General features: G+C 40.6%; 3 protein-coding genes across 3 annotated transcripts; 2 read left to right on the plus strand and 1 right to left on the minus strand.

Moving 5' to 3' along the window:
- Positions 1-16,507: 16,507 nt before the first annotated feature.
- LOC133710379 (AP2-like ethylene-responsive transcription factor At1g16060) lies at positions 16,508-19,287 on the plus strand. The gene is made up of 8 exons (XM_062136437.1): positions 16,508-16,759; positions 16,919-17,001; positions 17,165-17,173; positions 17,271-17,359; positions 17,467-17,540; positions 17,629-17,679; positions 17,962-18,038; positions 18,431-19,287. Exons 1-8 carry the CDS (start codon positions 16,575-16,577, stop codon positions 18,967-18,969), a joined length of 1,107 nt encoding a protein of 368 aa, XP_061992421.1. The 5' UTR covers positions 16,508-16,574; the 3' UTR covers positions 18,970-19,287.
- Positions 19,288-22,966: 3,679 nt separating this feature from the next.
- LOC133710519 (histone-lysine N-methyltransferase ASHR3) lies at positions 22,967-29,615 on the plus strand. The gene is made up of 11 exons (XM_062136608.1): positions 22,967-23,341; positions 24,110-24,256; positions 24,854-25,018; positions 25,555-25,581; positions 26,232-26,346; positions 26,585-26,678; positions 26,936-27,029; positions 27,173-27,251; positions 27,552-27,723; positions 28,443-28,523; positions 29,099-29,615. The coding sequence occupies exons 1-11, from the start codon at positions 23,045-23,047 to the stop codon at positions 29,250-29,252; spliced, it is 1,425 nt and encodes a 474-aa protein (XP_061992592.1). The 5' UTR covers positions 22,967-23,044; the 3' UTR covers positions 29,253-29,615.
- Positions 29,616-38,707: 9,092 nt separating this feature from the next.
- LOC133710753 (gamma-glutamyl peptidase 5-like) lies at positions 38,708-40,008 on the minus strand. Its single transcript, XM_062136890.1, has 3 exons — positions 39,577-40,008; positions 39,142-39,474; positions 38,708-38,982 (listed from the first exon to the last, which is right to left on the minus strand). Exons 1-3 carry the CDS (start codon positions 39,892-39,894, stop codon positions 38,863-38,865), a joined length of 771 nt encoding a protein of 256 aa, XP_061992874.1. The 5' UTR covers positions 39,895-40,008; the 3' UTR covers positions 38,708-38,862.
- Positions 40,009-72,089: the final 32,081 nt, after the last annotated feature.

Here is a 72,089-nt window from a genome sequence, read left to right on the forward strand (position 1 = left end):
GCTGCTGGGATTGCAATCCCAGGATTTTTGCCGTGTTGCTGAGATTATGTTTCAGCTGTTGGGATCAGGATTATATGTGGCATTTAGTGTTTTGTTTGGTTCCAAAGGATTTGGGCTTGGGCTTTGGGGGTTTTTTGCTTGTTGGGATTGGCTTTATCCCTCCTATCAAAGGGATTTTGGACTTGAATTGCGCTATCTCTCATCTTCACTTTGCCCATGTTGAGAATTAGGCTGCTGGTTTGAATTTTGGTCCCAAGTCCAAAATTATCAGCATGCCTAAAACTCGTAATGGACATCATACTTTTCCGTAACATTCCACATCACACTCATTCTTGTAAGCCCCAAGTGCGTGAATGTGGCTTGGGTCCACATGCGTGGTGTGAGGGTTGCGGGTGTAATTCACCCTGAAATATGAATTGGGCTTAAAGCATTAATTAGGCTTGTTAGCTGGAATTTTGGGTGTCAACATATAGTTAGTTTTATTATAATGAAAAAAAAACCAAATTGAAGATTCCTTTGTATATTCTTTTTCTTAAGCACCCTACTTGGTGTCCAAAACAACATTAAGTGAAGGATAAACTCATCAATGGAGTCCAGATCTCTAAAAACAGACTATGTGCCCCTGGGATGTTTTTAGTTATAAAACGACAAACTTTGTTTCTAAAATCACTAATTTTTTTTCTTCTTATTACTAATTAATAAAAAAAATATTAGTTTCATTAAATGTGAAAATAACACATAATGACTCCATCAATGGCAACAATAGAAATAACCACTACCTTTTTATTATTATTTAAAGAGGATCAAAGGATTTCACTCCTACCCCTATGGTTACTTGAACTCAGGACCTGGATCCTAGGTAGTGGCTCTAACCACTACCTAATTGCACATACTCAACCAATAGTAGCACAAATAATACAAAAAGTTCTAACCATTGAACCAGGCAGTAAAAGTTAATCAACTCGGTGGACGTCCTATTTGCAATGTTTTCTACTAAAAATGAAAGAAAAAAAAAAGACTGAACATGACCTTTATCATGACAACTAGAAGGCATCCAAGGTTACTAAAACCCCAAAGAAAACAAAACGACTAAAGGTATGGAATAAAGGTACTAGCTGAATAAGCTACAATGCATAATTCGGGAGAACAGATCACCAAACCCACATAATATATTCCATCATAGTTGTTAACGTTAGTGACCGAGGGGTCTCTAGTTAGCTTTAGAGAGAGAGAGAGTGTGACACGAGATGTATAGTGGTTCGCCTCCCGCCTTAGCGGAAGACTACGTCTACTTGAATGTTTAACTATGTGTGTTGAGTCTTGCGGCCCAAGGGGATTACAAAAGATGTAATGGGATGATGTTTAAGTGGGAGGAGGCATTCCTTTTATAGGTGAAGGAAGCCATCTCCTTTACATGGTTTTCGATGTGGGACAAGCAAACAACTATTCTAGTATAGAAATGCATATTGTGGAGGCAACTTGGCAAGGCCGGAAATGTGGCTTCCCGGCGACGGATTTGCGACTTCCGGATACCTTAGCGTAGCTTGAACATAGGGCTACAAGATGCAAGTAGCGGTTGGGCCTCACCATGGCTTGTGGGTGTCCCAAAGAGGTTATTAATTATGCTTGGTGAGATAGCAAACTAGCCTTCTAGTAGAGGTATCTACAAGTCCCCGAAGTCCCCAAGTAAGAGGAGCTTCTTGGTTGGGGAGTTATACACATGATGTCACCAAGCATAAGTAACCGGGCGGTACGGAGCCCCTACAAGTCCCCAAACTCCGTAAGCAAGAAGGGACTCGTTAACCTGCACAACAAAGACAAAAAATAGGCATATGTAGAATGCTTGTTGCATTGGTTATTGTTCATATTAATGGAATGTGAAAAGAATTCGATTTGTAGTGAGCAACAAATGGTAGAAGAATTCAATATTCCATTAATGTGTATGAACATGTAAAATATTGGTATTTGTATATGTGGATCTTATGGCCATATAACACGCACAATAGATAGTGGCAAGTGTAATGGGTGTCCAAAGTAATTTTGTGGGAGTAGTCCCGGTGACATAGAATGAAGCGTTTGTGAACTTGGGGCTTAAGTAAAACATGTTGGACATGATCGAGCAAGTTGGGTTGTTTGAGCAAGTTGGGTGTAGTTGAGTGTGTAGGCGCTATGCGAGCATGCGAGGCGTGGCCCAAGCGCAAGTCGTGGCCATACTCGATACCCAAGCAAGTCGTTTATCCGAGCATGTTTTAGTAAGTCGTAAGTGTCACAAGCTTCTAGATGAGTGTCACATATTTATTTAATTGAGTTGCAATTAAGTAGTAGCATGGCATATGTGTATAGCATGTACTTGTAGTAAAGTTGCTAATAACATTTTGTAGGCATGCTTAAGGGTCATGGAGACATGTATAGTCATGGAAAATGCTCTAATTGCAAGAGCGTAAGAGATAAGACATAGTTACTTATCTTATGCCGATTTGGAGCGAGTTGGAGTTGAAATTGATGTAAGTACCCGAATCATGTTGGAGTTGTTCCAAGCATGACGCTCCATCGCTCTGGTTGGCCAGCGGAGGATGTCCAGCGGAGGGTGGCCAGTGATGGATGGCCAGCGGAGGCTGTCCAGCGGTGGATGGCCAGCGGAGGTTGGCTGGCAGAGGATGTCCAGCGGAGGTTGTCCGGCGGAGGATGTCCAGCGGAGGTTGTCCTGCGGAGGATGTCTAGCGGAGGTGGATAGCTAGCGGCGGATGTCCAGCGGAGGTGGATGGCTAGTTGAGGTTGTCCACTGGAAGTGGATAGCAGTGGACGTCCAGCAGAGGTTGTCCGGCGGAGGACGTCCAGCGGAGGTTTTCCGGCGGAGGACGTCCAGCGGAGGACGTCCAGCGGAGGTTTTCCGGCGGAGGACGTCCAGCGGAGGTGGATAGCTAGCGGCGGATGTCTAGCGGAGGTGGATGGCTAGCTGAGGTTGTCCATTGGAAGTGGATAGCTAGCGGAGGATGTCCAGCAGTGGACGTCCAGCGGAGATTGTCCGGCGGAGGATGTCCAGCCGAGGTTGTCCGGCGGAGGATGTCCAGCGGAGGTGGATGGCTAGCTGAGGTTGTCCAGCAGTGGACGTCCAGCGGAGGTTGTCCGGCGGAGGATGTCCAGTGGAGGTTGTCCGGCGGAGGATGTCCAGCGGAGGTGGATAGCTAGCGGCAGATGTCCAGCAAAGGTGGATGGCTAGCGGTGGCAGCTGGTTGGCGGAGAGGATTTTTGCTAGTGGTCTTGCAACCTGGCAGAGCTTGGCGGAAGATGCCGGCCTTTATCGGTGAAGATGCCAGCGGTGAACATTCCAGCGGAGCGGAGCATGGTGCTCAGCGGAGCAGTTGGCCGGTGGAGTCTTGGCCAGACTTGGACCTCTGGACAAGCTTGGCGGAGCGTTAGTCGCTGGATACGCGTGGCGGATCATTAGCCGCTAGGGCTGGGCTGTCGGTGCTGGAACTGATGCTTGAAGTTTGTCGGCGACAGGCGAGAGTCAAGAATCGCTGGGTGATGAGCGATAGGTGCTGGGTGACGAGCAAACCGCTAGGCCTGCTTGCTATATTAACGCCAATGTTTGGAGTCAGACCCTGCAATTTGAACACTAGCGGTAGGGGTTGCTGGCGGTGCGAAGCTTGTGCCGTGGTGGCGCTGATGAGGGCACCTGCCGCTGGCGTGCTGGCAATGGGCGCTGGCATGCCTGCGCTAGGCTGGGATGGCAGAGCGGAGCCGCTGATGATGATTGCAGTTTGGTGCTTAGATGCCCAGAGAAGTTTTCTAGGTGTCCAGAGTAGTTAGCGCCAAATTTTTTTTTATTTTTTTTTTGTGTAGGTCCAGCATTGACCCTTCTTTGACCAGCGTTGACCAAGCCTTGTTCGGCGTTGACCAAATGTTGACGGGCGTTGACCGAGCATTGACCGGCCCTAATTTGATGTTGAATGAGCGTTGACTCGACACTTTCGGGTCGAAGTTCGTGGTAGGTGACGAAGCCTTTGTGTTGGCTTCCCACAGACGGCGCCAATGTTAACGTTAGTGATCGAGGGGTCTTTAGTTAGCTTTAGAGAGAGAGAGAGAGAGAGAGAGTGACACGAGATGTATAGTGGTTCGCCTCCCGCCTTAGCGGGAGACTACGTCCACTTGAATGTTTAACTATGTGTGTTGAGCCTTGCGGCCCAAGGGGATTACAAAAGATGTAATGGGATGATGTTTAAGTGGGAGGAGGCATTCCTTTTATAGGTGAAGGAAGCCATCTCCTTTACATGGTTTTCGATGTGGGACAAGCAAACAACTATTCTAGTATAGAAATGCATATTGTGGTGGCAACTTGGCAAGGCCGGAAAGGTGGCTTCCCGGCGACGGATTTGCGACTTCCGGATACCGTAGCGTAGCTTGAACATAGGGCTACAAGCTAGATGCAAGTAGCGGTTGGGCCTCACCATGGCTTGTGGGTGTCCCAAAGAGGGTGTTAATTATGCTTGGTGAGAAAGCAAACTAGCCTTGCTAGTAGAGGTATCTACAATAGTGAACCAAAAACCCACTTAAAATCTTGATGAAAAGAATTCCGACAAGTTGAAACAAGTAAGCCGAAGCCCCAAATCAGAACAAACCCAAATACCAAAACCTGAAAGCCTAGCTAAGTAAACCATAGCCACCTGTTAAGCTACTGCACTGATGCACTAGTTCATAACACACAAGTACAAGAGAAACCGCTACTGTAGATAGCAACTTTGCCACAAGTACCACTAGTAATGGAGCCGATTTTCAGTTAAGCTCATAAATTTTTATAATTCAAACAAATTCTCTTTTTTAATTAAACCTTAAAAATCTAGAAATTGAATATATAAATGATAGAGTTTAGGATTATCAATGGGTCGGGTTCGTGTTATGTCGAGGTATTAAATGTATCACAGTAGATCAACCTAAATCCAACTCAATCAATAATCGTGTCAAAAATACAAACTCAAACCCAACTTGTTTAGTAAACGGGTGACCCACGACTTGACTAACCTTTTTAATAAACAGGCCATGCGGGGTTGAATTCGATGATCCATTGAAACCATAAACAGGTCATTACTTGACACATTTAGGACATTTAATTGAAAAAAAAATGCATGAAATCTTGATATAATAGTACATATATAACTTTACTACTTGACCCATTTAAGATGATAAACCCCTAAATATTTAAAATATTACGTATTTTTAATGAGTCTTTGTGCGTGAATTATATATAACTTACTTGGTCCTTTTAATAACCTAGTTACATGGGTTCATTTCGTGTTAGTAGATTGACATGCAAATAACTCATTTATTAAATGAGCCTCAGTGGGTTGACATGCAAATGACTTAGTTTTTGATCATGTGGGCTCAACCGTCTTATTTGGTGTGGGTTTCCAATACGCCTTGTTATTTGACCGTGTCGGAATTGACACCTCTAGTTTAGATTGACACATGTGTGACTGTATATTATATAAGGCTAGTCACTGAACTAATTTATTTGATGCCATTTGAATCAAACTAGTGACCTGCTCCACACAGAATGTAAAGCAAAGCCACCTACTAAACTAATTTATTTGTGTTAAGAAGATTAATTTTCCTTAAGGATTAAATTCTGTTTACTACTCTGTACTTTAAAGGGTTTATCAGTTCAGTCCCTGCACTTCTAATTTAATCAGAAAAGTCCTCGCACTCTCCAATTTCATCAAATCGATCCATTCGGTCACTATTCCTTAAATTTTCTCTGTTAAGGTGCTGACGTGGCCAGCTGAGGTCTGATCTAGTAGTTTTGTGGGACCTTCTCACAGGAAAAATTCCCAAAATACCCATACAAGTATAAACACAAACTCTCCTTCATCACCCCTCCGAAATCGCTGCCGAATTCTCCCACCACAACCCCAACGTCGCCTAGATCAACAATGGCAGCTTCGGGTCCTGCCCTAACTCCATCATCCAGGCCCAGTAATCAACCAATCCCAAAACCCTGTAAACCCTGTAAAGCGTAAAGGCGCGGCTTCACAGTGTCAAATTGTGAAGGTGACCAACCAACCCAACAAACAGAAATGGGTAAAAAAGAAGAAGAGAATTGAAGCGGAAGTACCACCCGGACCAGAAATCAAAGCCGACGACATTGTTAATGGCGACTCGCATAACAAAACCAACAAGAAGAAGAACAAGAAATCCAAAACCAACATAGCCGCCGTGATTCCCACCATCACCGTAGCCATCGCCGGTTCCATCATTCACAATGCTCAATCCCTCGAACTCGCCACTCGGGTACTTCTCTATTCCTCTAATCCCTCCTACCCAACAAGATTTAGGTTCAATCTTTTTTCTAATTCAATTCTTTCTTCTTTTAATCTCAGCTGGCCGGTCAGATAGCTCGTGCCGTCATGATTTTCCGAGTTGATGAGGTGGTGGTATTTGATAACAACGGTGATTCTGGCTCGCCGGAAGCAAATAATTCCAATGAGAATGAAAGTGGGGCTGAGGGAGTCTAGCCGGTCAGATAATTAACAATGGCAGCTTTCAGATTCTTTTGGAGGTGTGGGTGTTTGAATCGTCGTTGAGGGTGTGGTTGGGGGAAGAGGCCATTGGTGGCTGAGGATTAGGGTTAGGGTTTGAAAGGGGGCGATGAGAGAGACGTGGTTCTTTCATGGAGGTCATTAGAGAGAGAAAGTGATAGGAGAGAGAGGTGGAGAGTGATTCTTGGGGTGTTGAAGAAGATGAAGTTTGTGTGTGAGTTTGTGTTTATACTTGTATGGGTATTTTAGAAATTTTCCCTGTGACCACAAAACTGCCAAATCAGACCTCAGCTGGCCATGTAAGCACCTTAACAGATAAAATTGACAGAGTAGTGACGGAATGGTTCGATTTGATGAAATTGGAGAGTGCGAGGACTTTTTTGATTAAATTAGAAGTGCAGGGACTGAACTAATAACCTTAATTTGAAAGTATAGGGTAGTAAGCAGAATTTTTTCATTTCCTTAATTAATTAATAACATTTAACGATTATGTGTACTGCCGCAATATTTCAAACCACAAGGAGTGGGTCTAGTTAGCACACAAAATATGTGTAGAAAAATGAAGGGGAACACATTATTACCAAATATTACATTCAAGAGTAAGTAGGGGCAGCCCAAACCTACAAATAGCATAACATGTTAGATGGCCATCTCTACTAATATAAATGGAGGCTCTCTTTTGGTGTCAAGGAGCTTCACCAAATTTTGAAGTTCCCATAATACACTTACATAACATAATTATGAAATCAAGCCAATAAAATATAAATAGACAAAATTGTAAAATTGAAAAATTGAAAAATAACTAAATCACTATTCTTTAGTCGACCCATTTTTCATTAACCTCACAGTAGCACCCTCAAGAAACGCGGGCACATTGCTAGTGAATGTAGCCATCCGTAGGTTTCATCACTGTGCCAAAATTAAAATGATAACAAAATCAACTACATGATAAGTAGTGTTGATTATTGAAAAGCCTACAAGCCCCACAACTCATCTAGCTAGGCAATTAGGTTAAACTATTGATAACACATTAATGCAATTAATAATGTTTTGAGGTGACCCCAAGATTATAATTTTTATTTTTTGTACGAGTTTTACAAATACTTAATATTTGATGTTGTTCAAACTTAATACTAACTACTAAGAGTAACTCGAACAGATTCCCTATAATTTCTGTATAATAGGAAAGCAAGAGTCAAAACTTTAGCATCTTTTTCTTCTCCAACAGATTCTCTATTTTACAGCAATCTCTAAAATCTCCATATTCTTCCTTAAAATTTTAGAGATTGCTGTAAATATAGGGAATTTGGTTTTCTTTTTCCTCACTTTCCCTGAAATAGGGATAGGTATAGAGAATCTGTTAGAGCAAAAGAGGCTCATTTTTTCCTAAAGTAGAGAAAAATCAAAATATGGGAAACCTATTGGAGTTGCTCTAAGAGAACTTAGGTTATTCGATCTAGACATTATAGACTTATGTACGACACTCTATTATTTTTTTTTGAAGGGGTACGACACTATTATATAATCAATCAATTTGTTAACATACATCTGTAATTCGAGTATGATTGATTTGTGGTGAATTTTGAAGTCTTTGCATTCTATTACCATTGTTTTCAACTTTCAAAATCTCATTATTCTATCTAAATATCTAAATAATTAACATGAATCTAAATGGTAACCAATACCAAACTGGAAAAAGAAAAAAAGAAAAAATCAACAAAAACCTCGTAGACATGGATGAACTAAACTAGCTAGTCTTGAAACTTGGGCCTCATTTGGTTAGCAGAAAGGAAAGTAATTCCTTTGTCTTTCTCATGGGGAGGGAAATGAAATTTCTGAGGAACTTTCTATTCTGATGTTTGGTAGCATAGAAAAGTTGTTAAAAAGTTTGTAACTAATGCGATAAAATAATGTGTTATAAGTAATAAATGCAAGGAAAGTATGGGAGAAAGTGATTCATTGGGAGTATGGAATGAACCATTTTCCCCCTACTTCTCCTTTGCTTCAGGAAAGTATTTTCTTTCCTTTTGCATCCCAAACGCAATCAAGAAATAACTTTCGTTTTCCAATGCTTACTTTCTGCGAACCAAACGAGGCCTTGGTGGAGATTCTTTGGAAGAGAGGCTATTGAAAATTTACCCATCCATCCCACTTGCATTAACATTTTCATAAATGAATATTACATTACAATGGGTACATGTCACATATATAAGTAACCAATGCAATATACTCCAAGGTGATCATAACCCATAACCCATTTACAATAACTACGATTAGAATGGTGCACACTGAACTAGATATGATGTTTCAAGCTTGGTATAGCATGTTTGACGTTTCAAGTTTGCACAATCAATAACTGTAGAGGTCTCGTTCTACTTCGAGAAGATCGTGGAGCTTTTTCCGATGTTTCCATAAGGTTATCTAGGGTTGGAAAGTTTGGCAGGACAAAAAACAAAGGTCTGGCAAATACGGGTTCAACATCAATTGAGGATTAGGATTGTGTATGGATCGTCAAACAATGGTGGCTAGCTAGGGTTTCTAATCATCTACCACATATATTCTCTTACAATCCACGAACCCTGTTCTATGTTGCTTGGTCTAGGGTTAAAGCCCGTGTGCTGGTGTGTCCTTTCTAAGCTCACTCGTGCTTTGAATCTCAAGTTTACTAGTTCGGATGGTCGCTGGCAAATATTTTGGTTGCCTCGAGAGGCAGAGCCAAATCCTGCATGTGACGTGCATCACACACTATTAACTTTAATGTTAGCCTAAGAGTAATTGCACCCTACAACGACAATTAATTGCCCAATTAATTACTGGCCCCCACCTAGTCGACTGATTGGTTGACTGAAAATTGGTCACATGATTGCCTGATTTTGGTGGTGGGCTCCACAGACATGTGAGCCTGCTGCCAATCTCCAGTTTGGTTATTACAAACGTTTATTTAATTACAACCACTGGATCTTAATTTAATCTGTGGGCTGTAATTAAATGACAACAGTAATTTTTTTTTTAACCCAAACTTGTAAGGTAAAAAGATTTTTAAATTTGAGGTGAAAAAATAGTGGCATACAAATTGCCTTCTTGGTGCATTGTGTAACCGGAAGTAATTGCCAATTTTAGATGAATAGTGGATTGACAATACCAATTTAGCAGGCAAATCAGCAAATGTCTTTGATACATGGGTGCAATTGCTCTAACACATGATAGCTAACTAGCTAGGTTGGACCCTGTCACGTCCCAATTTTTAAAACATAAATATAAATCAAGATAATCTCACAATTATACCGGACGTGAATGGTTCAGCTATCAATACGAAATACCTGGAAAAATTTTCCTTTTAAACGAAGTACATATTAATGCCCTGAACACACAATGTCAATACAGACTCGCTCCGTAGATTCATATATTACATTACACAAGTTTACGAATTAAGTTGCATAACAAAATAATAAGTAACTGCTCCTGAGAGCTTACTACATAGCAGAAGTCTTAACAACAGCTAAACCACAAAATTAGCTTCCTACCCGAACAACTACTACTAGATCTCATCTTCACCCGCGATTACTCTAACATGCAGGATTAATCCATACAACATCAAATAGTGCACTAGGTTGCAACAGACAAACCCCGGTAAGCTTATGAAAGCTTGTATGAGTAAATTCAAATACATCAATCGAAACAACTCACACAAATCACAAGAAATCCACACATTCACTTAGGAAACAACTCAAGCAAATCACAAGAAATCCACCCGTTCACTTAAGGAAACAACTCACGCAAGCAACTCACACTTGATTTCTTTCAAAACTTCCCATCCTTTTCTCATAAGGAAAAACACGTGTCACTCTGTGACAAAATCATATTAATTGAAACCTCGACAATTAAAATATGAAAACTCACGTCCGTCATGGACAATAAAAGAAAGAATACTCTCAAGACTCTTTTAAAAACCGGTATTCATGAGTCCTAAGTAACCTCGACTGTTACCCCCATAAGATACCACGGTAGACATTCTAGAGCTCTAACTGATTGTATCCAATCACCCCGCCAAGGCTTGGTTCCCAATAAACATGCCTTGGTCACATCTTGTGACCCTCGATCCTCAACCCCCAAGTCTTCAGATCCCCAGTACAAAGATCAAAACATTAAGCAAGTCGCACTGGACCCAAAATGTTACCCAAATCTAATAAAAGATTTCCCAATCTTGATCACCAACTGTGACACAGACCAAAACATTAAGCGAGTCGCACTGGACCCAAAATGTTACTCAAATCTAATAAAAGATTTCCCAAAAAGTCACACTCCAAAACAATAAAATGAACACAATCACTAATTTCATCACTCAAATCAATCCATAAGCATATATATGTCACTAATATATATATATATATATATATATATATATATATATAGAGTCGTTTACTCAGGAATGCCACTAATACCAACTATAGTCGCAATTAAATAAATAACTGTCAAAACGATAAGGTAACTTTGTTCGTAAATGAACATTGTGATATTTACTCACCTTAGAATCCCACTGTGTCTTCCTATAGAACTGAGATAAGACAATAACAACAATCCGTCCAAGACAACTTTGTCAAGTACTTAATCACATCAAGGTCACATCTTAATACCACTTTGAGATACAAAAGCATCTAAGTTCGAAACACGAGAACTAAATCTCGAAGACTATGTCAATAGAGACGAAGCTTCATCCGAGACTGGCCAAAGTCTCCGGAACACTTCAAGGGTCAGATCACCCAACCAAAAAAATGATCTAACGGTCGGATCCTTACAGATCGAATATAGAGAGGATCAAAACCACTAAAAACCCTAACATGCTCAAATGATAGCTAAAAGCTACAAACCATATATCAAAATGCTCGAATTGACGAGTAGATAATAACAATGCAAGGATCTGCTCCAACAGAGGCCAGATGCGGCGCTAAGCGCCACCACTCCAACCTCTGTTCCAGGCCAATCCAACAGGTCAAAATAGAGAGTACAACTCGATGATCAACTTTAATACCTGGAGCTTGGACCAAATCGGCATAGATCGGCCGGGATCGCTGCCGAAAGCTCAAACCTTCAAATCGGGATTCCAATCACCACACTGTGGATCGAACTTCAAGACTGGTATGGTTGAAATCAACAAGAGGAGAGAGTCAAAACCTGGGTAATTTGGAGCCCTATTGTCGCCAGAAACAGCCGGAGCCAAGTCGGATCGCCATCCCTAACTGTCGGGCTTTGATCCCCCATGCTCGATGCAAATCGGTGCAAGAGACGCCAGTAGGGAGGATGGTGAGGTGACCACCAAGCTGATCTGTTGGTGCACCGCCAGAGAACACCGGGAATGGCCGGAAAGTTTGGGTCGGGTCAGATGATATCCGACCGGATCCTAGGGTTTCTGAACAGAGAGAACGGAGAGACTCACTTTTCAATTTCGGAAACTTTTCGAAAATAACAAATATGAATTTCCAAAATCAGAAACTTCTATTTATAGTAACTTCCAAAAATAGCAGATTTTTCCGCTGACTATAACTTTCTCATACGATCTCCGATTTACGTGTGTTATATGTCCACGAACTTGTATCAACGTGCTCTACAACTTTTGTGAAGGAAGGTTTCAGAGAAACCCAACGAATAAAAAGTTAACTCCTTGACCCCTCGAAAATAAAATGTTTCGAGTAATTATTCGTCCGAAATACTTCCGCTTCGTCCCCGAACCACGTAATCATCCTAACAATCAACCTAATAATTTCTGAAAAATCCTCAGAAATTAATAACTAATTTATGAGGTACTACAGACTCAAATTGTAGCGATGCTTAAAAGTTATGAGTAATGTATCTATTAACTCTTTGGATTCTTATTGAGTCGTACCCCATATAGGAAAGAGGAGAAAGATGGAGATCTAGCCTAGGTAGGAAAGAAGGAATGTAAACCAACTACAATAGAAAAGAAAAAGAAGAGAATTAAGCATAAAAACCCAGATTCTTTTGTTGTTTTAGTTAAACGTCTATAGTTGGATCAATGTTACCGAGATCGCTCGGTTTGCTGGCTACTTACGGTCCGGATCACACGACCCTGAATGCAGTACGCTCGCGAACCAAATAGAAAAATCCAGTGATCCAATCGTTTCATGTCAATGAACCTCTGAAACTCGAATTCTACAGAGTGGAACACTGATTGCTTCTGATCATTCTAAAAATCCGATCTCATATCTATATATATTCTCAGTAATACCTGCAGAGTCATACAACAACTCCTCTTCCCATCCTATTAAAAAAAAAAATTCAATTGGTCATATTTTCTTTTTTTTGTCTTTTTGGATAGTCATATGAAATGAAAAAAAAAGCTGTTTTACTTAGTTTTGTTTTAATTGACATACCGCGTACCCATATCGCCTTCTGGTATCTAAACAAGTAACATTGAGTTGGATCAAACCCCGAATTTTATACGCTAGAATCAGCACCGAAAATCCCAAGGCCAACTCATTTGTTGAATGAAGCAGGGGAGGGAGGAAGGTTAGCCATGAAATTGGGGGGGGGGGGGGGGGGGGGGGGGGGGGTGGGGGGCTCTGCGAGCTAGGGTTTCTTTCACAAACATTAAATAGTTTTTTCACTATACCTCCATGTTTTCCTAATTTATGTAGGGAAAAAATCACAAATATTGTCTTATGGCCCACTAATAACTTTCATATCTCATTTTTCAAAAATATCAAATGAATACCTAGAATATTAAGCCTGACCCAACATACATACCTGGAATCACTTTCGCTGTTAACCCTGTTAACTTTTCAAGGGTAGAATCGTCCTTTCACTGTTCATCTTCTTCAAAGCTCTCTATAATCTTAGATTTTTTTTGTTCTTATTCATATTCTCAGTACACACTGTTCTTCTTCTTCATTTGAATCAATCTAACTTGAATATATACACTATATGAGAAAGACGATAGTGAAGCATATGGTACAAAAGAGATCACTTTACAGGTCACTAGCTAGCTGATTGATCGGTAAGGTCCAAAGTCAAAGGAACCCCCAATAAAATGTAGCAATTTTGAACAACGAAACATTCATTATTCCACAGTCATCTATAAACAAAATTAGAACTTAGATAGCTGAGGAGCACAAAATCCAACTACTTACTCTCAGAATTAGTAGTAGGCTTAATGAAATTAGGCTTGAGGCCATCAGTAGCTACATGTCCACCAGTCTTGGTCTTCTTAGCAGACCCCAAATTCCCTCCATCACTTCCTCATCATCATCTTCCTCATCCTCCAATTATATAACCTCGTCTTCCTCCTCTCAATTAGTTCCTTTTCCACACTCTTTCCCCAATCCTCATTTCCGAAATCATCATCATCATCATCATCATCATCATCATCATTACTGTCTTCCTTGTCCTCCTCTGCCTCAGGAGTGGGATTATTTTATCCAGGTCAATCCCATAGCCTAAACCACTACGCAAAACAACCCCAAGTTCATACACTCCTGGGCTCTCGTTCCTAAGGAGGTTATGAACTTTGTACCTATCAGCTCCTTCCTTCCCTACTAAATAGTCCTCCCAATCACAGGGCCCAACAAGAACCTAACTTTCATCACAATTGAATAAGTCAAGAATGTAAACACTATGTAAAACTCGATTCTAGGATCTGGGTGTGATGAAAGAAATGTAATTTAAGCTAAAAACTAGGGAGTAAATTATAGACGGACACAAATCTTGAAAACAGAGTGAGCGTGATTAGCGCAACTACCTTCCAATTGGAGAAATGGTCGGGGGTCGTGCTTTGTGCGCTTGCATTTTTCCCTCTTGGCCATACGATTTCTTGGGATTGGGCTTGGATTGGAGAGGCAAAGGCGTGGTGGAGCTAGGGCTGAAACCCGGGCTGGGATTAGATTAGGGACGGGAGATGGAGAAGAAGTGGCATTTTCATTCCATAATAGAATTGATTCTCGTTTTCACTGAGGTATGAAGAAGAAGAAAAAATCTGAGATTGCAGAGAGATAGGAGAGAGCTTTAGAGAAGATGAACAATGAAATGATGATTCTACCCTTGAAAAGTTAACGGGGTTAACGGCGAAAGTGATTCCAGATATGTATATATTGGGTTTGGCTTAAAAGTCTAGGTACCAATTTAAATTTTTGAAAAGTGAGGTATGAAAGTTACTAGTGGATCATAGTTCAGACATTGTTTGTAATTTTTTCTCATTTATGTATATGTTTCTGTCTTTAGCAAGTGCAAAAATAGAGTATTTTTCAAATATATATACAGATCCTATCCAGAGCGAGGCCTCGCTCTGAAATTAAAGTGCGAGGTTGGAGTTTAGGGTCACTTTTCGATCACATATCCACATCTCGACCGTTCAGTTTTTAGGTACTAATACTAATGTATAGATCATCTCTGCAAAATTTCAACTAAATTGATAGTCGTTAAGGTATTGATAACTACCTTAAAGCTAGTACGGTTCAGGTTTGATAGATTCAGTTCGTCCATTGGTTAGATACTTTAAAGATCATCAATTTGGCTGAAATTTTGCAGAGATGATCTATATATTAGCACCTAAAAACTGAACGATCGAGATGTGGATATGCAACCGAAAAGTGACCCTAAACTCCAACCTCACACTTTAATTTCAGAGCGAGGCCTCGCTCTGGATAGGATATATATATATATATTGAAAAAAAAAAAGAAAAAAAAAAAAAGACATCTTCAATTCGTAAACATGCCTATAGAGTTTGCGGACACTTAAAATATTAAGCTTGATTTCAGTTTTCAAGCCTTTGATCTTCAAAATGGCTAAAGAGTTTAAGTTATCCTTTGATTTCATATTTTTTTCCTTTAGCACGGTTGACCTTTTATAAAAGGACTTAAAATGTGTACGGTACAAATTATTGCATTAATTGAAGGTCAATCTATAGGAAGGTTAAATACAGATTTCTTAACTGGGGTTAACAAGGGAACATTTTTTTGATTTTGTCAAGGGGAACCCAAAGGCTTCCTAGACCCAAGATAAACCCCTTCGGCGCATATGAAATGCTCCAACTGTGCATTGTAGTACAGTGCCTGGCCACTTTGACAGCTTCGGGGTTCGAACCTAGGTTGGGGAGCACACCCAACTAGGCAAGAACCACTAGGCCACTTGCAGTGATTATTAACAAGGGAACATAGATGTACGTATTTCCGGTCAAAGAAAGAGGATGTTTATTCATCACATTGAAGGAAAGTATGTGCAATAACCGGAATTGATCATTTGTTAAGATATATTCTGTCATATCATTAAGATTGAAAATCATTTAGGTAGCTAGATAGCTTTATTATTAACAATTTGACAATACGGTCATTCTGGCTCGTTTTTACCTGCAGACACACACACTACATATCTTTAATTTCAGTTTAAATGATGAAGCAATAAACGATTAATTTGATTATAAATGTAAATGAATTGTAGATATTAGATAAGCCCCACGGAGTTTGTCCAAAAAAAAAAAAAGATAAGTTCCACGGAGAATGGGGTAGCGCATGGTTTCGTTAATAAGGACAATCCTCACTTGGGAATTCTCTCCATTAATAGATATGTTTATATTTCTTTTCCAGGAATTTTGTACTCTTTATAAATTGTTGTGTACGTGTGTATAACTGTGTATGCATATATATAATGTGCAATCAAGTTCAGAGAGAGAAGATATATCCCTATAGATTAAGACAGGATTGGCTCTATCGTTTTTTATTTTAGTACATTGATGGCAATAGCACATCACGTATAAGTTTGGTGTGGGACGAGGCACAAGATACCAGATGGTGCCGGTTACAGACGGCCAAAAACAAACAACCTCTTCAGCCGGCAATATCATAAATTGGCAGCTCACATTACCCAGATAGCATGCATATATTAATTATTTAGTCTCTTAATTAATTAACTAATCTTTCCCCCCTCTGCGTACGTGCTTCCTTTATAAGCCTCCTAAGCTGGAGGACTCAGTCATCTCCTCCATCTCTCAACTTCTCTCAATCAATTCTTCATCTTGCTAGCTCTCGAAAATGGCCAAGTTATCACATCAGAACCAGAAAACCAATGCAAACAATAGTGCAACTACTACTACTGCTGCTGTTAATAATGCAAATGCAGCTAATAAAACTGTAGTCACAAAGGTGAAACGAACCAGGAGAAGTGTGCCGAGGGACTCCCCACCTCAACGCAGCTCCATTTATCGAGGCGTCACCAGGTTCGTACATACATATATGATGCATATAGATTGAATAAATCAGTATTAATATTCTCATTAATTAGTTCTCTTCATGTTAAGTTTCTGGGTTAGTTTTCCTAGCTTTTTCCTAGTTCGTTCCCTAGCTAAACGGGGTTTTCTCTGCGGTTACTTGTTCAGGCACCGATGGACTGGCCGATATGAGGCTCATCTGTGGGACAAGAATTGCTGGAATGAATCACAAAACAAGAAAGGCCGCCAAGGTTAGCAATCTCATCTACATAATTAACATTTATTTCTAGTGCAGGAGTACTTCTTATGAGTTACTAGTTGCATCATTAATTCAATCGATCTGTTTCTAAACTTTGTTTCCTTCTTGGCTTTGTGCTGCTGCTGTCTTATACTTGGATTGTTACACAAATGCAGTATACCTCGGTGAGTTTTACTTCCACAATATTGTCGTGTGAGAAATTAGTAGAGCAATCAAAAAATATATATTTGTTTACTAAAGTTTTGGTATTAATTTTTTCAGGAGCATATGATGATGAAGAAGCTGCAGCACATGCTTATGACTTAGCAGCGCTCAAGTACTGGGGTCAAGATACCATTCTTAACTTTCCGGTAATTTGTTTATGGATAATAATTAAGTTTATTTTTGGAATGATCTTACAAATTAATATCTAGGGAAGAAATTCTAAATTTTCTATATTTGTTATTTATGATTGTAGTTAGCTACATATCACAAAGAAATGAATGATATGGAAGGCCAATCAAGAGAGGAATATATTGGATCCTTGAGAAGGTAAGCTTCTTCATTTATCTAAGAGTAATACAATAAGAAAAAACAACTCAGAATTTACTGTTATCTAATTGTGGTAATGAATTTGCAGGAAGAGCAGTGGTTTTTCTCGTGGCGTTTCCAAATACAGAGGTGTTGCTAGGTATTTTTCTTCTCGCCAAAATATATATTTTTTTTATCGAAAGAAAATTATTTCATTAATTAAGTTGCGGAAAATACATTCAAAGTGACAAAAATGTGGCCTCATTAAACCTTTTACAACAAACAAAATATTTCCTTTGTTTGTAGGGAATATATATATTTTTTGCTTCTTACACCAATCAGAGCTTTAGCTCATTCCGTAATATGATCCATAAAGACAAATAATTTAGATAGGTGCTTTCCTTCGATGAAAATTTGCTTGTTTTATTTCATTATCGAGCAGACATCATCACAATGGAAGATGGGAAGCTCGAATTGGCCGGGTCTTTGGAAACAAATATCTCTATCTCGGGACATATGGTATGTTTCCACACAAACAAAAACCTTTAATTGAAAATTGAAAAAGAATTTACATCTACTTCTGATGATAAATAACAACTGAATCCTGAAAATATTTTCTTTTAATTTTGGATTTACATATCTAAGGATGATCGATGAAAGTTTAGAATTGACGAAAATCATGAACACTACTGGACAATACATATTTTATTTTTTTGTATCCCTACTTGAGCTAAATACTGAGCTTAACAAAATATTTCTAATCCCTTTACCATATTTTTGCCATTAGAGTGAGTTATGTATTATTGTCAAAGAACTCATGAAGATACTTATTTTTTTTTTTGAAAATTTATGAAGATACTTATTGAATAATGTTTAAATGTAACCTTAATGATCTCTTTAATGTTTTGCAGCTACCCAAGAAGAGGCTGCAACAGCTTATGACATGGCAGCTATAGAGTATCGTGGTCTCAATGCAGTTACCAACTTTGATCTCAGCCGTTACATCAAGTGGCTAAAACCAAATGGTCCTAACAATGACATTATTGCCCAGACAACTAACCCTAACGTTGAAGCTAAATTGGTTGGAGATGTAACCCAAAACCCTAATGATCAAGACCAAACTGGACTAGGTTTCTTCCACAACCTCGCATACAGTCCTCCTGAAGAAACCACGATGACCCAGTTGCCTCGGCCGACCACTGCTACTTCAGCCCTAGGGCTCCTGCTTCAGTCATCAAAGTTCAAGGAGATGATGGAGATGACAACGGCCACCGACTCATCCATGACATCGTCATCCCTGCCGGAACTGCCTCAGTGCACTTTTCCCGACGACATACAGACTTACTTCGACTGCCAAGATTCTACGAGCTATGGAGATGGAGACGATGCTATGTTCAGTGAGCTCAACTCATACATCCCGTCCATGTTTCAATGCGATTTCACCGTCTAGATCGATCGCTCGATCGATGAGCTAGCTATTCTTTGACATTCTATTAAAGTAACTAGGGTTCTTTTTGTTTTTGTGAATACGCATTGAAAGGTCCGTCCAAGTTCGAGGTCATGCATGGCCAGATCCAGCAATGACGGACAAGAGAGCAAATTCTTTTGGAGAGCGAAATTTCACCACTAATCATCATTATATGTGGGAGCGTAAGCTAATTATTTGGTTAATCTAATTTAATTTCTTCTAAAATGTAAAGAAGAATAAATTGTTTATCATTTTTTCTGTCAATAAAAAACTATTCATCCCTCCGGGTATGTAGTCAAATTTCATTATTATCAATAATGTATTCATCTTTTTTTAGTTCAATTATTTTCAGTACTACTTATGAACTAGATTTTTGAGAGTTCTTGCATATATATATATTTTTTAAATGTTGAGTTGTTGACTTATTTGTAATTAAACAAAATTACACATAAAGTCATAAAGGTTAAAGACATAGGGTGTTGCTTTTTTTTTTTTTTTTGAAGAGAGGGTGGTGCGGCTGCCCTCAAGCCTTGATTAATGAAACTGTCGAATACAAGGGGGGGACATTGAGCCTAAACCCCTGATTACAATACGCACTGAGAGAACATCCTGAAATACTATCATGAGTCTCCACTAAACAACTGTATTCAACTAAGCACCAACTAGCAAAGATCGCTCTACTGGCGACTCTATTTGCTTTGACACAGGTCACACAGCGGTGACACAACGGAAAGATAACTCGATCTGCAACTCGATTACAGCATAGCATAATTTCCATACGCACAGCTTTCCCATCATGTTGCCACTGGAAAATACATCCAGTGACACTAAGTTTCACCCTGCCACTAGGAGGCAGCGACCATTTGACCAAGCAAGGAACTCGCCGCCTACCTAGAGCAGACACGTTACTGCCACTAAGAGGGTGGGACCATTTGCTAATGCAAGGAACTCGCAGCCTACCTAGAGCAGACACGGCACATAGAGTGCATAAACCGGCACGAAGCCCATTCCTTCCTACCAAACTACGGCAGAAACTTATTTAGAAACAACAAACATACGATCAAAAAACAACTATTAATTAAACAACTAACAGCAGCAGCCCACCAGCAAGGGCCCAAATCCCTGGGCCTGGCCCAACCTCCATTCTCCCCACAGGATTCCAGGGCTGCAGTCACCCAATCCAGCCACCAACTCCGCCTCCAACGAGCTCCAGGCGTCCAACCCCGCCACCAAATCCTCCGCCAACGAACCGGCACCATCAACCCTCCATAATCACGCCGCCGCCCATTGATCTCGGCCAACATCTGAGGCCAAACCTCAAGGCGTGACAGATTCCTTTCGGGATAGCCTCTGCCCGGAGATTGAAGTCCCGATCTGCCCAACCCAATAACCTAAGGCAGCAACCCGATCATCGCAGGAGACAGTGACCCCTGATCTCGCCATCGACCAACAACACCCCCATGCCGCTCAACCCCTATGATCGCCCATGATCGGAGAAAGTCAGACCAGAACAGATCCGCCCAACCCACCCTCCACCTCTCATCCACCTTTCCCGGGCCACGCCGAAGACAGAAACCCCCGCCGGAGTGCCCAGAACCATCACAGACCCGTCCGACGACGACGCCACGAGGACGCGCCGCCGGACGGAGCATCACTCTCTCTCAAAGACACCAGGCGCGTGAGGCGCGTTCTAAAACCCCTATCCTTGCTTTTAGGGTGTTGCTAAATGTACCACAATTTCAATATTTTGCTTTACATTTCCAAAATCACCCTTTATTTTGAAAAATTAGAGAGAGAGGAAATTTTTTTTGCCTGAATAATCCCTAAACTGCACTCTTCCACCTTGTCCAACATCCCTCTTAAATAAGATTGGAACGTAGTCAAGCTGCTCAGCTCCACGCTCATATTATTATTTATTAAAATTTGTCACGTCGAGGGGGACATAATACCTGTAACTCGAGCGCTCATATTAGAAATACACGTATCCTCAATAGATGACATCCTGTAAGAACGCAAGTGCCTCATCTAAAGACATATCAATAACATGATCTAAACTAGCAAAGTGAGCTAATCTATCAGCTACACTATTTGCTTCTATCTCGATAAATATGTTGGATACAAATAAAATCAAAAGCATGCATAATTGAATTTAGACGGTCATATGATTGAGGAAAAACATATTTGTGTTTCCCTATTTACATTATGGAATTTCTTCTTCTTCCTTTTATTTTTTAGCTGAAACTGATTTTTTTTTTTTAAATACTGAAAACATAAGGGATTTGACCAATCCCGTTGTTCATTAGTTGGACATGTAAAAATTATATCAGTATGAATGATTACCGGTCGGAAAAGTTAGTCAACATATATATATATATATATATATATGAAAGCAAAATTGAGATTGAAGAGGAGCAATTCAAGTGGCTGGCTACAAAACGTGAGAGGAAGATAGATAGAGGCAAGATCGAAGAAGAAAACAAAGAAATAACGGAAGAGGAAGAAAATCGCCATCGGTGTGTAGCCAAGTGCAGTTTTTTGTTGTTTGTCTTTTTTTTTTTTTTCCCTAATACCAATAAGGGGAAATACAGGAAATAAGAATCACAATTTATATTGTTGAGTGTAGTTAGATATTTGCTGGGTACAGTTAAAAAGAATTAAAGACATATCCTAGTAGAGCTATCATTAGTAGAGTTTTTAATGAGGACCATTAAAATGAGGACCTCCCTAATCAACGGTTGTGAGACTTACTTTTCGATTACATTACGGCAAATTAACCGTTAGATATATACTTATGTATGCATGAGTAGATCACTTTTGAAAATTTTCTTCCAAATTGCTAATCGTTAATGTACTGAAATAGATCAAATCAATGGACGAACCAAATCTGTCAAACTTTAACTTTTTATGTTCATAAATCACAATTATGTTGAAAGTTTGCATTTGTATTCTTAATTTCCTGGCAGGGGTATTGGCAGGAATTGATTGAAACTCTAGCCTGGGCTCATGAACGCACACCTCTAGCTAATTTGATTCGATGGAGAGATAAACCGGTCGCTCTTTCTATTGTACAAGCGAGACTAATTGAATTAGCCCACTTTTCTGTCGGTTATATGTTAACTTATGCAGCTTTCTTGATTGCCTCTACATCGGGGAAGTTTGGTTAATTTATTATTTTAGGGGGTGTATCCGCGAGAATATCATTTCTTTCAACGGAGAAGGGATCTACCTTCTTATATTTCGACATCTAGGATCTGACTTGTATCATTGATACTAATAGGAATTGAACCATTATGGCAAGAAAAAGTTTGATTCAGAGGGAGAAGAAGAGACAAAAATTGAAAAAAAAAGAAGAAATTATCATTTGATTCGTTGATCCTTAAAAAAAAAAAAATAAGCAAAGTTCCGTCGTTGAGGGAGAAATGAGAAATTCATGGAAAGTTACAATCTCCACCACGTAATAGTGCACCTACACGCCTTCATCGACATTGTTTTTCAACCGGAAGATTGAGAGCTAACTATCGAGACTTTGGGTTATCCAGACACGTAGTTCACAAAAAGAAATGATTTACTCATGAATATCTAAATATCTAACGGTTGATTTGCAGAAATGTGATCGAAAAGTGAGTCTCACAACCATAGATTGGAAGTCCTCATTTTAATGGTTCTCATTAGAACCTCTGTGATTCATTATCAATGTAATTCTACCTGGGGTTTGAGGTTTTGCTCAGTTTACCCATCTAGGAGTAATTGGGTTTAATCTTAAGTAGTCGTGTTGTGGTGGGCTTCACAATACTGTATTTTCCAGTTCTCTATGGTCAGTTTGGGCATTACGAGGCCCGTGTTTCTTCATTTAGTGGGATCCAATGGCACTCTCGTAATTCCAACAATTAAGTAGTCTCTGCCGACTGCCCTCTTTCTGCAAATATTTTCACATCCGAGCTTTCCCGCCCAAAAGTCCCGCTCTGTTTCTCTCTCTTAACTTTTTTTTTTTCACTGCTGTGTATAGATAGATGCAGGTTTCTCTTGTTTCAATCCTTCAATTTTCTCCAAACCGACAATGCCGGACCTCGCGAATCTCTCTATCTCGGATTCTCTGACCGTCACTCTCACTCACTGCCCTAACATCAAATCCCACTCGGCCACAACAGAGAGCTCGGTCAAAACCCTAGCGTTTGACCGCGACTGCGACCAGAGGACGATGGGGTTCGCGACTCTGCACAACGCCAACGGTGCTGGAAGTTCCAATTGCAAGAGTTTGGAGGACCATGTCAGGGATTGGGTCACCCACAGAATGGAATCGGGGATTCCTGAGACCCGCAGCTCATTGCCTTTCCTTTGCGGTGCGAAGAAATTGGTAAATCTTCCTCTCTGGTTTTGTTTTTCTTTCCGCTCGCCGAAAAAATAGGGGAAGAGGAGTAAGAAATTGATTCTTTTTAGCTAATTGAGTCCAGAACCAGTATTTTTTTTTTCTTTTTGTACATTTTATGACCTTGGTTGGGATTGATAGAAATGACTATGGAAACAAAATGTACATTAGTCTTGTTGGATGGTGTCGAACGGAATTTCGATGATTGAGGTGGTTATAAGGATTGTATGCAATTGGTCAAGCTAGGATATGTTGTAGTAATAGGACTGTAATGGTGACAATCATGAACTTTGATATATGAAATACGTATTGCTCTTTAGATGCCGTATAGAAAATTTAGGGTTTCTACGTTCTTTTCTATTGGCTAGAGAACAGATTTTGATACACAAATGGTTTTAGGTGATTGATGAGATATACTATATATAAAAATGGAATTTGAGGTCTGGAAAAGAATTGTTTCTTAGGAAGACTTGAGGTGTTTTTCACATGACTCTGGGGAAGATAAGGGAGTCCACTTATCTTACATTATGTTTCTTTCCTCAAGTTTATTTTTGTTTTGAGTGGGCGGAGAATGGGCTGTAAGTTGGATCTCTAAGTTGATCATTATGGTTATGAAATGGTGAGTTCCTTTCTGGAATGTTAATTAGCCAATAAGTTTTCCTTTTGCCCAATATAATGAAAGTCTTGAGTTGATGCTTGTCTTAGTTTTAGTTATTTTTTTATGATCACTCACAAAGCGCACTTTTCCTTTTTCAGGCCGAGTGCCTTGTTTGCCATAATTTTGTCTGCCCTGGGGAGGAGATCTTATGCTCTGTTCGTGGCTGTCAAGGACTCTATCACCGGGAATGTGTGAAGGAAAGGCCTGGGATCTCTAATACCAAAAAGTTCACGTGTCCGCAACATGTAAGTTCTTATAACCAATATAGCAATCCTGAAATTAGTTTCTATTTTTATTATTTTCTTGTGCCATGATATTTAGCTCTCTTACCATCAAGAGTGTGAAAGGCAACTCGACAACACATAATAATTAGGTTGATCCATTGATGTTTGGCAAAACAGCTGACCATTTTTGTTACATTGATTCTGTTGCAAGCCTTACAGAATGCTATACTGGCTGGTAGAGACACCTTAATACAGTTCTTATCAATGGAAATTATAATTCATCTTTAAGTATTGTATGCAATGCTGTAATGGAAAATTTAATGAGACTTTAAGCCACATGCTGTAATAGAATCTTTAACATCACTTTTTCCACTATACTATTTAAGGAGTTTAATTATAAATTGCTACTGGGATCTTGTTTTATATCTTTTCTGTAGTTTATAACATTCTACATTCTGTCTTACTTATATAGAACAAAACTGTTTGAACTATTCTCTGTTGTTTTCTCACGTTTCTCTTAATATCAGTTAATGATATTTTGGTTTTTCGGTTTCCACACCACAAAAAGATGTTTGTACTTGCAGAAATGCTTACATCAGTTGCATTTCCAATAAGCAGGCATGCTTCATTTGTAGACAGAGGTTACATTGGCGGTGTGTACGTTGCACTATAGCATCACATGATAAATGCGCACCATGGCCGGATAAAGTGATGCATTTGATAGACCAGTCAGGGAGAGCTGTTTGTTGGAGGCATCCAGCAGATTGGTGGCAGGATAGGAAGGTCAATTTCTTCTTTCCTTCATCAGTTGCTATATGTCATTATTTTTTTATTTGAATGTGCAGAACATTATTGTTTGTTTGCGTTACTATATTTCCATGAAGAACACACTAAATCCTGTTCAAAAACTCGAGCTTTTCAGTAATGAGTTGCAGGAAGAAAAGTCAAGTTAGAACTTCTGTGGTTCAGGGCCTTCTCATTTGGCCTTTAGATTGTAGGTGCTCTATTAGCTGTAACAAGTGGTAAAAACCTAGTAGTAAATCCAATCTGGGACATCATTTTTTTCTTGAAGTATGAATTTCTCCATTTTTGGCAATCATGGATTTCATTTTTCTACACTCTTCTGATGTGAGACATTATAAATTCTTATATATCTTGGGCAAGCAAATGCTTTTGAGGTGGCCTTACAGTTTGAGTTTATTTTAACTAGCATAAGATATTTTATACTTTAGTAGTTTTGTTGAAGTTTTATTTCGTCGTTTGTATTTTTTCATTGATTAGGCTGGTTGACAGGAATGGTGTATTTGTTGAATGAGCAGCATGCAGTTTCAGCAAGCAATATAGAGGTTAGACTAACGAAAAACATATCAATTTTGAAGTATTTAACATTATATGTATACAGCCAGATCAGACTATTATTTTTAGTGATATCATCATGTGGTTACTCATGTCAGGCATTATACTTCCTTAGTTCAGTATGCAACATGCCAAGCTTTCAGTAATTTGAAAACAAGTTGTTTCATTAGTACCATAGAAAGTCGTGGCCGGATCACTTTGGAAATCAATTTTCTCTTTGTGCCTATCTTGAAATTTATTTTAACTGAAACCTATTTGCCCATATGCAACCAGTACCATGAACTCAAGGATATGTAAGATTGTTTTTGGCAGTCAATTCTTGCTTCCTTCGAGATGATGATTAAAGAATTTTTTTTTGTGACAGTAGTAGCCATGCCTATGGGTTTTGACAAGACCTTAACAAAGTTTTTTTTTTTGGAAAGTTCCATAGTGTAGTTTGCTAATTATACTTTTTTTTTTTTCAAAGGAAGGATGCCTTTTATTTGAACCTTACAATAACCCTCCTTTACAAATTATACCTCTTTACTATCAGCGTTGTATTAAAACTCAGAAAATACTTATCCTGTTCAATTTCTAAAATGTTTAATTATAAAGAAAGCAACTACGTACCAGTAATATTGATTTTTTCTTCAACATTCAGGAGGTATTCTTTCGCTTGCCTCTGCCTTACACTGCCGAGGAGTTCAAGATTGACCTAACTTGGAAACACACGGAGAACAATATAGAGCCTCCTCCATATACGCACATCAGGCGTAGTATCCTTAATATTTGTTCCATTTGATCAATTACTTGTGGTTGGTAAAGTCTTCACTTAAGCAGATGTATGCAATGGTTTAAGTAAAAATGGGAAGTAAGATTAATGGCTGTTATTCTGCTTTTTATTTTTATTTTTATTTTTTTTTCATTTTTTATTTTTTATATTTTCTTTGGTCAAAATCAAGATCTACCAACTTTGTTTATGTTGAGCATGGCACCTACCTTGACTGAAGTCAGATATTTACCTAGTCAAGAAGAAGCGAGATGATGTTGATGATGATGTTGGATGCAGAGGTTGCACTTCTGTATGCTCTCTGGATTGTGTTTGCAGGTATTTTTCAATTATTTTGATCAATGAAGTTTTATTTTTGACATGTTATAGCTGTTGATATGTATGATTTATTTACATTGGTTCATGTTTTTCACTCTTATGCATTGACACTTCACCGCATTTTTTTAAACTGAAGTAGTACCTTATATTTCATTCACTCTTTACAGTTAATCCTCAGTGTAAAATTGATTAATGCATGCATTTAAATTGAAAATTCATGAATCCGAAGCCTCATTGTGACATGACTAATTTAACAGGGTTCAATGCATAAGCTGTTCAAAGGCTTGCCATTGTTCTGAAAATTGCACAAACCGTCCTTTTCTGAAGGAGAAGAAGATCAGAATCGTCAACGTAAGAAGTGTAGTTTAGAACAACATCAAGTTCTTGCCAACTTTGAATTTTATTCAAGTAAAGTTTATTACAGAAATGTTGCCCTGGTCCCTTGGTGACCAAGGAATTCAAATTTATTATCAATCCTTTATACTTCATCTCAGACCGCACACTGTGGTTGGGGAGCAGAGGCAGCTGAATCTGTTAAGAAAGGCGATTTCATAATCGAGTATATTGGCGAAGGTAGTTTCATCTAGCTTTTATTGTAATCAATAACTATGAACATACATATGATATATACATATAGACACACACACACACACACATATGTAATGTAAATTCTAGTTCTTAGAACAGCGAAGACATAAGCTTTAGCTGCAATCTAATTGTAATGTAATACACACACACATATGTATATTAGAAAGTGATGATTTTGTTTTGAAATTACAACAGCACCCAAACACTAAATTTGCTGTTTCCTTTTTGTTTTCATTACAATTTCTACAATCCCTTGATGCGGTTTACTTTTTCTTGCTTTTTTAGTTATTAATGATGCGTTGTGCGAACAAAGGCTTTGGGACATGAAATACAAAGAAGTGAAGAATTTCTATATGTGTGAAATTCGAAAAGACTTCACAATCGACGCTACTTTTAAAGGAAATCCATCACGATTTCTAAATCACAGCTGTGATCCGAACTGTGTCCTTGAAAAGTGGTTAGTGTGGTTTGACATAACTACTTATATCTTGCTTTGCAATTTGAGATAGTACCCACTTCCAGATTTTGTTAAGATGATTGCTCTTTCAATGTTGTTTTTAATCTTATAATTATTGAAGTGGTTATGTATCCTATATGCTCGTGTTTAAACATGAATATTGGCTCTTTTGGGGAAACAGTACTCCTGTTTATCATTCGAGTGTTGAATTTTCAGACAATATGTATATGATAATTTGTTAAGCCAACATTTATGGTCAGACCAATCATTAAACATAACAGTCCTATAAACATAGTGCATATCATAGTTTACATCTCAACTAATTATGGATCCTATATGCATCAGACAAGATTTATGGACTTCTAGAGCATCAAATTTTCCTAAGTAAATCCAGTACATTTCAACAAGATTTTTTCTGGGTTCCAGCCAACTAGTAATATGTTTAGAATTTGATGCTCGAATTGTGGGTGCAAGAAATAGTCTCCATCTGTGGTACTCCAGATTAACACTGTCCAACTGAGCAGTTCCACTTTGTTTTGTTTTGTTTTTCTTTTCAAAATTACTTATTTGTTTATCATATTTACAATCGTTATTAAATTAATACAGTGATACAATCCACTGGTAATACAACTGAATTCTTTATCTGCTCATTAGAATAAAATGTTAACCCACTATTAGGTCCCAAGTGCTAATCAATAATGTAAGTTGGTTTTTTGCAGGCAAGTTGAGGGGGAAACACGTGTCGGTGTGTTTGCTGCAAGATCAATAGAAGTCGGAGAGCCATTAACATATGATTATAGGTATCTTTTGACCTAATGTTAGTGAACTAGAGTGTAGTTATTAGTCTATAGGTATCTTTTGACCTAATGTTATTTCTGTCTGTTAATCCCATACTGTGTTATTAGTCTATTACCAGAATATTGCATTATTCTGATATCAGAAGTCCTTTGCAATAGTGCCTAATGCCACACATGTAGCTCCTGACAATTGTGTTTCCATATTTACTAGATTGCCAATGTTTAAGACCTTATGGATGACCTGTGCGATAAACTGTTTTGCCTGGTTTATTGTTGCATTTTCCCTTTGCTGTAATTGCTTCTCTTCCATTGAGCTGCATAGGTTTCCAGCTAAAACAATCTCACTCCTCAAGTTTCCTCTTCATTTTTGATGTAGTCTGTTCCTCCCCCCCTCCCCCCCCCAATATTACTTCTTTTCAGGGTCTTTTGTGTGATTTTTTTGGATTACAACGAGTGACAGTTTGTTCTTTCAGTTTAATTTTGTTTGATGAAGTCCTATAACATATGAAGATTAAGCTAACTAAGAATAAATAGCCATAGTTGACTGGTGCCTTATATTGTGAGTACTCATTTTGTAGATTTGTGCAATTTGGACCCGAGGTGAAGTGCTGTTGCGGTGCATCAAATTGTCAAGGCTATCTTGGCATCAAGAAAAAGATTTGTAAGGTGGATATTTTCTGGGGGAAGAAACGCAAGAGAACACCAACTGCTTGCATAGCTATCCTTAGGTGATCTCTGTCAACAATTGTTGTATGTCCAGTGTTCTTGATTGCCCATATCAAGAAATGTGGGCACATATAAAAAGAAAACGGAACTCAAAAAGAAGAAAAAAAGAGAGGAAGAAATTATATAATCACATCATGATTCTTTGGTTTTGGACATAAAAGATGAACATCTACTCGTAACATTTGTATAAACCTCTGTAGAACTTCCTGTTGGCCATATAACACTGAGAAAGTGTAACTGATTTGCCCATGTTTAGATATGCTGCACATTTACCAAAGTAAGAAAATGTATGTACTTTTGTCAGATAGCAGGCTCATTTTTTACTAACCTGTGAAGACTTGAGGCGTAACAAATGGGTGAATTTGAAGTTGGGATTGGACCAACGTAATTGTTAAACCCATGTGATGATGCATTTTATTTGGGATTGTGAATCAAAGAATTGTCGTAATGCTTGCTATATGATTTTGGGACTATTGAAATGTTTAGAAGCATAAGATTGATAATTTGAATTGCTGGCCACATCAGGTAATGTTTTACATAATGGCTTTTGTAAAGGGTTTATTAAGATTTTTCTTAATTTTTGAAATATATTAATCTCTATATTAAGAGTGGCTCTCACAATGGATCTCTTAAAATGGCAAAAACAAAAAGGATCCCTTAGTGGAATGACCCTATATATTAGTACCTAAAAACTGAATCCTCGCTCTGAAATTAAAGTGCGCTTTTAGAGTTTAGGTCATTTTTCGGTTGTATATCTACATCTCGACCGTTCAGTTTTTAGGTACTAATGTATAGATCATCTCTGCAAAATTTCAGCCAAATTGATGGTCGTTAAGGAATTGATAACTGCCTTAAAGCTAGTACGGTTCAGATTGGACAGATTCAGTTCATCCATTGGTTTAAGCGAGTTAGATACCTTAAAGATCATCAATCTGGTTGAAATTTTGCATAGATGATCTATACATTAGTACTTAAAAACTGAACGGTCGAGATGTGGATATGAGACTGAAAAGTGACCATAAACTCTAACCTCGCACTTTAATTTCAGAGCGAGTCCTTGCTATGGATAATTTGTCACGCCTCGAATTTCAAATAAAGATATTCAAATCCGAAACGCGATAATTAAACCAACTCTTATAATTACAATAAACTTTTTCAAATAAATCTAAGTAACAACTACAAGTGTTTACAAAAATCCAGTGAATGGATATACAAATGTAAACGCTCACTAGGAGCATACCAAAAATAGCAGTACGCTAACAAAAATGGGTTATGAACCTAGCGCTGCCTGTACTCCTCGCCTCGATCTCAGCCATGGGGATTCTGACCTGCAGGAACAACCGCTACACCATGGAATAGTGCACCGGGATTGTAAACAACAAACCCGGTAAGCTTTTCAGCCCGTATGAGTAAACTAAATTAAAGTGACTCACATCACGCATGCTTATAATTTCTCAATTCGTGAGATGAATTAAAGCAACAACATTTAAGATCTCAAACACAACCAAACATACAATCACACTAGGTAACAATTAGTAATCCTTGCATCAAAAGTTTAGTTCAGGAGATCACCAAAGTCACCCAATTCAAAATATAGTAATCCCTGCGTCGAATTTTAGTTCAGGAGATTACAATTAAAGAAAGCAATAGAATTCATAGAAATCTCAATCTCACGTAAACACAAATGAAAAACCACAAAAACCTTCCCTGAACAACGACAGACTCGAACTCAACTGAATCGTAACCTGTCACCTCTGCCGAGGTTCAACCTTACGACCAAACTTCAGACCCTTCGGTCCTCAGAATAGAAATCCAGGTTACCACTGTAACCTTCAAACTTCAGACCCTTCGGTCATCAGAATAGAAATCCAGGTTACCACTGTAACCTTCAAACTTCAGACCACTTGGCCCTCAGAATAGAAATCCAGGTTACCACTGTAACCTTCAAACTTCAGACCACTTGGCCCTCAGAATAGAAATCCAGGTTACCACTGTAACCTTCAAACTTCAGACCCTTCGGTCCTCAGAATAAACCCAGGTTTACCACTGAAACCTTCTTACTCACAATTGTCACATCACAACTCCAAATAACTCTTTCAACAATATAAATCAACAAAATTTCACATATCACAATGCCACACCATCCAGATATATATTCCACGTAAATATATATAAGATTAAATTATGTTTAGTCCCTGTACTATGACCATTTTTTCGTTTCAGTCCCTGACATTCTCAATTAATCTGAAAAGTCCCTAACGTCAAAATTAGGAGTTGGCCTTAGGTGAAATGTCCAATATACCCCTCTGTTATTTCTTTTTCCTTTTTAATTTCTTTTTCTCCTTTTTTTTATTTTTTCTTTTTAATTTCTTTTTCTCCTTTTTTTTTCTTTTTTCTTTTTAATTTCTTTTTCTCCTTTTTTTTTCTTTTTAATATCTTTTTTGCTTTTTCTTCTTTTTTTCTTGTTCCTTTTTAATTTTTTTTCCTTTTTTTCCTTTTTAATTTTTTTTTGCTTTTTCTTCTTTTTTTCTTGTTCATTTTTAATTTCTTTTTTTCCTTTTTTCTTTTCTTTTCATTTTGCCTACTTTCTCCTTCATCAACCCACCAATTCCATTCCGATCAAACTCCACAACCCATTTGTTTCTCTCCCCAAATTGAAACCAAACCCAGCAAAGACCTAGCTTGGCGGTGCAGAGATGGACATCGAGCAAAAGCAAGAGGCTAGGAGCTGATCGATCACTTCTTCACCTTCTCTGAAGCCATCTCCCTCTGTTGGGATCCGCCCTCGCCTCCATCATCGCCGACGCCATCTCCCAAACACAAGCAGATCCCAATTAGCTCGGAAATTCGCCGCTAAACCACTCCCCTCTTGTTTTCACAGCCTACTTCTCTCTCTCCCACTCAAATCTCACTTTCTCTCTCCACATCAAGCCTCAATTTGGAAACTTTTCACTGAAAACTACCATTTTTTCAGACCCTGAGGTTTTTGGGTCTTGCTCAAAATGGTGATTTGGATTTTGGGTCTGGTTGAAATGATGGTTTTTGATGGCCAAGTTGACCAAAACCAGAAGTGAAGAAGAAGAATAGTGATGGAAAAGGAAAATGGCCGCCGGCGTGGAGAATAATAATTGAGGTTTCGGGTCGATCTGGCTTGGTTCGCCGACGTGGCGCTACCGATGCAGCATGATACGATGGTCATTAAAAAGGAAAAAGAAAAAAGAAAAAAGAAAAGAAAAAGGAAAAAAGAAATTAAAAAGGAAAAAATAAAAACAAAAAAAGGAAAAGGAAAAAAGAAATTAAAAAGGAAAAAGAAAAAAAAAAAAAAAAAAGGGCCGCCGACATGGAGAACAAGAATTGGGGTTTTGGGTCGATCTGGATTGGTTCGCCGACGTGGCGCTACCGATGCAGCAAGATACGATGGTCATTAAAAATGAAAAAGAAAAAAGAAAAAAAAATTAAAAAGGAAAAATAAAAAATAAAAAAGCAAAAAAGAAATTAAAAAGGAAAAAGAAAAAAGAAAAAAAGGAAAAAAAGAAATTAAAAAGGAAAAAGAAAAAAAAATGAGAAAAAGAAATAACATATGGGTATATTGGACATTTCACCTAAGGCCAACTCCTAATTTGACGCGGGAGGGACCAATCAGACGGAAATTTTGACGTTAGGGACTTTTCAGATTAATTGAGAATGTCAGGGACTGAAACGAAAAAATGGTCATAGTACAGGGACTAAACAGAATTTAATCCATATATATATACGTAGTCATTCACGCAGGAATGACCACTAATACCAACTATAGTTCACACATTTTAAAACCAAGAAATTCATTTTATACTTAAATTCATTTTTTTACCTGGGAGCCGTAGCCCTATGAACCGTAGTCGATCGAGTTCATATTATTTCAAACAAAGCATTAAATTTGAAAACGATTTACAATTATCACAACAATTCCAACAATTAAATAATTCGGTTCGTAATTGAACAATGTGAGATTTACTCACCTCCAATCCAGTTGCGTCTTCTCAACAGCCTAAAAACAACGATCCTAAATCGTACTCAATCGATCCGTCAATCACCTAATCAACACGATCCTAATTTAGTAACCGATTCAATAAACCACACTTAATAATGATCCAACAGTCGGATCATCGTCCATGACCACACAAAGTCATTGGGACAGTCATACGATCAATATAACAAAATTACAAGTCAATCGGACGGTCCGATCTTCACAGATCACAAATCAAACGATCGAATCGATCAAAATTGTAAAATTCATAACTAAATCATACGATATCCAAAAAATGCGTATAATACATCGAAATGATCGTATTGAGATGTAGAATCTAAAAATGTACAGAAACTATATTTTTGACCCCCGGAGGTGGCCGGAAAGGGCCGCCGGAGTTAGTGGCAGAGCCGCCGTCGACCACCACCAATGGTGTCGGGGCCGGGCTGCTCCTCTTCATCTCATCATACTTATCAAAAAACTCTAAAGGCATGATATCAAAAAACATCAGGAAGGGATCGAAATCTACCTTAGAAGCTACGGTGGCCGGAAAATTTCTAGAATCCGGCAGGTGCTCCGATCCACGTAAGAACTTCAACAACTCTCCTCGATTCCTTCTGGAGATCTGTTCAGAAACTCAAGGCGAGCTCACCAAGCCAAGAATCACAAGAATTGGTCGACTGTAACTCGAGATGTCCGGGTTGGAAGGTGGTTTTTCGATCTAAATCGGGGCTGACTTCCAACCGCCATCACAGGCTGCGCCGCCGTGTAAGGCCGCTACTGGGGGCTTCAGGAAGTTGAGGCGAGCTCGTGGATGAAGTTTGGTGAGGATTGGTGGCTGGTAGCTCGAGTTATCAAGCTTGGAACCAAATAGGGGTTAAACCGGACGGAGCTTCCCGCCGCCGTTTCCCGCCGTGCCGAGGCGCAAGACTGCCTCCGGCAGCTGCGCAAGGTTAAGGCGGAGCTGTAGGCAGTGGTCCGACATCGTGGGGTGGCTTGAGGAGGGAGAGATTGATCGGAGAGCCTTGTGCTCTGTTTTTCTGGGTTCGGCCGAGAGAGAGAGAGAGAGGATGAACAATGGTTTCCAAAAAGGGAGGCCGGGTGAAAAATGGAAAGTTTCCAAAAATGCTAGGGTTTTTTCCTTATATACCCGAGTTGGAAATTTCTTCTAAAAGAGATATCTAATTCGTAAGAACTCCGATTTTTGCGTTCCACATATGCACGAACTCGTATCGACGCTCTCTACAACTTTCATGAAGGAAGCATTCCCAAATTCCGTACGTATAAAAAGTCAATTTCTAAAATCGTACGTTTCGAGCTTTTGTTATTTTTTTATATTTCGATTTCTCAAATAATCCCGAAAGAGCAAGTCTTTGAGACTAAAATTCGTGCAAATGAACTTTATTAATTCCACACAAAATATAAGAAATTAAATTGAAAATCAAGGTCATTATATATATATATATATATATATATATATATATATATATATATATATATATATATACTAGATGGCCCCACACACTGTGTGTGAAAATTGAATTTTTTTTTTTAATAGAGAGTGGGAAGTTATTTACGGTAGTTTTTCATGGAATTATGAAAGTGGGTAGTTTGATTATCTGTTTCTCATTTTGACCTTTTTTTATATATTTTCTTTTTATTTTGTAATTTGACTATATCATCCCTATCTGTTTTATGAGTTGTATAGTTTTTTAATATTTTAGGGTCATTTTGGTATATTTTTTCTGTTTTGTCTAACAAAGTCTCTTCTCTTAATAATAGTATATATATATATATATATATATATATATATATATATATATATCACCTGTTGTTGTATTGCAAAACCCATAAATCCTAGTAGTTTCATGACCAAAAGAAAAGGCATAGTGAAACCATAAACCCACAACTTTGCAAATCATGTATAAGTACTTAAACAAAGATATCAAGATATCAATCTTGCTTAATTCATTCATGAAATGTTTACGTGCAGATGATAATTCTTGACGCGAAAAAGAACATTGGAAAAAAAAAATTCCTGAATTCAAAGAAATCTAGAACATTAGTTTAAAAAGGAGGAGAACATCTAGACAAATTCTTAACCAATACCACATTTGAAGGCTGCTAAATGGTGCTTTGATTCTTTATTATTGAATAATTACTTTAATTACTTTAATGTTGGACAAGGAATATTTACGACTGAAAATAAGAAAACATGACTTTTTTTTTCCTCCTTTTCCTGGTCTTAATTTCATTTAACTTGACAAAATCATCTACCACTTAAAAAAATATGGAGGTCCGCAAATTTATTTTAGAAGTATGAATAGAATTAGAGTTGTTTGTTTAACTATTGGATTGGATTGGATTGCTTTGGAACAATTTATGCCAATGTCTTTGGAACAGATATTCCAAGACTGGTTGGGAATAATATAATCTTTTAGATGCAACATTGGTTACCTTTCGGCCCACTTGGCACATCTATTAAGGAAACACATCCTTTGCTAAGTTCATCCTTATTCTCACGATCTAGGAACTACCTATCTTAAGCAATCGATTATAAATTATGTCCACATATCGGGCAACAACTCATTTGATACATCACATATGAGTATATTGTAACATGGTTGGGTCGATATACCCGCTAATTCTTCTTTTACTTTGATGGAAACATTATTGTTTGAAGCAAACCAAATCTATACCCAATAGATAATTCGACTAGAAGTGTTCATACCCTTGATCTGGCTTTTTTCTTTAGTGTAAATAAATTCCCAATTATGGAGTGGCTTCGAAACGAACCTGACATTATATACAAATATACTACTGTATATTGCAATGAGAATGTTGGAACCATATTCTTCGAGATAATATAATGAGAAAGGAACCTTGGAATATTAGAAAAGTGAAGCCAAATGGGATCCAAAAAGAAAATAAATTTAAATATAGCAGTGCATGAATCAATAGCAACCTCGTCGACAGCTATATAATAAAAATGAAGCTCGTTCTTCTTATATGCCTTGCTGGTGTGGTGGATAAGTGGATTTTAAAAGGTTTGTCTCTGTCCAAAGTTGAAAAAGGGTTACTGCTCAAAAGTATGCAATCTTGCAGTTTTATAATGGTTTACCTTTTCTTCTAAAAAAAAAAAAAATGGTGTACCTTTGTTTGTGTTTTACTCTGGGCGCTCATGGTCACTGCTTCTACTTGTCTTTTGATTACTGTGGCCAGAATAATAATCTAATTCCTTAGAGTAATGATTACTCAATATATATAGTTCCAAGTTTTAGCCTATACTGAATGTGTCTTAGGATTCTGATGTTCAGAAATCTTAGTAAAGTTCTCCAAATCATCAACTTGTGAATCGTACACTACTAAAAAAATAAAATTATATATATATATATATATATATATATATATATATATATATATATATATATAGGGCCATTCCACTAAGGGATTCATTTTTTTACCAATTTGAGGGATCGATTATTACACTAACTTTTTGATCATATATTAACATTTCCACCGTTCAGTTTTTAGGTCTACATAAATAGATCACTTATACAAATTTTCAGCCAAATTAGTGACCGTTTAGGTATCGAACTAGATTAAATCAATGGACGAACCAAATCTGTCTAACCTGAACCGTTCATGTTCATAATTAGTAAATCACTATTATGAATACCTAAATGATCATCAATTTGGCTAAAATTTGCAAAATTGATCTACTTATAGGAACCTAAAAACTGAATGTGAAAAGTTGGTCTAATAATAAGTTATCCCTTAAATTGGCAAAAAAAAAAAAGGATCCCTCACTAGAAGGGCTATATATATATATATATATATAGGGCCCTTTCATTAAGGGATCTCTTTTTTTGGTCATTTTAAAGGATTCTTTGTAGGACTCACTTTTTGACCACATATCGACATCTTGACCGTTCAGTTCCTAAGACTTTATTAATAGATCAATTATGCAAATTTTCAGCCAAATTGACGATTGTTAAGATATCGAACTAGATTAAATCAATGGACGAATAAAATCTGTCCAACCTGAACCGTTCATGTTTATAATTGTAAATAACAGTTATGTTGCCTTAACCATTATTAATTTGGCTGAAAAGTTGCATAAGTGATCTACTCATGTAAACCTAATAATTAAACGGTTGAGATGCTAATGTGATCGAAAAGTTAGATTAATAAGCGATCCCATAAAATGGCCACAAAAAAAAAAGGTTCTATCACTAGAAAGGCTCTGTATGTATCTCTCTCTCTCTCTCTCTCTCTCTTTCTCCATATATATATATGTGTGTGTGTGTGTAGTATTGGTGATTAAGTTCCCATACACACACACACATATGTGGATATATGTCCTTCCAGATCATTGGTTGAATTTCACACCTTTGCCTAATCAAACAAATTACTAGTCCCTTAGTTGAAATTCACATCAAAGTTAAATTTTTGTACCACAACTCGATTCCGACTTCGTCTTACCAATTTAAGCAATTAGCAACAGGATTGAGTGAAGGAGAACTCATGATCCTTCTTCTATTGAATTATGTCGAAGAACTTTGATCTTTGTTTAGAATTTATGAGCTAAGGGGATAGAGGGAAAACGAGAGAGTTATAATTAACATATTAAATATTTGTAAAAGTGATTTGGAGGTCTAATAAGTGAAGAGATCTAAATATCTATTTTAGAGGTATGAATAGAAGCACCTATAAATGACGCTAAAGTAAAATTTATACACAAAAGTTATTATTCCTTTAATTTGTAACAAAACTTGGAGGTTAAAAAATGACATGTCATCGATAAAATAGGGAGATCTAACTTTTTTTTTTTTTTGGGTAAGATTTTGAGATTTCGACGGAACATTTTGTAAGTTTGGGAGAAAATGACGCTTCAAACTACTCTAAGTGACATGCATATTAAGATTTAAGAAAAATGGAGAATATCACAAATGGTCACTCAACTTTTATCTGTTCGACACTTTGGTCACTCACTTTTTAAATATATCATTTTGGTCACTCAACTTTAACTATGATATTCACTTTATTCACTCAGTTAATTTTTCCGGTAAAAAAAAATGTTTTTGCCAGAATATCAAGAATATTTTTGTCCAAACCAATTGTGAAAAATTGAGAAGTCTGAATTGGAATGATTGGGAGATGTGGCTAAAGTGAGATTTTGATAAAATTACCCTCTAAAAAATGCGAATTTACAAAAATATTGTGTATTTAACTGAGATTTCAATAGAGGATTTAGCAAAGTGACTAAAGTGATTGATAGAGTAATAGTTGAGTGACCAGAATAATATCAAAGTGTCAAATGAGTCATAGGTGAATGACCATTTAAGAAATTCTCCCTAAAAAAAAAAAATATCTATGTGCATCAACTTCTAAAGGGTGCTATAGTAACCCAATAAAAAAAGGACGAAGTTAATAAAGAAAAACTAGTTTGACATTATTGAGAAGCGATGTATGCTCTTCTATTACTGTTGTTCACTATTACAAATTTTGGTCATATACATTAACCACGTCACTAAATTGGTTAATTTTGTGCTACTAACATAACAAACCAAAATAAGACGAGTAAACAAGTTAAAAACAAATCGTCTCTCATAAATTTAACTTGATAATCGATCTATCTTTGAGAAAATTCCTGCAGATTTTCTCCCAACACTTCCTATCTGGCTCCGCTTTTTGCAGTCCGAATCTTGCGTTTTCAGCAAAACCTAGCTGTAATATGAAAACCCAAATGTTAATTACAAAAGTAAAACTAGTATCAAGTTCTCAATATGAACATAGATATATATATATACTAGTAAGGAACTAAGGATAAAGAAAGAAAAAGAACATATATATAACTAGTAATCTAGTTATACACACTAGATTTACCTCAATGGAGTTGTTATTGAGAAGGCGATCGATGAGATTGGAAAGGATGTCATTAGTATACTCTGGATGGCCTTGAATGCCCAGAACATGACCTCCAATGGTGAACATCTCTACCCCAGTTTTGTCCGAGAAGGCTATTACTTGTGCACCCAAGGGAACTTCCCAAACCTCATCCTGGTGGCACTCAATGATGGAAAGGGCAGCTGGGATTTCATCCAAGTCATCAAGGAAGCTAAATGGGCTCAGGTCGTTCACTATGTTTACTTTCCTCAGTCCAATATCCCACCCAGTACAAGCTTTCCCAACTTTTCCTCCTAGTGCTCTGCACAACACCTAATCAAAGTCATGGAACAATGGGTTAGAAACCATTAGAAATTTCTCAAACTAAATGTTAGGTTAGGAGACGAAGATCATTTCTCTGGTCTGAATGTTTACCTGATGACCGAAGCAAATTCCGAGGACTTTCTTCTCCATGGCATCCAGAGTTTGCAAGAGAAAGCAGAGTTTAATAATCCAGTGGTCATTACCATAAGCATCATAAGGGCTTCCACTGACCACAAACCCATCATAATCTTGAAGCTCACTCGTTTCCGGAAACTCGCCATCGACTACCCTGAACAAGTCCCACCTCTCTCCTTCTTCCCCAAAAGCTGCAACAAACACATTGAAGTAGCCACCATACACTTTCTTCACGTACTCGGAATCCTTTGCTGCAAGCAGAAGCGCGTATCTTCGTTCTCTTTCAACCTTCATCTTTGATAAACAAGCTAGCTGATAATGTGATCTTCAAATCCAAGTAGCTAAATGGAACAAAATAAGTGGGCAGAGAGAGAGAGAGAGAGAGAGAGAGAGAGAGAGAGAGAGAGCGAGCGAGCTTAGTCTGTCAAAATAAGGAAATTGGGGTCCTTTATATAGGGGAACTTGATAGGCAAGCTGCAGGAAAGAAGATGAAGTCACAAGGCAATTTCGACAATGGGTCGCAATAATCAGGCTGTTAAAAGTATATTTTTTGCTTTTCTTTCTATTTTAAGAATATTTTGACCCTAAAAGTTACCATTCCCATGGCACCTGCATGAATACAAGTATACAAAGAGAGAGAAAAAAACTAGAATTCCACAATAAAACTACGTTAGTGTGGTCCCAGCGCTAGTTGGATTGCCTTGCTCCGTATACCTGTACACGAAAGGAGTGGGTCAGAAGGGAGACCAGGGGGCGCCGGTTTCAAACCCTCCGATGCCTAAATCAATATTGGTGGGACAATTTGACAAAGTAACGGTACGAAAAGGGTAGAGTGTTGGACTTACTTGATTTGGAAGTATTTGACCCTTTTAGAGTACGGTTTTGGGAGTTTATTTTCCCATCAGCCCCATGTAGGATAGTTTGCAAGCCCACCTAGGTCATAAGTGACCGTTCAACCATGCCTTGCCGACTACTGTTAGTGACTCCGGAGGGCATGATTGGTGGCTGCTATCTCCGGTGGGCATTCCGATGGGCTTCTTGGAAGTTTTTTGATAATTGGCGGTGTATTTCCGGTGGCTGGGCATGTGTCTAGTGCCCGGTGTAAACACGTAGAGACTTGATTAATTTTATGTTTTAGGCCAAGTTTGTTAAAGATTAAGCAAGCTACACTTTCCAAAAAAATCATGAGGCTACTACATAAGAATGTACATATCACCCTCATATGATGAGGTTAATAATACCCTCAATCGCTGCAATTAAGCAAAAAGTTCAAAATTAGCAATAACCAACTACCATACTCTTCTTTTTGAATCAAACCCAAAACTGGGTGCCAATATATTCATCTAAAGTCAGAATAGGCCGTTACATACCATTCCACTGCCATCTACAGATAAACAAGAAGATAGTTGTAGTACTCACAGTGATACATAGAAATAGACCCACTCGTTAGACATTCATGTATGTAGACATAGCGGGAATCCTCCTTTAGTACTACTCCAGAGACGCTAGAGGTATATAGAGTGCGCACAAAGTGCATAGCTTCCTAAGAGAATAGGAAATTATTGAAATTAGACTAACTAAAAACATAAATAGGCCTAGGGCAAAAAACAACCTAGCCCAAATTACCAGCCCAAGAGGGCAGCCCCAAGAAAGATGTCCAACTCAAGGCCCAACAAAGAATGGCTTGACCCAAGCCCAAAGTATATCTCCTGTAACATTGGCAACACACAGATCCGGTGCAGTTCCTCCGGACCTCGCCGCCGCAATCCACGCCACCATGCCATGTCATGCTGCCATATTCAGGCCGTATCGAGCCACGCCGCGCCGAACCAACGTCCCACGAGGCCACGATATAGTGGCTCCTAACCAGCACCCCGCACCACTACCTAGCACCTCCATCATGTCGCCAGTCCTGGAAGTGCCTTGACGAAGCGCGAATTCCTTGTACAAATGACCACTACGCCCAAGACTTCGTCTGGTACTTATCGCAAAACCATCTAGCCAAACACCCTTCCCAAGAGACTTCCATGCATATAGTGTCCAAACACCCGTCCGGCAGTAGGCAATTATCGGCGAGGCGAATCAACGCTGACCATGAGCGCCGTCGAACGAGGAGGAATTCGCAAACCCTAGACTCAAGACCGTTTGATTTCTTTGGAGAAATAGCTCTTTGTACAGTCTTTCCCACAACTGTAAAATCTTCCATACTCTTCCATGTTAACGTTGCTCAAACAAAAGTTAGATATGCTTTTTATTTTATTTTACTCAAAATATGCTTCTGTTTCGTTATTTTATTCAAAATATGCTTATTATGCTAGTAATGTAATAGCAATAACATTCACTTTAGATGTAAATTCAATAATGAAAAAAAATTATTTTTAAGTTGAGATATATTGTTTTCCACCTTTGAATTTATATCTAAGGGAGGTAGAGCGTAAATTCCACTAAGAATGAGATAGTTTGAGAGCTCTCCAAAACCCTAGGTCAGCGGTGGGTTTTAGATTGAGACATTGCTCTCGTCCGGTGGAGGCCCGAGCATAGGCCTCACCTACGCCGCTCGGTTTGCTGATGGACGGGGATTGATGCTAACATTCAGGGAACCCTTGAGGGGTGTTGCTCGGAGTTGTTTGCAGGCTGGTTTTGGCTTCAGATTTCCGGTGTGAAATCTCTGGGATGCGGTGGCCATGTGGTGTAGGATCGGAGTGCCTCGTTTGAAGCTTCTTGGATCGACGACGGTGGGGGTTTTGAAGTTTGAAAGTTGTGGTGGCAAGGATTGGAGGGAGTTGGATCGGGGTAATTTCGTGGCGACGTGGTTGTGCTGGCGTGGTTCGTGATGATTTAGGTCGTGGTGGGGGGGGGGGGGGCTCATGGCGGAGCAGTTGCGGCGGCGGGGTCGGCAGAACTGTGTTGAAACTGCAGCACTGGTTCAGCGTTGTTGGAGATGGAGGCCGAGTTTGGGCCAAGCCAGGCTTAATGAGCTTTGAACGGGCCTTCTCTTGGAGTTGCTCTGGACTGTTTACTTTGGGCTTGAGTTTTTGCCCTAGGCCCAATTCTATGTTTTTTACTTTGTCTAATTACAATAATTTCCTTGTACATATTAGGAAGCTAAGCAATTGTGTGCACTTTATGTACCTCTAGTGCCTATAGAGTAGTACCAAAGAAGGATTCTCGCTATGTCTAATGAGTGGGTCTATTTCTATGTACCACTGTGAAAACTACCACTATCTTCTTGTGTGTCTGTAGATGACAACGAAAGGGTATGTAACAGCCTATTCTGGCTTGTGATGAATATATTGACACCCGATTTGGGTTTGATTCGAAAAGGTAGTTGAGCTTAATTTATTTGGTTAGTTACTGATCAGGTAAACACCACTGATGTAATAGATAAATACAGAATCCTGTACGTTTTTGTTCAACTCAAAACTATTTAGTTTGCTTCACAATTTTGAGTAGTCCTAATAGTTGAAGTTATTAGATTTTTGTATTTTTTTTTTTTTGTAAATAGTGATAATTTATTTAACACACCATTGTAATACATTAGAGGGAGATGGAACTCTTGATCTAAACGATCATAACTTAATCCTCTATCCCCGCTTGGGCTAATTCTAAAAATATTTTAATATAAGACTGTTATGCTAGGGTAGTAAAATACAACGTATACGACAATGTATATTTAATATATTTATCTAGGGTAATTGGATGAAAAAGAAATATGTAGGGTAAAGGGAAGACTTTCAACACCTGCATTAGTGGTTGCAAATGACGACAATTAAATTCTTTATTCTTGTTCTGTCCAGGACTCCACCCAAAAGCGCATGTGCATTAAAACATGTCCCTTTGAAAGAATTTGATTAATTAAAACGTGTATAATTTTTTCAAATAATACGCAACTAATCCAACCACGTTATTAATGTGAAACTTCAATCTATAGTAACGCATCATTCAAACACGCTTAGGATTATCATAAAAAAAAAAAAACAAAAAAAAGAATAAAAAAAAGTTGGATATAATCTCTGAATGTCAATAATTCAGCCTTATACGTAGATTTAATTGATTGAATGATATTTTTTAAAATAAAATTTACAGATTTTACATGTATACGTAACTTGTTTTATTCTCAAAATATATTTGGAGTGAAAGAAATGCTAACCGCTTTCCACTTTTTTTTTATTTTTTTTTTATTTTAAAAAAAACCTCACCCCATTCCCACCCTTGATGGGGCTCGAACTCCTGACCTCTTATATATGAGACCAAAGCCTTACCACCCCACCAAAGCCTTAACCGCTTTTCACTTGATTATTAATCTTTATTTTTCAAAGAAATTGGGTGTTAATTTATTGAAAATAAATTTAGGTAATAATACACAATGACTATTCACTGAGAGCTACGTTCGAATTGTATCATTTTTTAGGAAGCCCTAAAGCTACTTAAGTAACGCTACTCTAGAGAGAAGAAGTGACAAATAACCTGATACTATTAGAACTCAACCAGAACAATTCAAAGTCAAGTCTTAATTTATTCAATATTCTCGAGGCCACCCTACGAAGAGGAGGTAACCCCAGAGAAATCAAGCACCATGGCAGTCAAGAAATAGCTGTCGATATGGAAACCAAAATCGACCTGGATCCCATACTCTCATACAAAATCAACTTGTTTCCCAGACTGAAGCCGTACACTAAACCAATACTAAACTTGTACATGACTCATATCCGACTATGGGATCCAAGTCGATTTTGAGTACACTAAACCAATATTGAACCTGTACATGACTCTGATATGCATAATATTAGTTTGCATGGTCATAATTTAGTTGGACATACATGTTACATAACCGTACCACCAGTACGCACCCTGCAAAAATGTATGAATCCACACTTGGCTATAAGTCCAAATGTTGATGTTGGTAATTTTATGTCAATCCACATGTTAACAAAGTCATATGCATAATTTGTATAACAATTACTACTTTATCTTTTCAACTATTCGTAGTAAAATGCAGTATGTTGTGAAAGTTCCTAAATGTTCCAGAGCAATGAAAGATAAGACGGATGAAGTCTAAACAAAAATAATATTTGGGAGTTAGTACCTCTGCTACGTGGCAAGAAGATTGTTGAGTATAGGTACATCTTTACACTGAAACATAATGCATATTAGTTTATGGGGAAAATATCCCTTTACACTAATTTTAGGGAAGTTTTTCCCCCTTACACCAATCACTTATTATTATTTTTCACTTACCCATAATGACTCTTATAAGTTGTTCCCTAATACTGATAGGAGCATTTTAATGCGATGTTTTAATAGTTATTTCCTCATATTTTACTTAGTTATTTCCTTAAATAAATCAATTTTAATAAAGTTTCTATTTTTAGGTACCTTCGAGCAAATGGAGAATATATGAGGTTAAAGGCACATGAGAAGCAAGGGAATGTTGGAAATGATAGAGGAGAGGCACGAGGGCTGCAGAAATGAGCTGAAAAGAAGAAATGAAGTCTTCCTGGTCCAGCCAGGAAATCCTGATCCGACCAGGAAATCCTGGTCATACGAGGAAACCCAGTCAAAATAGGAATCCTGGGTCAACTAGGAACCATGCTTGGAGAAATGAAGAAAAATTGTGAAAAATGCAGAGTCCTAGTTGGACTAGGAAACCTACTTCTGCCAGGAAAAGGAATCCTAATGACACAAGGAGTCCCAGTTGAACTAGGAAAGCGAAAGAAGATTCCGGAAGGTTCAAGAACATTTCATGTGAATAGTCCTTATTTGACTAGGAGTCCTGAAGACATAAGGAGTTCTGATGGGGCTCGGAAACTTGAGAGCACTAGGAGAAAAAACTCATGAAAGTCCAAATCAGGAAATCTGCCTGTGCAAGTCAATCAACTTCGATAGAGCATTGAGAGTAGCTCAGAAAGAACTAGATGGTGATCTTTATATTGATGGAAATCCTCGAATGTCTAGTTTCTAGAGCTTTTTTTTGAGACTATTTTACCCTCACCCCTTTGTCACATAGAGAGAGAGAGAGAGAGAAAGAGAGAGAGAGAGAGAGAGAGAGAAGCCATAGGAGACTTTTCCGGAATCCCATCATTGATAGTCGGAATCCGATTACAGGTTGCTAGAATCAGTTTACTGGTCACGGGGGCTGGACTTCTTTGAAAAACCTCATCCAAAGTTCTCAAAGAGGTTGTCAGAGATCTCATACGTCATCGGAAACTTTTATCGCCTCCCAATAAAATAAACTTTTATTGAAGGCCAATAAAGATTTACTAGGGGCAATAAAAGTTTAGGTATTGGGGAGAAGAGGGACTAATCTCTCTAAAATTTGATAAATAAAACTTTGATTGAGGAAAAAGATGAGGAGATTACATCAATCCAAAACCTTTTATTGGAGAATAGAAGATTTATAAGATCTCAAAAAAGTTTTAGGAGATTTATTGACCGCCAATAAAAGCTGTTCAAGTAAATCTAGAATACGTGTCTGACCCAAACTCTAGGTTACTTGACCAAGTGGCAATAGGGTTAGAATTAGAGATAATATCGGAGAATCTTGGAGATATCCAATCAATGTAATATTACGTTTCCTTGTACACCTCTGATTCTATGTATTGTAATCCTCTATATAAAGAGGCCCCTATTATCAATGAAAGTACGACTCAATTCTCTCCCAATTTCAGTTTTCCTTAAACACGTTATCAGCACGACTCCCAAACCCTAAAACCTAATAGCCAAAACCCTAAATCCGAATACAAAACCTTGAAACCCTTTCGGCCTCCGCCGCACACCTTGAAGCCCTTCACACCAGGAGTCCAGAACCGACTGCAGAACAACCAGAACCGGCCGGAAACCTACCAAACCGGCCACCGGAAGCTCCAAACCACCCGCAGCAAATACTCCACCGGTTCACCACCTTCCGAACCTCCGATGGCTACCAAAATTTTCCAGAAGCAGCTTCTTGATCCTAGGAATCAGAAACTGGAAGCAGAACTTTAAAAACCGGTCTAGAAGTTACTGAACCGGCCTGCAGAAGAAGAAAAGAAAGAAAAGAAGAAGCAAAAAAAAGGGAGGAAGCTGCTGGCCCACGTGCAGAAGAGACGCGGCCCAAAAAAAAAAGAAAAAAAAGAAAGGAGAAGCCCAGAGTGCAGCTCAAAGTCACGAACGACCCAAAGAAAAAGAAAAAAAAAAGGTCGCAGCCTGGCCCTGGGCCAAAGAAAAAAAAAGGAGGGGAGAAGGGCAGCCCACCAGCCAAACAGTTCCGGCCAACCACCGCTGGCCACTTCTCCGACAACTTTTTCAGTCGACTTTTTCGGGCAAAATTTTCTGGCGACCTATTTCGAGGTAATTTTTAATAAAAGTTCCTGTTTTTTGAGTTTTTATTCAATTTCTATTTTTTCTCTGGGACTTGCAACCTCCCTTCTTCTACCCTCCTTCCTTCTTCATAGGGGAGACCAAAAGCCGAACTGTGGGGGTTCGTGCTCACTCCAAGCTTGGAGCTTGTTGAGATTTCCAAACTTAGAGTTTGTAGAGAATTTATGATCGAATACTTACATCATTGTTTCAATCTAATCCAATACCTCTTGGAATTGGATTTCTTGGAAGTGACTATGCTAAGAAATCCCTAATTTATTTGAGCGATTACGCTCGGAAATTCATAATTTCTTGAGATCGACTACGTTAAGAAATTTTATATATTTTCGTGGTAGCTTTTTCCGCTCTGAAACTAACCCTTTTTCTTGTTCTCTTTCAGGATGAGTAACTTGAATAAACTGGACTTCGCTCCATTGGGAACAACTGGCTCTGGATATCACAAGTGGGTTCATGATGTCCGCCAGCATTTCAAGGCCGATGAAATCCTGGATACGATTGTCGAGCCTAGCCAGGACGTGCTAACTGTTGAGCAAACTCAAGCTTTAGAAGCAAATAGAGCAGCTTTGGAGGCAAATAACGCGAAAGCCATCATCCTAATGACTCGTCATATGGATGATTCGCTTCAGTATGAGTATATGAACAAAGAAGACCCCAGAAGGCTGTGGGTCTCACTCGAAGAAAGATTTGGCAACGTTCGTGACTCCCTGCTTCCTGAACTAGAAGTGAGATGGCATAGCCTCCTCTTATGTGATTTCAAGTCAGTTATTAACTACAACTCGGAAGCTCTTCGCATTAAGTCCTTAATGGAATTCTGTGGAAAAGATATCATAGTTGCGATGTTGATTGAGAGGACTCTCTCTACCTTCCCCGTCTCTGCTTTGATGGTTGCAAAGAACTATCTAATCGATGTTACTGCAGGACGGATCACAAGGTTTCATGAGCTCATTGGAGCTATGAATGTTGCTGAAAAGCATGACAACATCCTTGTGAAGAACTATAATTTGAGATCCGTGGAAACAGGGCATATTCCGGAGTCCAATTATAGTCGCGCCCCTAAGAGAGGGCGCCAAGAGCGAAACCCTAATCTTAGGGATACTTCTAGACGTTCTGGTCCATATAATTGCTTTACTAAGGAAGGTATCTGCCAAAATAGGCGAACACGAAACCGAAGAGGTCAACGTGGAAAGAGAGAGGGAGGCAACGCCTCTGGCCATGTTGGTGGCGCCACCAACACTAAGAGCCATCTTTATGACGCTTTCAGAGCACCTCAATCAATGGAGTCTGAGCACAGAGATGTATGTTCCCGATGTGGAGTATTCGGTCATTGGGCACACATTTGTAGAGCTCGTGAAGAAATTGTCACCACCTAGATTTACGGTTTTACGCGTTATCTTCGGTTTGCGATCCGTGAGGATCCGACCGTTAGATTTACTTCAAATTGTGATATGTTGATCGTAGAGCTGTTCCGATGACTTTGTGTGGTCATGGATGAGGTTTCGACAGTGGGATCGTCATTTAAGTGCGTTTTATGATTTGTGCGCTAAGTCAATTATTATATTTGGTTAGGTGATTGATGGTTTGAGTTGGCGGACGATTGTGAATCGTATCTTGGCTGTTAGAGAAGACGCAGCAGGATTTGGAGGTGAGTAAATCTCACGTGGTTAGAGCTGTCAATTCTGACACGACTCGAAACCCGCACGAAATAAAGCGGGTTGAACCCGCACGATTAAAAAGCGGGTCGGCGGTGGGTCAACCCGCCATCACCCATTTAATAAATGGGTCGGCCACGGGTCAACCTGCCAACACGAAGTGAACCCGTCTAACTCGATTGTGCTATGTTTCTTCTTGAAATTTTGGACGTTCGGAGTATTTGATCATAATATTAGACAATTTTAAATATTTCGCTTTTTAATTATTGGATTTAATTATTTATGAATTATATATAATTATTTATATTCTTCGTTTTGTGGAGTTTTTAGTGAATTTAATTAATTTATGCATTTTTTAAGTTAAATGGGTCCAATTGTTAAAGCTTAAATGGTTCATTTTGTCTAACAAGGCACGACTTATTTATTAAATGGGTTAAGCGGGTTGAAAACGGGTAACCTGTTTAATAAACAGGTTGGGTTTGAGTTTAAATTTTTGACACGATTATTAAATGGGTTGGGTTTGGGTTTATATCTTGCGACACGACAAATACCTTGACCCGACACGAACCCAACTCGACACGACCCATTGACAGCCCTACACGTGGTTCATTTACGAACGGATTTATTTATTACTCGGAATTACTTGTTTAATTGTTAAATCATTTTCAAAACAAATTATTTGTTTTAAAATATATGAACTTAATCGACAACGGTTCATGGGTAAGTTAAAACAATGTTTTGATATAAAATGATTTTCGAGATGAATAATTTATAAAACTATAGTTGGTATTAGTGGTCATTCCTGCGTGAATGACTACGTATATATATATTTACGTGGAATATATATATGGATGGCATGACATTGTGATTTGCGTATGAACTGTGAATTATTCAGAATGTGGTTTTGTGCGTTCACTCTTAGTAGAAATACGTTATATCATGGGATTGTTGATTTTGTCGTGTTGAAAGAGTAATTGAGTTGGGGTAACATTTTGAGTCATGTGGGATTCTTTGTAAATGTTTTCTGATCTTCGGATCTGGAGTCACTGTGGGTGACCGTTTTCTGATCTTCGGATCTGGAGTCACTGTGGGTGACCGTTTTCTGATCTTCGGATCTGGTGTTTATTTGGAGTTGATGGGTGATCATCTACTTTAGTCAGAGTCGATGGGTGAACATCGACTATCGACTTTAGTTTGGAGTTGATGGGTGATCATTGACTTTAGTGTCAGTTGAGGCAATTGTTATCGTAAGGCTGAACCCCGACGGGGGTGACAGGTTACAATTCAGTTGGAGCTCTAGTCTGTGGTATGAGTGCAGTCATGGTGGTAACTGGGTTACGGCATCATGAGTACGTAGTGTGTTGTATGCGTGCGGTCATGGTGGTAACTAGGTTACGACATCCTGAGTACGTTTTCTGTGGTATGCGTGCGGTCATGGTGGTAACTGGGTTACGGCATCATGAGTACGTAGTGTGTTGTATGCATGCGGTCATGGTGGTAATTGGGTTACGGCATCATGAGTACGTAGTCTGTGGTATGCGTGCGGTCATGGTGGTAACTGGGTTACGGCATCATGAGTACATAGTCTGTGGTATGCGTGCGGTCATGGTGGTAACGGTGTTACTGCATCATGAGTACGTTGTTTTCGAGGAATGTTGCTGATGTTCTTTCTTTAATTTTATACGTGAGATTTGGATTGTTATGATTTTATTGATTGTTTTAATGTAATTTCCTGAACTAAGTTATATGCAGGGATTACTGCCTTTTGTATTGTTTGTTTGTTTTAATGTAATCTCCTGAACTAAGTTATATGCAGGGATTACTGCTTTTTGAATTGTTTGTTTTAATGTAAATTCCTGAACTAAACTCTATGTAGGAATTTATATGATTTCTATTGTTTGTTTTTAATGTGATCTCCTGAACTAAGTTTCCATGCAGAGATTACTGATTTTACTTAATTCAATTGTAAGTGCAGTTGTGGTTGAGATTTGTAGAGAGTTGTGAAATGAGTCGTGAGGTCATCGTTTTGGGAAATGTTTTATGTTGAGGAGAAGTGAGTGAGATTTTCGTAGATTTGTCGTTGAGATGGAAAATGATTTGAAACGTCACTAAGGTGACAACTACTTTTGTTGAGACAAATGAAGGTTGATTTTGTAGTTCGTTGTGTTTTAAAATGTTGAAAACATAATTGAGTTTAATTGTTTAGTTGAAGTATTGTGAAATTGGATGCATGAGTCGAGAGTCAGAGCATGTTGATTTTGATATGAGTTAACTTACGTGAGCATGATATGATATGATATGAACTTGATGTTTGGTTGTGTTGTGGAATTAAATATGTTGCTTTAATTCTTCTCACGAGTTGAGAAATTATAAGCATGCGTGACGTGAGTCACTTTAATTGAGTTTACTCATACGGGCTGAAAAGCTTACCGGGTTTGTTTTGTTCAATCCCGGTGCACTATTCTATGGTGTAGGGGTTTTTGTGCAGGTTAGAATATCGATTATTCATTATCAAAGTTGAGGTGTACGTTCGATGGCGTGGATGTGGAAGGGTGCTCTTAGTTTTAAGTCTTCCGCTGGGTAGTGAGTTGTGGTGGGTGTGTTTACTTATTGAATTGTCATTCAGTTTGATTTGTAAACTATCTGTAATGTAATATGTGACTCTAAAGAACGAGTCGGTATTGACATTGTGAGTTCAGTTTTTTTGTTGCTTAGTTTTAATGAAAAATTTTCTATGTGTGTTTTCTTGTGTTTGTTCTCGCGTTTCGGATTTGAATTTTCTTTATTCAAAATTCGGGGCGTGACAATTCGAGCTATTAAATCCAATAAAGTTATTAGAGAAGATCTCTTGGATTTAGACACATATTGGCTTTGTCATGACAGGATAGGTATCCTAGTCATGATATGATGATTCGTTTACTAAAGACTTCACATGGACATCCATTCTTTCGAGCGAAACGAAGCAAGAATCAAAAATTGATTCCCTGACTAAGTGTGACCGCCGGCAGCAACGCCAGACCTAGGGCCGCCACTGTCCACTTGACAACACCATAGAAGGCATCACCCATGGCCATGACGCCATGGATGTCAAATCCCATGGCTATGGCTCCATGGATGCCACTTCCCATGGTCCTAACACCATGATGGGTGATGTAGTCACAAATTTTGCTTTGAATAGCGCTTCAGACGCTCAGGCCTAACCAAAATCTTCATTGATTGCTTCTAAGGCCTCTCGCTCGTTTTAAAAATCTCGTTCCTTAGGGAAATTAGGACTGAGACCGTCCTATGAAAACGATATGAAAATACTCATTCTGTTCTTACATAGAATCCATGGGGATTCTGTGGACTGATTCAACCAACTTGCGAACGTTTAAATATCTCATGTTGTTGGTTAACATGTAAACACGCTGGTCAAGTGTTGTGCCATTGTTCACTTGTAATGCTGCTTATGCTACACTCCTAGCACATATCATATGACAACGGCTCACTCTCCGGATCATCCTATTTAGTCAATTGGACTTAACAATGCTAGAGAGTTTACATCGAAGACTTTCGATGGTTATTGCAATGGGACTAATGTTGGACATCATATTCCCATGTACACACCCAAATGGTCTCGCGGAAAATACTACGATGGTAGTCCGGACATTGGTAATGCGCACCAATCTCCTTATATTCGCTTGGGGTGATGCAATATCGCACGCAGCTATGCTAATTTGTCTACGACCCACCGCCACTCAATCTACCTCTGCGTTACAGCTAGTGACTAGGTACCAGTATCGTACTTACGCATATTTGAGTGTGCCATTTATGTGCCAATTGCGCCGCCACAGCGCACTACAATGGGTCCTTACAGATGAATGGCCAACTAAGTTGGATTTGAGACTCCAATAATCGTCCGCCACTTACTGCCCTTGCTAGGCGATCTCCTTACCGCTAGATTTGTGGATTGTCACTTTGATGAGACAGTCTTTCCGTCGTTAGGGGGAGATAAGAACAAAGATGTTCAACATGAATGACATGAATTGTCGTGGTCTGTCCCCACTATGTCTCATCTCGATCCCCACTAAAGTGACGAGATCACACATATCTGCTGCAAACATGCCTGCAAAGATGGACGTCCCTACGAGAGGACGTAGCGCCACCCTACACGGAGGTAGGCATGGCGCCAATGCCATAAAGAGTGGCACTCTAGCGTTACAGGTCATGGCCCTAATTAGGATGCATGGGAGGCCCGTGGGTTCGAAGGATACTTTGGCACAACCCAATCCTTGGATCATCGACACTCAAAATCCGTCTCATGAGAATCTTCCGGATTATGATTATCATTGGGGGACGCCTCAACGTCAGAACCTATTCCTAAGAATATAGAGCTCTATGAAAATTACACTAGTGTATATGAGACGTGGGATAAAAACTTCATCATAATTGATGATGTAGTCGCGCATGAGTTTGTTGAGTCCGATGGTATCGAACCACGCTCTGTTGATGAATGAATGCCAACGTAGAGAAAATTGGCCTAAATGGAAAGATGTGATCCAGGTTAAGTTGGATTCTCTAACAAATCTGAAGGTTTTGAGATGTCAGTGATGGCAACACCTCCTAACATAAAACCTACTGACAAATGGGTCTTCGTTAGAAAGCGTGATGAGAAAAGAGATGGTAATCTCTCCTTATGGCGCAAGGCTTCTCACAAAACGCCCTGGAATCGACTACGTTGCGACATATTCTCTCGTAATGGATGTCATTGAACTCCACTAGCCTGTTAGTTTAGTAGTTTCCAAATAATTGAAGATGCAACTTATGAATGTGGTCACTACGTATCTCTATGGGGATCTAGATACGGAATATACATGAAGGGTCATGGTGAACTTCATTCAACCAAGTCAAGTGGCTCTAGACCATGGAGCGCGTTTACAATGAGGTTGAAACGTTCACTAAAGTGACTACTTAATTGGGAAGGGATATGCTCACGCGTTTCCATAACAAGTTTTGGATTCTATCGCGGTTCATGTTGGACATGATCTTTATTAGAAGCCCTTAAAGAGTTAAGAGAAACCGCTAAACACTTGAAATCTGACTTTGAGATGAAAGATCTTGGGAGAACACGATTATGTCTCGGTTTGGAACTTGAGCATCGTGTTGATAGATGCTTAGGCGTTTTGACAAGGTCAAGCCTTCAAGCACCCCCATGATCGTCCGTAGTCTTGATCTTGAAAAGGATCATTTTTGTCCAAATGATGATGACGAAGATATGCTAGAGGCAAAAGTGCCTTACTTAAGTACAATAAGCGCATTATTATACGTATCTCAATGCATAAGACCGGACATCTCATTTACCGTGAACTTGTTAGCTAGATATAGCTTTACGCCAACGCGACGCCATTGGATTGGTGTAAAAGATATCTTTTGATACTAGAGGTGTACGACTGATATGGGCATGCTTTATCCCTACAGAGAGATGATGGATTCGGACCCATCACACACCAGGAATGCCGCCAACACTGGCCTGCGTCCTTTATCCCCATCCCAAAACAACTTGGTGTTTTGGAAGGTTTTGTTGATGGTGGATATCTCTCTGACCCACACAAAGGTCATTCCCAGACAGGTTATGTGTTCACCATGGGCAAGACTGCGATATCTTGGAGGTCTACGGAACAGACCATTGTTGCTATATCCTCGAACCATGTAAAGATTATTGTTATTCACGAAGTGGTTCGTGAATGTATATGGATTGGATCCATAATTACGCATGCTCGAAGCAATTGTGGTTTGAATTATACCACAGATGAACCTACGAGCATTTATGAGGATAATGCTGCTTGTTTTGAACAAATGAAGCAAGGCTACATCAAAAGCGACCACACCAAGCATAATCAGCAACAACTGACTCTCCTCAAGATCAAAGTGAACTAGGTTCGATCTAAGGACAGTGTGGCAAATTTTCTCACTAAGTCATTGCCTAAATTCCACTTTCGAGAAACATGTTGGTATCATCGTTTGCGGAAGTTATCTGAACTCCGATGACCGTAGTCATTAGGGGGAGATGCAAACATCAGGGGGAGATGTCTACATGTATGGTCTCGAAACGTGAAGGGTGTGTTGTGCTTTTTTTCCCCTTCGACCGAGGTTATTTTTGTCCCATAGGGTTTTTGTTACTCAGCAATGTTTTTAATGAGGCAACGAGAGGAGCACCACGTTTGGGCGACACAAGGGGGAGTGTTCAAGTAAATCCAAAATATGTGTCTGGCCCAAACTCTAGGTTACTTGACCTAGTGGTAATAGGGTTAGGATGGTGGGATGACCTTTTGCTCAAGGATTCCCACAGATAGCGCCAATGTTAATGTCCAAGATTCAGCGGTAGCTAAATCTTGTTAACACTGGTCCAAGCCTAGACCGCTACTAAAGAAGTCGAAACGCTAGCGTCACCTTTCAAGTAAAATACAAAGGGCGTCAGAGGGAGACCGCTATTGACAGAACCTGCCCTAGATTTCACCCTGAAATCTGAAGTGGCCCCGCAGGGCCCACTTCAGAAGAAATTCTACCAATAATTTGGCGGAACTTCCCCTAAAAATGGACTATCCAAAACCTGTAGAAAAACATTTACACTTCTAAACTATCCATCCTTATTCTCCTGGAGCCACCCTGCTCCCCAAATCACAACATTTTCCAATTCACATTACACAATTCCCAACTTAATAACATTAATTCCACGGTTATCAGAGCAATTCTAAAACAAAAGGTGTAATAGAATAAAAAGTAAAGAGGGTAAAGGATCAATAAATCCTACATTGCAGAAGCGGTGACAACTATGCCTCAACTCCATGTACGCCCGACCTCAACTAAACCAGCCTGCAAACTGGGCATTTGAAACCGAAGGGCCCAGGGGAAAAGTATTGAAAAAAACGTTAGTGTGAGTGGACAAAAATAAATAATCAAGATAATTTAAATGAACCAAACTTGAATACTTTCCCACTTATTTAAATTTATAAAACCTCGATGCATGCAACGTTTATAAAACATATTTCTTTAAACTCAAAATCTCGTGAAAACATACCAGCCCCGCTGGTTAAGAGAAATCAGACTAGCCCCGCTAGTCAAGTAATAATAGGATATGGGGAAGAAATATTGCCATACGGGTAAAGGAGCCCCTTAGGCTCTACCCTCGACTGCCACTCACACATAGATTGTGTGAGGAGGAGAATAAATCATCTCGACTGCCACTCACGTGAGGAGGAGAATAAATCATCTTGACTGCCACTCACAAACACAAAGTAAGTGAGGAGGAGACACTATAGAACGACCCTAGTATGGTGAAGAAAATAATCGAAAACCAGTAAATCCATAAATCCATAAAGCTTCCCCAATATCTCACGAGAAAAATAAGTATGTTCCAATGACGTGGCCCCGCACGCCAAAATATTCTTAAATTCATAACAAATAGGCGAGAGATAAGATATATAAATAATTTCCTCGAAAATCTCACTTCCGATACTAATCCAGAAAACTCCACATCGACTAATAAAGTCTAATATAAATTTCCGGAATTCTCCTCGGAAAATATTCTTCAATAAATCACAAATTTAAAATCAAGAGTAGCAAACTTCAATTCGAAAATCCAAACGATATAACAAATAAATATTTAGATCCGATTAATATGCTCGATAATTTAAAACAATAATTTGGATCACAATTCCATTTCCGAAATCATAATCGAGATAGAAAATCAATTTTCGAAGATCATCAATTCAAATAAAATCCATGAGATAAATTGATATCAAATTCCAGGATCAAACCATATGCTCAAAATGTAATATGATAATTAAATAGAGTATTAATTCGAGAAATAAACACATGCATCACATTTTAAAATAAAAGTCCACTCACAGTATACGGCTAAGCTTGCCGTTTATTCGAAGTTTCCCCGTGTGTTGGGGACATCAATGAGTCGAAAAATATGTGCAAATATGATGTCTCCTACTCCAAAGTATAGGAGGTCAAGTTTTAGTAAAGGGAAAGTGAGAGTATCGTACCCAAGGGATTGAGTAACTCTACCCTAACTAGATCACCGTGAAAAGAAACCTAGAAAAACACATGCGAGTCTATCTTTTTACAAATTAATAGTCTCGGCCCTTTGGAAGCCAAAACTATCAATAATGATATTTACAATGGTAAAGTGGTGAATCGGCTTGGTTGATTTTAATTTCTATAAAGTAAAATAAGTTGCACGAAAATAAACTAAGCTAATAAAAACAAAATAAAATAGAGACTTTGATCAATGAGATAAATAGGAGCATAGGTTTTTGCACCAAGCCTCCCTCATGCATATAATGTAACCCATTTTCTAATAACAACATGTTTTGATTAATTCCCCCTCGGTTTTCGCTAGAGAAACTGAGATACCAACTAATCATGCAACCTAACCATGTCGCTAGAGCAAAGCTAGATCACATAACCTTAGCTTTGATGTCATAAAGCCTAAGGCCTCTCGACTCTTAAACTCATGGCACCAAGCATTAATTTTAAGGTAAGGACCCAAGCAATCTAGTTCTTCCCGTAAGAATAAGCTAGACCACCATCCTATTAGCTACACATGCTCTTCGGTTACAAAATATTGTCAAGCTTAAGTTTCCGATTTCATTAATTCCTACAACATGCTTTTAGGTGACAAATCCAAAAACACATGTAAGAAAGCATTAAAGTAAAGTAGCTAAAAGATTCTGTTAACGTTTAAAGTTTAGCGGTAGCTAAACCTTTGTTAACGCTGGTCCGATGGGCGGACCGATACTTGTGATGTTCTCAAAGCTTCCGCTACCTGTCAAGTAAAATACAGAGGCCGTCAGAGGGAGACCGCGCTGGGCGGTCTTCAACTCTCCGATGCCTGAGTCAGTCAATGTATTTATGTTGATAAAGTAATAGTAGGTCAGTATTAAATGCGTAATTAATGAGGAGAGAAGAGAGAACCTTTTATAGGTGAAGAAGGAGCTGATCTTCTTCATGTTTTCGATGTGGGACTGATATGCTTCAGTCCCAGCTTCTGGAGCTTCTGATGCTATTTTAGCGCGGCGCGTGGCGGCGCGTCAGCGGTGATCTGGGGGTAAGCCGGGGCTCAGGCCGTTGCCCGCATGGCTGTGTACCCGTAGGTCACTCCTTTGGCGGGAGTCGGTACCGCTGGCGGTAGCATGAGCGTGGCTCATTGTAGCTAATTACGCTTGCAAATGCCTATGTAAGTACAAGTCGCCTAAGTCCCCAGTCAAGGAGGGCAATCTTGGTTGGGGAATTGCCTAGCGGTTCGAAGCGTCGCTTCTGCCAGTCTTTGGCAAAGCATAATTAGCGTCAGTGCGTTGTCAACCATGGATTTACTGAACAAAAGCTTTGCACCCTTTCGGGTGGGCCCCTGCTAGGCCCCCCAGGGAGTCTCCCACTCCCCGGCTAAGATAGGCCTCCGTTTGGCCGGTGTATTGTTTATTGCGGGGAGCTGCGCTGAGCAGAGGGTGTTGGGTAGCGAACCCAATCTTTGATACCCAAGTGGCGGGGGTCAATCATGCTTGATCAGGGCCGTCGAAGACTGTTGACGTGTCCCCCTACCTGTCCCGGAGGACCATGTTTTGACTGCAACGCCGTGTTGCGGTCGTTGTCAAAGTGAGGCGGTGCCCAGGGAATCGCCGTTGGCGGAAGTCCCTCCGCTGATGATAAGTGATCTGCGATGTTGTGAGGGCCCGCCGTTGGCAGTAGCCTGGTGAATGACGTAGCGATCAGCGGTGACGGTCCCGTCTCCAAGGTGCCGAGGGAGAAGTCCTGCTAGCGGAGTTGCGCTTAGCGGAGACTATCTTGCTGGCAAGATGAAGGGGAAGAAGTTCCGCTAGCAGAGTTGCGCTTAGCGGAGACTATCTCGCTTGCAAGATGAAAGGGAGAAGTTCCGCTAGCGGAGCTGCGCTTAGCGGAGACTATCTCGCTTGTAAGATGAAAGGGGAGAAGTTCCGCTAGCAGAGGTGCGCTTAGCAGAGACTATCTCGCTTGCAAGATGAAAGGGAGAAGTTCCGCTAGCGGAGTTGCGCTTAGCGGAGACTATCTTGCTTGCAAGATGAAGGGGGAGAAGTTCCGCTAGGGGAGTTGCGCTTAGCGGGGACTTCGTCGATTGGTAGTCTTTCTCTTTCATGGTTGCTTCGGGTGGACGTTTCTTGTGACTGCCCGACATGTGGTCGTCACCGATTGGGTTAGCGTGCGTGACAACGTCTCTTCATGCCCGTCGCCTCGCCATTAATACGAGTAATTATTGAATTTGTAACCGAGGCGTCGCCTCTGTTAATCCGGAGAGTAAGTGCGTTTGTGGGACACGTGTACGGTTGTGGTGCGATGTCGTTTTTCAGCGGACGGCCTAGATGAATATGATGTTGACATAAAAGAAAGGGAAATCTGGAGGGTTTGACACTTTGTACCTCTTACCTAGTATCGTCATCTTCAAGCTTCTCGTGTTCATAGAAGAAGAGTGTGACGATTCTGTGAAGTTATCGGCGTTCGAAGCACGAAGATTTCCTGCCGTGAAGACAAGCGCCCTCGATCATACCAAGGCTTTCACCTCTGAGGTTGGTATTCTGAATCTCATCCCTGTTTTATTGGATTCCTGCTTTGTTTGCTTCTGTTGGTTTCTGGGTTTTTGATTTTGGGGTGCTCTGTTCTTCTCCGGCGTGTTCTGAGGGTGTAAAGCGAGTTTTGGGGGTGGGTTTTGGTGTTTGATAGCAAGTTGGGGTTTAGGGATTTGCTAGATGGTCGAATCTGGGCTGAGTGTATGGGTTTGTTTTGTTCTTGATTTGGCGTTTTCTGGGAAATTGTTCTTGATGTTCTTGGATGCTACTGACATAGGGATAGTTTAGATCCTGTGTGAACTGACTGGTTTGGGTTTTAGGGTTTGGGATGGCTAGCGTCGTAGAGATCTCGAGCAGTGAGGATTCCGGGTCTGACGTGTCGCTCAACGTGGCGGATAGGGTGTTTATTGACTCGTTGCGTCCGTCTACCCCTGCAGGAACCTCACTATCCGATCCGCTAGACATCGTGCCACTGCAAACCATACCTTGGGAAGTTGCCATGGGTCGTGCTGGTCGTCCTGAGAGTTCTAGGGCCAGAGAGGACGCCGCTGCTCGCAAGAGGCGGGAGGAGAGGCTGGCGAGTAACAGCGCCGCTAGCGGATTCGCTGATGGGGTGGGAGAGGCTGGCGGGGAAGAAGTTGAGTCGGCGTGGTTTCTTAGTGATGGCACAGCGGTTGACGAGGCGGGGGGACCGATGAAGGTGGCTGCCGTCAACCGAGTGAAGCGGGTGTTCCGCCTGCCGGGTGTAGTGAAGCTGTGACCGCCGCTTAAGGATGAGAAGGCGTTGTTCCTGCCAGCGGGGCATGCTGCCGTGCATGAGGCGGTCTTCCGCCATGGAGTGACATTCCCGCTGGTACCAAACCTCCAGATTTTGGTTTGCGAGTTTGGCCTTGCCTTTAGGCAAATTTGTCCGAACATGTGGCGGCTGCTGTTGGCGCTCAATTCGCTATGGCGCCTGTCCGGCTGCGAGGGTCCAACCATGGCGGAGGTGCTGCACTTCTACGAGTTGGTGTACGTGAAGCGCCAAGGATGCAGCGGGCAAGTGAATCTGACTCGCCGCCAGGGGGCCCCAAGCTAATCGAGAATTTGAAGGACTCCATGTCACCCTGGCGGGGGACCTTCTGTGTTGCCACCGCCGGATGGGAGTATCAGGCGGGGTCGAATGAGGGTGAGGCGACGTTTATGATTAAGTCGGAGTTCCAACCTATCCGAGGTTGCCACGAGCCCTCGGTAAGTATCCTCCGCTGATGTGTCTTAGTTTGTTGTTTTGTCATGCTAACTCGTTGTCTTTTTTTTTTTACATGTAGAATCTCCGCCGGGAAACAGAGCGAGCCGCGAGGCGTTCGAGAAAGCCATGGATCGTGCCGAGATCAACAACTTCCTAGAGAGCATGTATGCCTCTGGGGTGGCGGCCCAGAAGATCGTCGTTGATCCTGAGACACTGGCGCTAAGTCAGTCTGAGGCTGCCGTGGTGCTACCGATGCCGCATCACTCTCACCTCCGCACCGATGGGTCGCCCGTCGTTCAGGCGGGAACTGGCGTGGGCCGTGGGGCTGCCGGCGGGAGTAAGGCGTCTACTGCAACTGTGCAGCCAAAAGAGAGACAGCCCGCCAACCGTCGTGGGCCGCAGAGGGAGAAAGTGGTGCCGGCGGCGGAGAAAGTCACCGTTGCGGTGCTGGAGCCGCAACGGGGAGCGAGGCCTGCCACCGCTGGATCCACACGGGTGGTGCTCCAGAGGATGCGTCGCCAAAATGACTCCGATGAGGAGGAGGAGAGGGATGACACGGAGACCATCGGGGCCCGTCAGCAGAAGAGGGTAAAACAAGCTCCGCCCAAGGAGCCCGTGGTTGCCGGCGGGGATGTGCACGCGAGCGACCTGGACTCGTTTTTCGCGCATGCAGAGTTCCTGACCGACCACGAGCGGGAATTTCTTTACCACCTCTGCGAGCGGCTAGGGTTTGGTGGCCTAGAGGGGATTGTGCGCTCAACCGCCGTTGATCAATTGCCCTTCAACTCAGCCTTTGGACATCTCTCGGTTGGGCTGCATGAGATGTTCCTGGCAGCGTCGAAGCAACCTCGTGTTGAGCGGCAGCTTAGGGAGGAGATCAAGGGTCTCTAGAGGGAGCTGGGGGAGGCGAAGGATAGGCTGGCGGACGTGGAGCGGCGCCTGACCAAGGCGGATTGTGATGCTACTGATGCCCACGGCAAGCTGAACGTCGCCATTGAGTGGGATATGGAGCGGAATGACCACGTCTCCATGCTAGAGCAAGACATATCCTTGCTGCAGGATCGGCTGGCTGCCAAGGATAAAAAAAATTGAGATCCTTCAGCGGGAGTCTGCCGCCAGATCCGCCGAGGTGAAGAGGCTGGAAGACGAGGTTGCTCGCCTGGGGGCTGAGGGAGATCGTGCGGCGGCTGCCGCCGTGGAGGCGTTCAAGCAGTCGGCGGAGTACAAGAAAGCGCTGACAGAGGCGGCGAAGGCCGGTGCCGTCGCCAACGTCGAACTGCTGAACCAGAAGGGTGCCATCGACTGGGTGAAGGCGTCCTAGCCTGCTGGGCCATCAGGTCAGAACGCATCGCCCGCGAAGGGTGTGGTTCCGGCTGAGGCTGAGGGTGCCCGCTCAGGTAGCAGGGAGAGCGGTGTGCGTCCGGCGGACGACTCTCAGCGGACGCCACCTCCCACTCAGTTTGGGTCTCTTGGGCTGACTTCCTTGCCGGCCACACTCGAGCGGATGGCACCATCATAACACCAAGCCCTACCACTTGTGGGTCTGACCAGACGAGCTGCTTGGCGGAGCAACAGCCACCGGCGGGTGAGGATGTCGCTGCTGCTCAGAATCCCTGAAGATCTGCCAAGCCCTATGTAGTGCCGCTGAGGCTATATATATATATATATTTTTTTTTTTTTGTGTGCTGCTGAGGCTTTTTGTACTGTGACGATCCTTGGGCGGGGAGTCCCGACCCCTAATATAATATGATTGGTATTTTGTTTATGAAATTTTTCCAAGTGTGGATGTGTTTGCTGATTGCATTGTTTGAATATTTTATGAACCGCTAGAGTTGTGACTGCTATTTTGTGACTCAATGAAACATTAAAGGGATTAAAATTGTTCCAAGTGCACGATGTAGCGGACGTAGTCCGCCGAATATCCTTGAGCCAAGCTTGGAAAGCAGACGTTCAAACTGAACAGAAGTGAGAATGTTGGTAAAAATGTCTGCCAGTTGATCACATGATCGTGTGTACACTGTTTCAATAAGTCTGGACTGAATCTGATCTCGAACAAAGTGACAATCTACTTCAATATGTTTGGTGCGTTCATGGAAGACTGGATTGGCTGCAATATGCATGGCAGCCTGGTTGTCACAATGCTGAGATATTGGCGTAGTGCACACAATGCCTAAGTCACCCAATAATGTCTTTAACCATATGAGTTCACAAGCTGTGGATTCCATCGCACAATACTCAGCTTCAGCACTAGAACAAGTAATCACAGTTTGCTTTTTTACTTTTCCAAGTAAGTAGGTTACCTCCAATGAAAGTACAATACCCAGTTGTGGACTTTCGATCAAAAAGCATTTCCTACCCAGTCAGAATCTGAGTAGTTGCAAATCAAGGGCACGAAAGGTCTGAAAGAAAGCCTCATCTCAAAATCAAGTACGAAGATTCCTAAAGTCAAAAGTTTGGAGGGTAAGTTCCCACAAGTTTGAAGTGACCATTGTTCTTCATAACAATTCCTCGATCAGTTGTACCCTTTAAGTAGCGACGAATCCTTTTGACAATCTGTAGATGATGAGTGGTAGGGGAGTGCATGAATTGACTGACCTAACTCACAGCATAAGTGAGGTCTGGTCTTGTAATGGTGAGGTAGATGAGTTTGCCCACATGGTGTTGATAAACACAAAAATCTGGGAGAGGTTCTCCTTCAAGATCTATTTTAAGACTGGTATTAAGTGAAGTGTGCGCAGGCTTACTATCTTTCTTTCTTGCCTTATCAAGGAGATCAACAACATAGTTGCGTTGATTTAAGAACAGACCATTGGAGGAGTGATCCATTTCTATTCCAAGAAAGTACGTCAATGGTCCAAGATCGTTGATGGAAAATGTATTGTGCAAGGCTGACTTGAGAAACTTAATCTCATCCATATTGTCTTCAGTGATGATTAAGTCATCCACATACACTAGAACAACCAACTTCCCAGCCTATCCTTGCCATTTCGAACAAACAAGAAGGAGTCTGCATGACTTTGCTTGAAGCCTGAGGCAAGAAGAACAGAACTCAGTTTTGAATACCAAGCACGTGGGATTGTTTCAATCCATAAAAGGCCTTGTGAAGTTTGCACACCATTCTAGCTTCACTTTCACGTGGATGTCGAGGCGGTAATCTCATATACATATCTTCTTCTAGATACACATGCAAGAAGGTGTTCTTTACCATCCATTTGGTAGAGAGAATCCATAATTCACAGCAACAAATAACAAAACATGAATTGTGTTCATTTTAGCAATTAGAGAAAAAGTGTCCTCATAATCAACATGAAAGGTTTGAGTGAAGCCACGAGCAACTAACCTTGCCTTATGTTGCTCAATTGAACCATCAAAGTTGAACTTAATTTAGTAAATCTATCTTGCCCCTACAATTTTCTGCCCTTTGGGAAGCTTAACTATACTCCAGGTTCTATTATCATCAAGAGCTTTGAGTTCATCATGCATAGCTTTCCTCCAAACTGGTGATTGATTTGCTTCTTCAAAATTCCTTGGTTAAGTTTCTTTGGAAATTTTGCTGACGAATGCACTGTGAAAAGAAGAGGTATTATTAGAGTGAATAACTTGTTCAAGAGGATAAAGTGATGTGTGTACTTACATATGCATTTGCCTAGGCATAATTAGCTATAATGAGCCACACTCATACTGCTGCCAGCGGCACCAACACCATCAAGGGTGTGACCTACGGAAACACCGCCAAACAGGCTATCACCTGAGCTCCGGCTCAGCCCAAGATCACCTCGCTGAAGCATCAAAAGCTGGGAACTGAAGCACATCAGTCCCACATCGAAACACAAGGAAGAGATCAGTCTCTCTCATATCTATAAAAGGTCCACTCCCCTCCCCTCCCCTCATTAACTACGCATTTATTACTTACCAAACGTTATTCTGTCAAGATAAATACATTGACCGACTTAGGCATCGGAGTAGAGAAGACCGCCAATAGCTGTTACGTCCCGTATCTCAATTTACCGGTTTACTAGTCATTTGGACGGTAAACGGCAATTATTTTTACTTTTTTACTTTGTTTCGATATTTTTAGTGGCCCTAAAAGTTGACTTTTTGTTCGGGTCAAAATTTGAGAAAATTTTGTTCTGGAAAGTCGTAGAGGACGTTAAACCGAGCGCGTGCATATATGGTAGATGCGAAAGTTATAAGCGAAATACCAAAGTTACTGTTTATGGTAGATAGTATATATTTGAATTTCTACTGTGCTGCACGGTAATTTTCTTTTTCTCTCTCTCCTCCCTCCCGTGGTTCTCTCTTTCTCTTTTTCTCTCTCTTCTGTAACTCTCTCTCTCTCTCTCCTGCGGTTCTTCATCATCCGGCCACCAACAGGCGAGCTACTGGACTCCACCAACGCGTCTCCTCCTCCCCTTGAAGTCTGCGCCAGTGGTTTGCAGCGATTTGGCCGGAGAAGAAATGGTCAACGCCGATTTCCGACCACCTCCGGCCACAAACCCAGGTCCATTAGAAGCGCCTTGAGCCACTCTTCACGCTCTCCAAATCTCTTCCAATGATTTGCAGCGTGGAGGAAGAAAGCATAATTGGAAGATTTCACTGTACAATCGGGTTGCTTAATTGTTCGACCACTTCGAGGTATTTTCTGACTTTGTCACAGCTGAGAAAGTTGTTAGGCTTGTTGAGTAGGTGTTGCTACCAAAATTTGGTGGCCATTGGAGCTGGTGGCGGTGGCTGTGGCGGTGGCGCCGCCACTGTGGGAGGTGGTGGCGCCGCCACTGTGGGAGGTGGTGGCGACGCGTAGGGCAACTTTTTAATTTCAATTTTTAGCCTATTAAATCCTATAAATGTTGTAGAGCTTATATATGAAGTTTGGTGAAGATTGGGGAAGTTTTGAATAGATTATAAATTTCTGGAAATCTAGAATTTTGATTATCGATTTGCGAGAATCCGACTGTCGGATTTCTCTCGAATTTACTTTAGAATTTGTAAATCGACAAATAGAAATTATTGATGAAGTTTGGATGGAATCCTAAGTGAATTGAAGGAGTTGAGGTTAGGGAAACGTTTAGAATTTCGACATATAATTATCGTAAATTTAGATTTTCGTCCTGTAATTATTTATTTACGAGCGTTATATTATACAGGACGTGAGGAGGAACCACTCGGTGTTAGGTCCATAATTACCTAGTAATTATTTCCCTAATCTTGCACTTTTGCTTAACCTTTGTGATTATTTATATATATTTATTATGTTTTCCTTATCATGCTAGGAAATAATGGAAAAGCTTGGAAATGCTCTAAAAGCTCAACTTTAGCACATTTTCCTACTCCAGTTAGGAGGAACCGAGCTAGGCAAGGAAGGAGGAGCGGAAGACTGATAAAATGAACTCCAAATGAGTTGAAACTTTCCAGATCCATTCTAGACATCCTAAGGATCATTTTCTATGAAGAGTACAAGAGCTAGTTCGGTATGGAAGGCCTTCAAAAGATTGGTGCAAATTTCTGCACTAGAAGACAAAAACTGCAAAACCGGACATGTACGGATTCCGGCAGTATTTCCGGCCACACCACGGCGAACTAGTGGAGATTAAATTGAAGGAAGAAAGTGCGAAAACATGACGAAATGAGAGCCAACGCCGGATTCAGCCCAAGTTGGTCGGCCAAGACCATGTGTGGAGGAGAAGGAAGAGCTGATTAGGGTTTGAGACTTTAGGTGGGAAGACATTAGGTCTATGTTATTTTGAAATTCAAAATTTGAAATATGACAAGTGGTCTCATTCTTACACCTTACACCTTAGTCTCCCATTTATTATCTTGTTCCCTTACACAATGACCCTTCTACCCTTAATTTTTCTCCTCCACCAAAATATCTATGGGCTTTCTAGGTCATTTCTATGTGGAGTTAAAGATTAGATCCACATTTTGTGCTTACACATTTGTCAAATCACATCTAGCCCTTCATTTCCTTTGATCTCCACCGTCCATTAATCACTTTTGGCCTATAAAAACACCCTCCCCTCACTTTGGACTTTTTTCATGTATTCCTTCATCCATTTCATCTCCTTTCTCTCTCCATTTCCTCTCCATTTTCCATAGTTCTTCATCTTTTAGGTAGTTTAGTTTAGCTTTTGTGTAGAGAAAAGTGTAAAGTGTCTTGGTTTTTACCAAAAACCGAAGATCCTTTACATCTTTGATCAATCACACCTTAGTTTCATCATTTCAAGCCTTTGTTCTTCAAGTTTCTAAGAGCTTTGTGGATTTGTACGGCAATTTGGGTTTGAGAAAACCGGAATTTCCATACTTTGAAACATCTCTCACTAGTTTTGCATCAAGGGGAGCTAGTTTGGTAACCAACCACTTTCTCCACTCTTCCTCTTTTTTTTTATTTTATGTTAATATGTTTATGGATTTGATTTATGTAACTATGAGTTGTGAGTAGAATAAATTTGGGGCTAGGCCTTAGCCCTAGCCAAACTCATGTATAAAACAATGATATGCTATGTTTTTGATGACTATTTATGCATGTTTTAAATCTATACTTACATAGGCATTTGCAAGCATAATTAGCTACAATGAGCCACGCTCATGCTACCGCCAGCGGTACCGAATCCCGCCAAAGGAGTGACCTATGGGTACACAACCATGCGGGTTGCCGCCTGAGCCCCGGCTTCCCCCAGATCACCGCTGACACGCTGCCACGCGCCGCGCCAAAACAGCATCAGAAGCTCCAGAAGCTGGGACTGAAGCATATCAGTCTCACATCGAAAACATGAAGAAGATCAGCTCATTCTTCACCTATAAAAGGTTCTCTCTTCTCTCCTCATTAATTACGCATTTAATACTGACCTACTGTTACTTTGCCAACATTAATACATTGACTGACTTAGGCATCAGAGAGTTGAAGACCGCCCAGCGTGGTCTCCCTCTGACGCCCTCTGTATTTTACTTGACAGATAGCGGAAGCTTTGAGAACATCACAAGTATCGGTCCGCCCATCGGACCAGCGTTAGCAAAGGTTTAGATACCGCTGAACTTTAAACGTTAACATTGGCGCTGTCTGTGGGAACCCTTGAACAAAAGGCCATCCCACCACAACTACCACCATGACTAACGATAGCGGGGGAAACGCTGAGGAGCAAGCGGATCAGTCCGCCAACCCCCATCCCACCAACCCCGCAGATAACACTAACCCAGCGGTTAACGTTAACCGCGCACTATTCAACACACCGCCCAACCCCGGCGTCGAACCCCAGGTCACCACCCAGATCCCGCCAACCCAAACTTCAGCGGAGGCTTAGCCGAGCGGCAGCCGCCCACCGGTACAGGACCTCGCCGCTATGTATGAGCTGGCACTGGCGGACCTTCATAAAGCAAATAGGGAGCGCGAGCAGGAGCGTAGAGAAAAGGCCGAGGCCCAAAAGCAAGTGGCCACGCTGATGTCAAGATTTGACGAATTGAAGAAGGCGCTGGAGGGAAACGCCAACCCAGCGCAAAGCGAGCAATCGCGGAGCACCAGACGCAGTCAACCTAACACTGGCGGATTGGTACCCGGACCAATCATTCAGATGCAGGTATCGCTGAACCCACCAGAGCTACGAGGAATGGGACCACCTCCTTCGCCCCGGCTAATGTTGGAGCAGGAGGCGGAGTCAGAACCATACACCAATCGCTCGGCACTCAGGGCTAGAACCGAGGGTAATGTACCCGCCCCCAGGCAAGGGCTGGTTCAGCGGAACGTCCAGGCGGGACCCGATGGAGACACAACCGCCCTAATACTGGAACGAAAGCAACAACTAGAGCAAAGGCTAATCCGGGCGGAGGCAGGCGCCCCAGCGCCAATACCAAATCCACTATTTGCATCCAGGCCAGGACCATTCACCGCCAGGATCCTGCATGCCATCCGCCCGGCGCACGCAAAGATACCAAAGATGTCACATTACAGCGGCAAGACTGACCCCTTTGTCCGCATGGACACCTTCAAAAAAGTCACTAATAACAAGGGATTCGATGACGCCACCCTCTGCCATTTGTTCAGCGAAACGCTGGATAGTGAGGCGATGAGTTGGTTCTTTGAGTGCTCGCCGGGATCCATTGACTCATTCCATGCCCTATCAAATGCTTTCCTCACTCGGTTCATACTATTGGCTGCCGGACACCACAGTACAACCCAGCTGTTCAGCCTCAAGCAGGGACATCAGGAAACATTGAAGGCGTTTGTCACCAGGTGGCGAGCAGCAACATCCCAATGCCGCGATCTTGATAAGACAATGGCGCTGGCAGCTTTCAAGCATGGACTCCTCAAGGGGCCATTTCTCTATCACCTCAATTACAACCATCCAAATGCCGCTTATGACCATGTCATGAGCGAGGCTGTCATCCATGCACAGGCAGAATTCATCACATATGGAGAGACCCCCCCACCACCACCAACACCTGTGAAGTCCACTCAACCCTCCGCCGGCCATCAGGAAACCGCTAGCAAAACCCCTGCTGCGCCTCCTACTGATAAGAAGAGAGAGTGGCAACAGGGCAACTACCAAGCGGCAGAAGGACCAACATTACAATAGGGGTAACCGCTCATCTCATGAGGATAACCGTAACAAACAGGCGGAGTCCTCACAGCGGTACGCAGTGTTTACAGTCCTTACGACCTCATACGAGGAAATATACGACCAGTGCAAGGATCAGATCCCGCCACCACCCCCAAGAAAATACCTAAGAATGGGAAAGCCCAGAAACACCGGCAAGTGGTGCAAGTACCACGAGGACAGCGGGCACATTACCAACAACTGCAATGCCCTCAAAACAGCCATTGAGACCTTGTACCGGGATGGTAAGATGGAGCAATTCAAGGTGCACCAGCCACCACCCGTGATCGCCAACATTGAGCCCATGGGCCGCATCAACACCATCGACGGTGGTGCCCCAATCACCAGCATGTCTCACAGGGCCAAAAAGCGCTATGCATGTGCTAACCACCCCAAGGAGGTGTCCACTATGAGAGATCCGCTAAACTCCCAAAATCTGGTTGGGAGCCCATCACCTTCTCAGAGGAGGAGGAGCGCGGAGTGCATCTGCCCCACGACGATCCATTCTTGATCGACGCCATACTCGACAAATGGTCAGTGGGAAGGATCCTTGTCGACAGCGGGTCCGCTGTAAATGTCATCTTCAACGGTTGCTACGGTAAACTCTAGCGGAATAGGAAACTACTACAAGATCATGAGCCATTGCTTAGCTTCTCCGGCGACGTCACACAGCCATTGGGTTCTGATTACATGCGACTAGTTATCAGCACCAGTCCATGTAAGGCAGAAATCCATACAGAGTTCATCATTGTCGACTGCTTCAGTTCGTATAATGCCATCATTGGTCGACCGACACTTAACAAGCTCAAGTGTATCCTCGCCGGATACATGCTCCTCATGAAGTTCCCAACTCCCAACGGGACAGGTTGTGTGAGGGGAAGCCAACAACTGGCACGAGAGTGCTATTCCACAACCGTGGCACGATCGGCGCGCCGCCATGAAATCCTAACAGTGGGAAACCATGCACCGCCACCAAATATCTTTGAGGACCCCAGTGATGACTAGAAGAAATACGTCAGAAAGGACCCTGTCAACCCAGAAACATCCTTAAGGGTTATCAGCATCTCTAACGAGCATCCTGAGCGAACAGTCCGCATCGGCGCTCAGCTAGACCCTGAGGTAGCGGTCGAACTCACCCAATTTCTACGTGATAACGCTGCCGTCTTTGCATGGTCCTATGCCGACATGCCAGGCATCTCCCCTGAGATCATCAAACACAAATTAAGCATCAAACCATCCGCCTACCTTGTTAAGCAGCGGCGAAGGGCATTTGACGAGGAAAAATATCGTGCAATAAGGGAAGAGGTGGCCAAGCTCCAAAGCATTAGATTCATCCGCCAAGTCAATTACCCTAAATGGATTTCCAACCTCGTTATGGTAAAAAAGCCCAGCGGAAAGTGGCGAATGTGTGTCGACTTCATGGGCCTCAACAAGGCATGCCCCAAGGACAGCTTCCCGCTACCTCGCATAGAACAACTGGTCGATGCAACTGCTGGGCATGAGCTACTCAGCATGATGGACGCCTTTTCCGGCTACAATCAGATCCAGATGCACCCTGGCGACCAGGAGTGCACTTCCTTCACCACCGATAAGGGCCTATACTGCTACAATGTCATGCCTTTCGGTTTGAAGAACGCCGGTGCAACTTACCAGCTGCTGATGAATGCTATGTTCGCTGAACATCTGGGTAAAATCATCGAGCTCTACTTGGACGACATGCTCGTCAAACGCATAAAGGCCAGCGGACACGTGGCAAACCTCAGAATCATATAGGGGTGGCCAAACGAAACCGAAAACCGAAAAAAACCGCACCGAAAACCGAACCGTAGCCGAAAAAAACCGAACCGAAACAAAAAAACCGAACCGAACCGATTATGTTCGGTTCGGTTTTCGGTTTCGGCTAGGTGAAAACCGAACCAAACCTAAACCGAACCGAAATATTGTGAAATTTTATGACCACGGTTAACCAATCCGATCGGGTTTGAAACTATTGTGAAATTTGCTAAATTTTTTACCACACGCATAATTTATTGTAATCATCGCATCCAACGGTCAGTTTTTTTATTTTCTTTGAATTTATAGAGGTTTCTCTTTGGAGTGTATGATATATAAATATAGGTTTATAAGAGTAACTAAGTTTGACCTAGTTGATCGAATTCGAAACGAGAACCAAACTGGCCGGATTTTTTACAACCACCATAAAACATTACAATCTCTCCATCGAGTGGTTGGTTTCTCCAAATTCATTTTTCTCTTCATGGTTGCTTTAGAATGAACCTCAATAATTTAAATACAATATATAAGTCATACTACTTTAGGAGACAAATTGGTATAGGCCAATGTATTGGTAATTAAAATTGAAATTTTTATCTTATGTCAACGCACATCCATCAATGAAATATTTACAAACATGATGTAAAAAAATAAGCACGTTTCGCGGTCGTCACTTTATTGGTCAACCAAGAAAACATACAAGTGACTACGGTTGACCAATCCGATCGGGTTTGAAACTATTGTGAAATTTGCTAAATTTTTAACCACACGCATAATTTATTGTAATAATCGCATCCAACGGTCGGTTTTTTTATTTTCTTTGAATTTATAGAGGTTTCTCTTTGGAGTGTATGATATATAAATATAGGTTTATAAGAGTAACTAAGTTTGACTTAGTTGATCGAATTTGAAACAAGAACCAAAGCCAACCATTTCATATAATGAAGCTTTGAATTTTGATTATGAACTACGAAGCAAGATTATTGTCTTGCCAAAAAATAAAAATAAAATTGTTTTATTTTTGGTTTCGGCCTAAAACCGAACCGATCGGAACCGAATCCACCCCTAGAATCACTTTCGCCATTCTCTTGGCTTACGGCATGCGCCTTAACCCAGAAAAATGCTTCTTTGGCGTCACCGCCAACAAATTTCTAGGTTACATAGTCAGTGAATGGGGCATAGAGGCCAACCCTGACAAGGTACATGCCATTCTCAACATGAAGGCTCCAGAGTGGAAGAAGCACATTCAGAGCCTCCAGGGCAAGTTAACCGCCCTCTCTCGGTTCATCTCCAGAATCACTGATAG

The sequence above is a fragment of the Rosa rugosa genome, chromosome 5, assembly GCF_958449725.1.
Source record: "Rosa rugosa chromosome 5, drRosRugo1.1, whole genome shotgun sequence".
Taxonomy (NCBI): Eukaryota; Viridiplantae; Streptophyta; class Magnoliopsida; order Rosales; family Rosaceae; genus Rosa; species Rosa rugosa.

Excerpts from the sequence above, each read along its gene's own strand:
- LOC133710753 (XM_062136890.1), bottom strand. The coding sequence starts at position 39,894 with ATGAAGGTTGAAAGAGAACGAAGATACGCGCTTCTGCTTGCAGCAAAG. Across the intron at positions 39,475-39,576 it reads GAATTTGCTTCGGTCATCAG|GTGTTGTGCAGAGCACTAGG; the intron begins GTAAACATTCAG and ends GACTTTGATTAG. Across the intron at positions 38,983-39,141 it reads TCAATAACAACTCCATTGAG|CTAGGTTTTGCTGAAAACGC; the intron begins GTAAATCTAGTG and ends TTCATATTACAG.
- LOC133710379 (XM_062136437.1), top strand. The coding sequence starts at position 16,575 with ATGGCCAAGTTATCACATCAGAACCAGAAAACCAATGCAAACAATAGT. Across the intron at positions 17,680-17,961 it reads AAATACAGAGGTGTTGCTAG|ACATCATCACAATGGAAGAT; the intron begins GTATTTTTCTTC and ends ATTATCGAGCAG. Across the intron at positions 18,039-18,430 it reads TCTCTATCTCGGGACATATG|CTACCCAAGAAGAGGCTGCA; the intron begins GTATGTTTCCAC and ends AATGTTTTGCAG.
- LOC133710519 (XM_062136608.1), top strand. The coding sequence starts at position 23,045 with ATGCCGGACCTCGCGAATCTCTCTATCTCGGATTCTCTGACCGTCACT. Across the intron at positions 27,030-27,172 it reads AGAAGATCAGAATCGTCAAC|ACCGCACACTGTGGTTGGGG; the intron begins GTAAGAAGTGTA and ends ACTTCATCTCAG. Across the intron at positions 27,252-27,551 it reads AATCGAGTATATTGGCGAAG|TTATTAATGATGCGTTGTGC; the intron begins GTAGTTTCATCT and ends TTGCTTTTTTAG.